This window comes from Pelophylax lessonae (genome assembly GCF_965119305.1).
Source record: "Pelophylax lessonae genome assembly, chromosome: 2".
Lineage (NCBI taxonomy): Eukaryota > Metazoa > Chordata > Amphibia > Anura > Ranidae > Pelophylax > Pelophylax lessonae.
Window position 1 is genome coordinate 504668265 of NC_138769.1, and position 72089 is coordinate 504740353.

General features: G+C 40.8%; 1 protein-coding gene across 1 annotated transcript; it reads left to right on the plus strand.

Annotated features, from left to right (window-relative positions):
* Nucleotides 1-9073: 9073 nt before the first annotated feature.
* Nucleotides 9074-30939, plus strand: LOC309548168 (putative nuclease HARBI1; the record flags this gene model as incomplete). The annotated part of the gene is made up of 3 exons (XM_082248128.1): nucleotides 9074-9122; nucleotides 29698-30053; nucleotides 30133-30939. The coding sequence occupies 3 exons, from the start codon at nucleotides 9074-9076 to the stop codon at nucleotides 30937-30939; spliced, it is 1212 nt and encodes a 403-aa protein (XP_082104254.1).
* Nucleotides 30940-72089: the final 41150 nt, after the last annotated feature.

Below are 72089 nucleotides of genomic sequence, written 5' to 3' on the forward strand. Positions count from 1 at the left end.
CCAGGTGTTAGTCCCCTTGAAACAACTTTTCCATCACTATTGTGGCCAGAAAGAGTCCCTGTGGGTTTTAAAATTCGCCTGCCTATTGAAGTCTATGGCAGTTCTCCCGTTCGCGAACTGAAAATTTTATGTTCGCGACATCTCTATTACTGACTACTCTTGCTTTACCGTTTTATTTTACTTATCTGAAACAAGTATGTAAATAAGGACTTCTTCTCTTGCTTTAACATTTTTTTTTACTTATCTGGAACAAGTATGTAAATAAGGACTTCTGACCTTTATCTGGCTTTGCTGCTATGCAAACTTGTTTTGTGTCAGTGACTGGCAATGATAACCCCCATAACTCCCTCTAAAAGGTTTACTATAAAATATGTTCATTATTACCTATTATTCTCTAATGAATCAGACAAACTAGGCTAGCAACACCCTTCATAGCCTATTGGAGACTACTCAAAATGGACTGTAGTTAACAACAGTTACATTTTTGTGCTGTAGGAGGCAGCATAGTAATCTTCAGACTTCTAAAATAGTCTATCCTGTCTACAAACCATGTGGGTCCTACAGAAATGCAAATCTAGCCAGCCTGCAGCTGAGACCATAAGACATGAAAGGACATTGGATGCTGCTTCAAGAGTTTTTTTTTTTGCAGGAGACGAAAACTTCACTGTTGCTTGGTAGGAATGACCTAGAGTATGCAACGTTTGTGAATGAAAAAGAAAAAAAATCATGGGTGTCTGATTAACCACTTAAGGATCGCCCGCCACAGTTTTACATAGGTATTTTGACGTTAAATAATGGGGTTATGCCAGCAAATAGCTGCCATAAACCCAGTATTTTTTTAAACTATGGGCGGTCCGCTTTAAAAATAAGGGTGGTCCCAGCGGCAGATTCGCAGCGGGATTATCCTTTTGGGCAGCGGGAGAGGTGCCCCCCCTCTGCTTCCCGGTCATTTTCCCAGTTTACCGGACCTGCCGGTCTGCTGTCCCCTCAGGCAGGAAGTCAAGATGGCCCTCACTTGACTCTATGGCCTTGGTGGACCGGAGCAAAATCATACGTCGCTTCCTAGCAACCGATTTTAAGAGACATTTTTTTTTTTTTTAAGTGTAGATGTGAGATCTAAGGTCTTTTTGACCCCAGATCTCACAATAAAGAGGACCTGTCAGGCTTATTTCTATTACAAGGGGTGTTTACATTCCTTGTAATAGGAATAAAAGTTATCACAATTAAAAAAAAAAAAAGAAAACAGTGTAAAAATAAAAAATAAAAGCTATAATAAATAGGAAAAAAAAATGTAAAGCACCCCGTCCCCGTTAGCTTGATCGCAGAAGCGAACGCATATGCAAGTTGCGCCCACATATGTAAACGGAGCTCAAATCATACATGTGAGGTATTGTAACGATCGTTAGAGTGGGAGCAATAATTTGAGCCCTAGCCCTCCTCTGTAACTGTAAACTGGTAACCTGTAGAAATTTTTAAAATGTCGCCTATGGGGATTTTTAAGTACCAATGTTTGTCGCCATTCCACGAGTGTGCGCAATTTTGAAGCATGACATGTTAGGTATATATTTACTCGGCGTAACACTATATTTCACATGGGATAGAAGGATGCATCTTTCCATATAATAAGTAAAATACATATAAACTGTACATAAAAGAAAGACTCCCTAGGGGTGGGACTTTAACGGCAATCACACTTCCAAAAAGAGTAAAATGAAATCATTTATTGAATAGCAACGAGATAAAATAGTTCAGAAAGATCAGACAATATACAATTATACAACATATACAAGAATGTGGTGTATGGATGTAGAACCATGTGTGGAGCGTAAGTAATACATATACTGTAGGGTATATGATGAAAAGGATGAGGAAATCCTCCAACTGACGCGTTTCAGGCGAGTGTGCTTTTCTTCAGGGGTCTAGAGATGGAGAACATTGATTTCCTAAACAATGAAGTAAATAGTGTCATATTAGTTACTGGATTATACAATATTAGATAACATTGATCATGAAGATATAATATGAAAACCAAAAGAAGATGGTGTCGGTGGACCAAAATGAGCTGCCATGGGGTGTCCTCCCCTCGAGGAGTTTCAATGAGGATGCAAAAAATGTAGGTCACTGTGGCGTCCCTAGTGGCATGTATAAAGGGGGTAGAGAGGGTAAGTAAGTGTGTGTAGTGATGTTGACATGAAGCCTACATTCCCACAGTCCCCTGGTACCTTTCTGGCATACTCTAGTAGGTACATTGCTTCATACTCCACGGTCTATTCTAAGTATGAATTTGTCTGTAAATAATGGGGAGGACACCCCTTGGCAGCCCATTTTGGTCCTTCTACAGCAGATTTCCCTTTAGTCTTCTTGATTTTATCTTCTGCGACTCTTGTCGCACCTTGGTATTCATTTGGTATGCACTTTTTATGTTTTTCTTTTTGATTTTCATATTATATCTTCATGATCAATGTTATCTATTATTGTATAATCCAGTAACTAATATGACACTATTTACTGCATTGTTTAGGAAATCAATGTTCTCCATCTCTACACTCCTGAAGAAAGGCACTCTCGCCTGAAACGCGTCGGGTTGGAGGATTTCCTCATCCTTTTCATCATATACCCTACAGTATATGTATTACTTACGCTCCACATATGGTTCTACGTCCATACACCACATTCTTGTATATGTTGTATAATTGTATATTGTCTGATCTTTCTGATCTATTTTATCTCGTTGCTATTCAATAAATTATTTAACCACTTGCCGACCGCCGCACGACTATATACAATGGCAGTCAGCCCCTCACGGGCAAAGTGACGTACCGGTACATCACTAGCCTGTGAGCCAATAGGGGGCGAGCGCACACCGCCGGAGGCGCTCTCCCGCCCCCACTCATTCCCTAAGCAGTCCGCGCGTGTGACCGGTGGACCCGATGTCCGCCGGTCACTCGCGATCGTCGGATACATCGGGAGAAAGGCAGGCGGCTAATGTAAACAAAGCCGCCTGTCATTCTTCCCTGTGTAAGAGCAGAGATCATACGGTCCTGCTATGCAGGATGGTATTTCTCTGCTGTTACACAAACAGCCACATCCCTGCACAGTTAGAAGCATGCCCCTAGGGACACACTTAACCCCTCCTTCTCCAAAAAAGTTAACCCCTTCCCTGCCAGTGTCATTTTTACAGTAACAGGGCATATTTATAGCACTGATTACTGTAGTAATGTCACTGGTGCTCCCAAAAGTGTCAAAAATGTCAGTCAAGGGTCCGATCTGTCCGCCGCAATGTTGCAGTCCCGCAAAAAAAAACGCAGATCGCCGCCATTACTCGTTAAAAAAAAATGACATAAATCTTTCCCTTAGTTAGTAAACGCAATAACTTTTGTGCAAACCAATCAAAATACGCTTATTGCAATTTTTTTTACCAAACATATGTAGCAGAAAACAAATTGGCCTAAAATGTTAAAAAATTTAGATTTTTACATTTTTTGGGGGGGAATTTCATATAAAAAAATGTGAAAAATATTGTTATTTTTGCAAAATTGTCGCTCTTTTTTTGTTTATAGCGCATGATCAAAACATTACACAGGTGATCAAATACCACCAAAAGAAAGCCCTGTTTGTGGGAAAAAAAGGACGTCAATTTCATTTGGGTACAGCGCCGCACGACCGCGCAATTGTCCGTTAAAATCACGCAGTGCTGAATCGCAAAATAGGCCCTGGTCAGGAAGGGGGTAAAATCTTCTGGGGCTTAAGTGGTTAATTTTACTCTTTTTGGAAATGTGTGATTGCCGTTAAAGTCCCACCCCTAGGGGGAACCCTTTCCTGTTTTGTGATGTTGGCAACCCACTTCCAGAGTTTCCTATAACTGGGGACACACTATTATAAAATAAAGACTCAAACAAAATATTATTGGCATAGAAATGGCCACGGCACTTTATTGGTTTAAATGAGTGAATGAATAAAATGTATTAAATCCAGTAAAACATCAAATAGATAAATAAATAAATCAATTAATACCAAACACAGCTTAGTCAAAGGACTCAAGCAAAATATAATTAAAGCAATTATCAACAAAAGTCCCCCCTTGCATCAAGGGTGACAAACCACATAGGAGTGCCTGCAACAGGGTGGGGGGGGGAGCTCACCGATGGTCCAGTCAGGTGTGAGAAACCTCTGACTGAACACCCCCTTTTATAGGGGAGTCTGGAAGCTTCTAGAAAGGTGCGCGCACATCTAGTATTCCCGTCATAATTAAGCGCTATTCTCTTAAAGGGGCCACAACCTTTTAACAGCAAATAATGAAATGAATACATTTTCTCTACAAATTCAACATGTATCTTCTGGCATCCACTATCCCATGTGTGTGGGCCCTAAAAATGTGCCGCCTTTCATGGGATAGAAGGATGCATCTTTCCATATATTAAGTAAAATACATATAAACTCTACATAAAATAAAGACTCAAACTAAATATTATTGGCATAGAAATGGCCGCGGCACTTTATTGGTTTAAATGAGTGAATGAATAAAATTCATTAAATCCAGTAAAACATCAAAATAGATAAATAAATAAATAAATTAATACCAAACACAGCTTAGTCAAAAGACTCAAGCAAAATATGATTAAAGCAATTATCAACAAAAGTCCCCCACCATCTGGGATTAGTTTCCAACAAGGACCGGCCCACCCAAAACCGCGGCCATTTCTATGCAGGATTGTCAACCCAAATTAAATGTATCTAGACCTATGTCCAAAAGATGCACTCCATCCTGCCTGTAAAGGCCAGGAAAACCACCTTCCAGGTCTACATGTCTGAATGAAAAGGCATTAATTAAAGGCATACATTTTTCTAAACCGTGGTTAATACGCCACTGAATCTTTTCGAGGGGTTTAAGTTCCTTGGATGACATCCAGAATGGACATGGAACAATTTCTGAGAAGACAATAACTGTATCAGGAAATAACATCTTAAAATGATGTAAATCCCTCTTTATCATAAAAAGCAAATCTAAGGTTTTTAACTTGCCTATGTCATTTCCACCCACATGAAAAATCAAAATGGATGGAGATGGCCATATGTGTGACAACCTAGACAAATAAAAATGAATATTACACCAACTCAAACTTCTAACACCCTTCCAGTAAATGCGAAATTGGCTAGAATTAAAAGTTAAGTTCTCCGAATAACAGCGCTGGGATGCCCTTTTCCGGGCCCAGTGAATAAAAGAATGTCCGAATATCCAAATTGTAAACGTTTCACCTAAGGGAATCAGAAAGAGAGATTAGGGTGAACAGAAATATTAAACCTATGCAATTTCCACCTCCCTAATCTTCTAATTACTGAATCATCAAGGCCCAATCTGGCTGCCTCCATAGCCGCTCCTATTCGAAAGAAGTGAGAGGTAATTTTAAGATTTTGTAAACCCAAGTGACCTAAGCAACGCTTGAGAATTGATGCAAATTGAAATCTTGTCACAGGAGCCTGGTCCTGATGTACAAAAAATTCACCAGCCCCTTTGGGCCTGGCCAATAAATATTTTGATATAATTCAGAAAGGACATATTACAGGATCACCAAAGGCAACCAGGTTAAGCCATTGACCCCTCGAGAATTGATCTGTCCTAGATCTTCGTACCAGAACTTTAACACTTGAAGCATCCATTATCACATCGCCAAAAACAAGGCCCAATCGACCACCCCCCGATAGTAGCCACTAATTCGGAAATACGAAGCGTCCCAAAAAAACATAACACAAAAGCTGCCAAAAACAGCAATGCCTCATAATCCGAAAAACATACTGCAGAAGTGGCCAAACAAAGCCTCCTCAGTAGCTCAGTGGATATTGGCCTATGGGTATCTGGAGAAAATGTAGCCTTTCTATAGCCTTTCAAAGCCTGCCTGACTGTAAAAAAGCTATTACAGCTAGGCAGACTATTCAATTTCATAAAAAATGAGATTCCTGCTAATGTTTTGTTGATATGATTATATGATAATCAGGCTTGCATCATTGAGCTAAGGAATGCCAGCACGACCTGTTCTGATATCAACCAAACTGAACATTTAGACTCTACACAAAATTAAACCCATCTCTTCCATGCAGCCGAATAATCGGCCCACGTATGGGGTGCTATAGATTTTCTGATAGTATCAACAATAGGGTTTAGATCAGATCCCATATGTGACCTGGGCACTGTAGTCCAACCAGATCCGCATTTGGAAGAAGCTGTCTGAAACTGGAAATTTGTAAAGGAGACAATGAGTCAGCTATGTCATTCAATTTTCCGGGTACATGCTCGGCTTTACCCCAATTGTTTATCTTTAAACATAAGAAAACAAAATGGTGGAGCAATTTTAGGACTGGTAACCATTTTGAGGATAAACAATTAATGGCATAGATAACACCTTTATTATCAGAGTATATCTTAATCCGTTTATCCTTAAAATGTTCACCCTAAAGTTCAAAAGCCACTACAACTGGGAAAAGTTCAAGGAGAACTATGTTCTTTGTAAGCTTCTGCTCCACCCAAGCAAGGGGCCATGAACCATAGCACCAATGCGTTTGCCATATTGCAGCAAAACCTTTTGATCCCGCCGCATCTGTGAAAAGTTCTAGGTCCGCAGCAAATACAAAGTTGCTCTGGAAAAATGAACGGCCATTGTATTCCTGTAGAAAACTCGACCACACCATAAGATCCTCTTTCAAAAACGCAGTCATCCGAATATGTGAAAAAGGTGACTTAAGACCTGACATTGTTAGATATAATCTTCTAGAAAGTATTCTAACCACTGGCATTATACAAGATGTAAATGTCAATAGACCCAGCAAGGACTGAAGCTCTTTCAACAAAACTTTACGTCTCCTCAAGAAAAAGGTTATGAGAGACTGAATCTTTGAGATTTATGCACCTGGGAGATAAAATTTGCATAACGCCATATTTAATAAAATGCCCAAAAATTCAATGGAATTACAAGGGAAAATAGTTTTCCCTGCCGCTAAGGGGATCCCGAAAAATTTGCAGATTTTGAAAAATAATTTCAATAATAATAAACATATAGGAAGACCTATAAATAAAAAATCATCTAGGTAATGCAATATGCCTTGAAAACCAGATTCATATTCCATAACCCACTGCAAACATTTTGCAAATGCTTTGAAATAAGCACATGACAACGAGCATCCCATCGGTAAACAACGGTCATAGAAGTAAAAACCTTGGAAGTAAAAACCCAATGAGTTAAAGGACTTCGGCAAAATAGGAAGAAGTCTAAACGCTGACTGAATGTCTGTTTTTGCCAAAAGAGGCCCCCTTCCACATTTTTTTATTAACATAATAGCATCATCAAAGGTTGAATATGACACCGAAGATAATGCTGGATCAATTTCATGATTTAACTAATCCTCGTGGGGAAAGGACAAATAAAGAATCATACGGAAAGAGTTAGGTTCCTTTTTTGTCACTAGACCTAATGGGAATTTCCAAAAATTAGCAAAGATTAGCAAAGGGGGGGGGGGGGAGGAAAGGACCTGCTACCCGGCCGGCTTCAATTTCCTTGTAAATTTTTTCCCTCACAATTTAAGAAAACTGATCTACAGATTTTAGATTATTAATTAATCTTCAACCTGGACCAGTAAAAATGGGAAGTTCAAAACCTGACAAAAACCCTTTAATTATGAGTTGTGCTTTCTCCCTGTCTGGGTATCGTAAAAGCCAAGGGTGCATTTTTTCCAGCCTCACTGTAGTGCAGGCTTTTTGGAAAAAATCTTTAGAAGCTTGGTTAGACTGACCTGCTTTCTTGAAGCACTTTGCTATGGGGTGAGTACCAAAACAAAATGAACATTCGTGTCTGTATTTGCATGCTGAAGCCCACTTACATTGTGCTTCATTAAAAGCATAACATACACCTTTACGATATACTGAAGAAGTACTGGAACTAATAAGCTGCTGTTTTGGATGCCCATATTTCTGAAGTATCAAGTTTAGCCAAAGGCCTACATCTTTAATTCCCCACTTGAGGTTAGAGTAAACCGACAACTTCTGATGAAATGATTCATCATAATAGAACCATCCCAGTCCTCCAAAGTTCTTATAGGCCTCCAAAACATGCTCTACATGCTGAAAAAAACCACTACATTTTTCTAGGAATTTTTCCCCCATTACAGCAGCAAAAATGCAAAATGTCTGTAACCAGTTTTGAAAAGATCTTGCTGCTGTTCTCCTTTTACCATCGTCCAAAGAATCATCTGCCTTTAAAAGCAAAATCCTTTGAAGATGGCAAAAGAGAAAGGATATCAACAAATTCTCCGCTCCATATTTTTTCTTTTTTTGTATTATTTAGGTGGTAACCTAATGGAGAGACGTCACAAGGTAAAACCTCCATAAGACAATTCTCAGGTACTGTATTTACATAGGACTAATAAACCTGTGTGAATCCGTGTCAGAAAGTGCAGACACCACTGGTGACCTGTTACTTACCACAGTCTCCATCTGCGAACTAGCTGTGGACCACACATTAATAGGAGAAGAAATACTAGCTGTAACATTATTTGAAACAGAAGTGTTAGTGACATTGAAAGAATTAGTAATTTTTGATAATGAGTCAATTAAATTATTGAGTACATGTAACTGAGGTAACTCACCAACAGGGGATGGCAGCATAGCATTAGATACTGCCACTAAAGAGTTAATTTGAGTCTGAGTTGCTGTTCTCTCCTCAGGAAAGGTCTGCTGTAAATTAAAAGGCTGCTGAACTGCTGCTTCACCCACATCTAGCATATGCTGCCTAGATGCTGGCTCCTCTAGCTGTCTGTTAACTACTGTGGTAGCTGGTGCTGGTCTGCTATTTGCATGAGCCCGCCTAGCTCTGCCTTCCCCTAAGCCTCTGTGCTGTGGAGAAGGGAAAAAGTCTGCTGCCTCTTAGAAACTCTCCTCCTCTGCCTACCCTGCCCCTCCTCCTATTGAGGCTGACCATCCTCCTGGCCCGCTGCCGCCGAGATACTGCAGTGGTCTGAAGGGAGACTCCACTGAGGCTGCCTTGTCTGACTGCTCCTTCTACCCCACCTTGGAGAGACCTGAGCAATGCCTGACCTGCTGACCTGCCCGGCTTCCTTGCCTGCCCCCCACGACGGTAAGTGAGCCCTATCTTCATTCTGTTCCGGAGTATCTCACCCTCCAGGCATTTGCGCAGCCAGTCCTCACCTCCTTCCCTCACAGCTCTCTCTAATACCCTGCACACCAGGGTCTTCGTGACTGACTCCACCAGCGAGCTCTGAGGAGAAAGGCAGAGCGGCAGCAGCTGTAAACTCGCCGATGATCCAGTCAGGTGTGAGAAACCTCTGACTGAACACCCCCTTTTATAGGGGAGCCCGGAAGCTTCTAGAAAGGTGCACGCGCATCTAGCCTTCCCGCCATAACTGAGCGCTATTCTCTTAAAGGGGCCACAACCTTTTAACAGCAAATAACAATATGAATAAATGTTCTCTACAAATTTAACATTTATCTTCTGGCATCCACTATCCCATGTGTGTGGGCCCTAAAATTGTGCCCCCTTTCATTATAGAAAAAAAAAATTGGGCTAACTTTACTGTTTTCTTATTTTTTAATTTAAAAAAAGTGTTTTTTTTTTCCAACAAAACTGCGTTTGTAAGACTGCTGCGCAAACATGGTGTGTGATAAAAAATATTGCACCAATCTCCATTTTATTCTCTAGGGTCTTTATTAAAAAAAAATATATATAACATTTGGGGGTTCTAAGTATTTTTATAGCAAAAAAAAACTGATTTTAACTTGTAAACAACAAGTGTCAGAAAAAGGCCCAGTCCAGAAGTGGTTAATAAAAATTAAATAGCCTCAAAAATAAAAGGATAATAATTATACTGTATGCATTTTAAAATTCAGTATAATTATTGCTGTATAAGTAGATATGCACGTGCTCAGTGTTAATAACTATCAGATAATGAATTCAGTTCCTGAAGAATTCCACTATCCTTGACACATAACTCACCTATAATTCTATTATTTTATAAAACTATAACCTTTTTTAAAAGTTTTTTTTGTGTATCAGCTTAACTTAGTGGAGGGGTAGGCACAGATACAGACACAACATTTTGAATGTGCTACATTTTGGAATATATTTTAGCCATTCCTCAGTTTGATAAGTAACCGTGTTCATTTAAATACTTTTTTGAACCTCCTCTTTTGAAAACAATGTTTTTCCTAAAGCAAAATTCTGCTTTTATAGGTCTAAACAAATTTGTAATGGTTTATTTGAAATGCCTTTATACATTAATATTTTACACTAAGAAAGCATGAAAAATCTGCAAAACCCTAAAATTACAATACCTCCTAGTTCGTACCAAGATCCATAATACTTTTTTATCTTTACAGCACTAGAAATGATAAGAGTAAACATCAGGTACATAGAAGGATGAATTCAGAAGAAAAAAGGGGCAAGAGAAGGAATTATAATGAAATGGTCAATCATGAGGAACGAGCAGAGAGGAGATGAAGCAAATGTGTAGTGTTGATGCCAGACAAGTACAAAGAGATACAAGTTGAAGTGTCACAATGGTAAATACATTACACATCACTAGAGTGAACAGTGTAGACAGGTTAAAAGCACATACTGGATTTGATAAGAAATTGTCTTGCCCGCTAACATGACCTACTCCAATGGATACAAAGCACACTATACCAGACCATGTCAAATATCTCTGCATTGAAAATAGCTGAAATTAGTTAGCATTTCCTGTTAATAAACCAACTGCATTTTCATTATTAAGGAAAATAATAACATGTGCTAACTATAAAATGTTAATGTATGTTAAATATAAACTGTATATGGAAATGGTATCTTCCATAAACTAACCCCTTTACTGCAATCAAATGCAAAATGTGTGGTGCTTAATCGGGTGTCTTTAAAGAATAATTGCCATCCCAGCTCACCCCTCCCTAACGTATGTCCTCAAATGGGTAAACATATGTACACAGGTCAGATATAGATAAATTAAAGTTTCTCACTACCTGGCACTGCTAAGTTGGTGGCCTCAGACATAAGGAACATGTGCTGGAACACTTCAGGGTGTAAATACTGCTAGCCCTGAGAAGGCCAGACACTGAAGGACTTTTATTCACGAGCATCAGTTTACTTAAATTAACTAGTTTGATAAGGGGGGCAATTTTTCTTTACAGAGCATAGTATAAGTAACTAGTGTTAAGGTATATCTAAAGCCAAAATGTTGCTGTTTTTAGAGGGGAGGGGGTTAAAAACACTGGCAACATTTTATTTTTTGCTATGTGTGTCCCATTTGGGGGATTTTCCTTTACTTCCCATCTTAAAACACAAAAGGGGCATTTTTTCAGTTTTGATTGTTAAGGACAAATCACAATTGTCTTCTTGCCTTTGGTGCAGCCTACTCTGCCCAAATTTAGCCCACCACTTCTTGGGCTGACCTGCCATCTCTGTCCTTTGGTATCAAGTTGTCAACTATATGTATGTATATATATATATATATATATATATATATATATATATATATATATATACATATACATATATATATATATATATGTAGGAAAATCATGATCATGGTAATGATTAAGCACAAGATGTATGTGTGAAACGCGTCTACGAGACTTCATGTTGGTGTCTTTGGTGTCATCACTTGCAACTTTTTGAAAATAAAGCTATTTGAAACTTATTGGAATCCCTGGATGTGCGGCTAATTCTTTTCCTACAAGTGTTCCCACGGAGGCGGGCCGGGGCCAGCACTCTACTGGATATCCTATCTCCTGGCAATCACCACACACTATACACCTGGAGCAGTGTCTTTCCTTTCTTCAGTACATATATATACATATACATATATATATATATATATATATATATACATATATATATATATATATATATATATATATATATATATATATACATAAATATATATATATATACTGTATATATGTATTCACTGTATCTATATATATTAGTGAGCAAAATATTGCTTCCTTAAAGGCCACTACTATGTCTCTTCAATTATGACAAAAACATATCCCTCACTCCATCAAGATCCCAAAGTCAGCTCCCTCAGGGAGTTAACTTTTGTCTTCTGCCAGTTGTAGAGTGGTTCTTAAAGCTGCACCAACAGTTGCTATAATAAGGAAAGTGCTGAAGTCTTTAGTGTACACAGAAATCTGTATGTAATTTTAAAATAAACACCTTTTTCCTACCAAGGGCATGTTCATCAGATAGAAGTTGTTCATGGGGTGTGCACATTCCACTTCAGAGATATCCATGCTTATGTCCTCTTGCCAATACACTAAATGTTACACTAAAGCAAACCTAACTTACGCTCTGGGCAGACTGAAAATCCAGTAAACAGCCTACTTGATATTGACTTAGTTTCTGTTACTTAAGAAGACTGGAACCTGTGAGCTTTCTAACATTCCTAATGTGTCACTGTAATCATTTTTGCTTTCATGTAAGCTACTGGTATGTTTGTTCATTTATTTTGATTGTTTCTTTTTATTGTTTTTTTAAGAATTGCCGCTATTTTTTTGTTTATAGCGCAAAAAAAAAAAAAAAACACACAGGTGATTAAATACCACCAAAAGAAAGCTCTCTTTGTGGGAAAAAAAATCACATCAATGTGTAAAATTGATAACAAATTTGATAAGAAAAAAAAACAGCAGGAAGTGAGAGGAGACCTCTCCAAAGTAAGGTAAATCCTCGCTTAGACAGTTGTCACTGTTTCCATTGTACGATTTCCCATTTACTCCTGTTTTAGCAAAAACTCAAAGCTTCAGATTTTTGTCTCACATTTAGTCCAAGTGAATAATCACCTGGACAAATAGAATGGGTGAATCTTCCCAGTGAGGACACAGACAGCTATAAAAACCGGACAGGGCTTTCTACATTATCAAAAACAGAAAATTATTTAGATACATTTTAGTTTAATTGAAACAGGGGCAGAGTTGATGGCCACCCTTATTAAAAAAAAAAAAAAAAAAAACCTCTAAAAATGTATTTGATTGAAAAAAAGATATAGAGCTCTTTACTGAAGTACATGTCAATTTGCCAGATTTGATGGTGCAACCTGGACTGGGACAGATCAGCTTAAGATTGATATTTACTAATTTTGACAATTCAATGAAATGTTTCACAACATTTTATATTATGCTAATGCTTTCTGGTCTCCCTCCCTCCATTTTGCATATACGCTCATGTCCACTCATCTTTCAGGCATAAATATTACTTAAAAGCATTTTAAGATTACATTTCTATTGTATTGAGTATACAGTATAATGTCAGAACAGTTAAACCAGTGAAAACATATTTTGCTACAATGTTATTTAACAGCTTTCCTGCAAATGTCTCCATTATCATCCTTGATCCATGATCCTTGATGAACAAAATTTAGTACTGTTCACAGCTGCAGCAGCTACTTTGTTATTTTTTACCTAAAGTAACTGTAAAGTCGTGTTTAAAAAAAAAAAAATAACAAACATGTTATACTTACCTCCTCTGTGCAGTAGGTTTTGCACAGAATGGCCAGGATCCTCCTCTTCTCGCCACTCCTAGCCCCTCCCTCCTGTCGAGTGTCCCCACAGCAAGCAGCTTGGTATGGGGGAACCCACACTCCCTGTGTCCATTTGGACATTGACTTACTTACTTTAATTGACAGCCACAGGAGCCAATGGCGCCATGGCTGTGTCTCAGCCAGTGAGGAGGTAGAGTCCTGGATGGCTGAAGGACTTGTGGACATCACTGGAGAGAGATGGGACTCAGGTATGTATTAGGGGTGCTGGGGAGGCTGCTACACACAGGAGGCTTTTTATCTTAATGCATCGAATTTATAACTCCTTTATAAGAAGAATGGTCAAACATTCCCCTAGACACACTCCTAAACCTTGTGGACAGCCTTCCCAGAAGAGTTGAAGTTGTTATAGCTGCAAAGGGTGGACCAACTCAATATTGAACCCTACGGACTAAGACTGGGATGCCATTAAAGTTCATGTGTGTTTTAAGGTAGACGTCCCAATACTTTTCACAATATAGTGTTAGTGAATATATATATATATAAATATATATTAATACTAAACTGTTATATATTGAAAATTACATACCCCCCACCTCTACACTTTATACATTACATACTCTTGATCCCTGCTCTCTATATGCTTTGTACATTACATATCCCTTACCAAAGTGTTTCAACAGCTGCAAGTTGCTAAGTAGTTCCCAACTTTTTTAACTTTTTCTTTTTGAACCCCCTCCCACCTGGTCTATTGTAATTTGATGGTCGAGCGGGAGCCCTATTATCCTGGAAGGACCTCATTTGACGTCCTTTCAGGATCTGGCCTCACGCGCAACCCATGGGCCACGCTCTGGCATGACCTGTAACTGACTGCCAGTTACAGACCATCTGTACCATGCGATTAGCTGGGGCCAATCAGAGCTAATTTACAATTGTAAACACTGAATTTCATTTAGAAAAAATGGTTGCCTAAAACTGTAATATTCAAAGTTATAAACAATCATAGTGTGTTAAAAAAAATCTGATCATCCCCCCAGAGTAGTACAATGTTACTATGGTAACACTATATTGCTCTGGTCACTGTATGTAAAAAGAAGGTAGAAAAATAAAAAAAATGTCATAATAAAGAAACCAATATTTAAAAAAATTTAATAAAAAATATTATTTTTTTGTTTTACTTTTACACACACTCGCCATGCCTCTTACTAAATACCTTGGTCTGTCTACTTTACAAAAATGGGTCATTTGGGGGCTATTTGTACTGTCCTGGCATTTTCAGGCATTAAGAAATTAGGCTGTCGGTACATCAGTACTGATCAATTTTCAGATATATGAGATGGTATCAAAAGGTTTCTAGACTTGTTTTGTAACACGCCAACAGATGGCAGCACAAGGCTGCATGCACAATCACAGGGAGCACAGACTCTTATAAGTCAGCTGTGCAACTGGTGCTATTCTGACCATGTGTGTTACCGCGTCTACTATTTCCTCATGGACAGTAAGTTAGAACATAAGATTCTGCGTGAAACTGAGAAAATCTGCCACCGAGACATTTGACATGATTCTGCAAGTTTATGGCAATGCTGCAATGAGTCGTTTGAGGTGTTTTAAGTGGCATGCGTGATTGTCCTCTGATGATCATTATTCACAAGTTGCGGAATAGTTTCGACATTTTTGGGGTTGAGCTCATTGAAGGTCTTCCTGATCTCTCATCATCTTCCAGTGATGTTCTTCAGGCTCTTGAAGCACGTGTGCCACTCAATTAAATTTCACATTTGCTCTTTGTTCTAACTTGCTGTCCATGATGAAATAGCAGATGTGGTAATGCGTGTGGTCAGAATAGCACCACTTTTACAGCTCCCGATGTACACAGGATGATGTGTTTTGGCACACCAACTTATGAAGGTCGGTGCTCCTTGTGACTGTGCGCGCAGCCTTGTGCTGCCATCTGTTGGCGTGTTACAAAACTAGACTTTGATACCACCATGTATATACAATAGTTTGTGGACTCTATAACTTTCCTACAAATTAAATAATATACACTGATTGGGGTTATTTTCATCAAAGAAATGCAGCAGTATACATTTTGGCCTAAATTTATGAAGAAAAATGGATTTTTGTAAAATCTTACCGTAAAATCCTTTTCTCTTAAGCTCATTGACAGACGTAGTCCTCCTTGATTAATATCAACTCGGGTTATACTGCCCTCTACAGGAGTAGGACTAGACAGAAAAGAAAACATTCTGGCCACACCCTAGGGGCAGTCCCAGAGGGTATATCCTCTCACTTCCTGCTACAGCAAATCAGTTATGTCACAAAGCAGTGTTTAGAGAATTTAACCCAACTCAAAAACAGAGGGGCGGGTACTACGTCTGTCAATGAGCTTAAGAGAAAAGGATTTAACGGTAAGATTTTACAAAAATCCATTTTTCTCGTTCGCTCATTGACAGACGTAGTCCTCCTTGATTAATATCAACTCGGGACGTCCCAAAGCAGTGCCACAAATGAGGGGTGGGAAAATGGAAATCAAAATCCAATCTAGAAGGCCCAACCGGTGCCAACTAGAAGTTTAAAAGGCTCATCAAACAAAAGATGAGACTCAACAGAAATTCCAACGGAAAAAAACCCTCGAGGTAGACCACCGGTCTCCTCAAATTGTGGTCTGCAAAACCTTGCGGCCAAATGAGGCATCCACCGATGCCATCACATCAACTTTATAAAATTTTGTAAAGGTATGCACCAACTACCAGGTAGCCGCCTTGCACACCTGGACCACTGACGCCTGATGGCGGTAGGTCCAGGAAGTACTGAGCGCTCGAGTGGAGTGCGCCTTAATAAGGAACGGAGGATTCCGACCCTTAATAGAATAAGCCTGTACCACCGACTGTCTAATCCATTTGGAGATAGTCGCGGCAGATGCAGGCAACCCCTTTCTGGGGCCATCCGTGATCACAAAAGTGAATCCGTCTTACGGAACGATTCCGTAGTCTTCAGGTATACCCTGATTGCCCGAACCACATCCAAGGAATGCAACGCATATTCCTGAGGATGATTGGGTTTAGGACACAAGGAAGGTAGCACAATATCTTCATTCAGATGAAAGTCTGAAAACCACCTTGGGGAAAAAAAGATGACTTCGGATGAAGAACTACCTTATCCCTATGAATCCCCAGATATGGGGAATGGCATGATAATGCAGCCAGTTCTGACACCCTGCGTGCAGAAGTAATAGCCACCAAGAAGGCCACCTTCTGGGATAATGTAAGCAAGGGAATCTCCCTGATATTTTCAAAGGGAGGTTTCTGCAGAACCGACAAAACCAAATTAAGATCCCAGGGCGGTAAAGGCGCGCGCACTGGCGGAGCCAAGTGCCGCACCCCCTGGATGAAATTCCGCACCAAGGAATGAGTAGCCAAAGGCTTCTGAAAGAAGATTGCTAATGCTGAAACCTGACCCTTGATAGTGCTCAAGGATAGTTTCTGCTCAACCCCCTTTTTCAGAAAAGCCAAGATTCGGGTCACCGAATAGGTACGTGGGGGAAATCCCAAAGATTCACACCACGCGATATGTCTTCCATGTACGATAATAGACTTTGCTGGAAGTCGCTTTCCTTGCTTTAATTAGAGTAGGAATAACTGAAGCTGACAACCCTCTGTCCTTCAGTACCTGGGTCTCAATAGCCAGGCCATTAAAACCAGCGACTGTAAAGCACGATGGAAGATCGGTTCTTGAGACCGCAGATCCTCCCTGAGAGGAAGTCTCCAAGGAGCGTCAGCGACTAGCCTGTCCAAGTCGGTGTACCCGGCTTGACGAGGCTAGCCCGGAATTACCAGGATAACTGGAGTTCCCTCCACCTCTATCCTGCGGAGAAATCTCAGCAGTAACTTGAGAGGGGGGAAGACATACAGTAGCTGATACTTCCCCTATGGGGGGGTTAAGCGCGTCTGCTGTGTCCGCTAGAGGTTCGCGGGCGCGAGCCCTGTTGAGCCAACATGCCAACAGATCCATATCCGGGGTGCCCCAATGAAGGGACAGCTGGCGAAATACCTCTGGATGAAGAGACTATTCCTCTTGATCCAGAATCTGACGGCTGAAATAATCTGCCTGTCCACCCCCGTGATAAATATCGCGGAGAGAACTGGAACAACTGTTCCCCCAATAAGAATGTTGGCCACTTCTATGGCCGCCAGGGCAATCTTGGTGCCCTTGGTGATCGACATAAGTCATGACCGTGGCATAGTCCGATTGGATCCGAACCGGGCTGCCCTGGAGCTGCTCGGTCCAGTAAATAAGACAAAATCTGATCGCTCTCAGTTCCAACACATTTATCGGTAACCTGGAATTTATCAGAAGAAATGACTTCCCCTGGCTGAGCATTGGAGACCGAAGCCACCAGACCAGAGCCTCCCTGGTCCGCTCGCTCAATCAGATCCGATTGTCCAGGGAATCGGGATTCCGATTCCATATGAGAAGAATTTCCTCTTTGGAGAATTCGGGTATGAGACTGGGCAAACGGTACTGCCTCTAAGGAGGCGACCATCAATCCCAGCCAGTTGACGGACAGCAACATCCGAATCATTGACTGAATCTTCTGGACTTTCTCCGCATGGAGAAACACTCTTGCCAAGGATGTATCCAAAATTAGGCCCAGATAGTTCAGTCTCTTGGTGGGAACCAGGGATGATCTTTGGGAAAAGCAACGAAAAACACTGATGTCCTGCGAAGATAGGGATATGAAGATAGGCATCCTAAATGTCTATGGACGCCAGGAAATCCCCCTGATGCAGGGAGGCCACCACTGTATGGATGGACTCCATCTCTTCCAAGACCAGAATTGGACGCACCTAGCCCTTTTTCCTGGGCATTGTGAACAAGTTCGACTAGGAATGGGAACTACCACTGCTTGTTGCATCAAGCTGTCCCCCGCAAAGCTTTTTAAGTGACCCGGGGATGTCGAATATTGGAAGGGAAGAATCGCACCGGTGGAAGTGATCGAAACTCGATCTTGTATCCCGACCATATGACCTTGTGAACCCCTTTATCTGGGATTCTGGAAAGCCCTGGATCCGGAAACCGGTGAAGACATCCCCCCACCCTAGAGATGGGTGGGGCCCATTCTGTCAATCCAACGGGATAACAGTGGCTTTATTTAGTCTGGAAATAGATGAGTCCACTATTGGTGGTACCGTCCATCTTTGTAATGAGGGATTCCTCAAAATGATAGCGCCTAGCAATGCGTTTGGAAATAGCAGGGGCTCGTTTACGGACGACCCCATTTGGGCAAGGGAAACCCTTCGCCATTTTGGTAGGCTTGCTAGTACCAAAAAAGGAATACGAGTCTCCGCTACCTCTGCCGGTGTAACCTCAAGATTTAAGGTTTCCCGGACAGACACAACTAGTGCTTCCATCAACGCTTCTTGTGCTATGGCGGAGGCAGAAGCGTCCTCCTTACTGTCTGAGGAGACCGTACCTGAGACAACAACCCCAGAAAAGGGACTGCAATGACCAGCTCAGAATCCGTATCTGAGGTATCAGATGACATAGGGGTAGGCGGGGGTCGCTCTTCTTGACCCCCGTCCCTGACAGGCTACCTCCGGGATACCAAAGACTCCAAAACTGCTGATAATGCATCAATTACAAGTGGGGTACTGGAGGGTCCTGCGGCCACCCCGAGGGGATCAGGTGGGGATACATGTGTGGCAGGGTTCATGTAACAAGACACTTGCCAGCAAACACAAAAAAATTAATTGCAAGAAAAAAAAACATTTTTTTTTTTTTAACTTAGTCCCCCAGCGCAATAGCGCCCCTCAGTCTACCTGCTTGGACCCCTCAGAAAGAGAGAGAGAGAGACCCCAAGCTCACCTGATGCACAGAAGTTTCTATCAACTTGCTTCCAGCACTGTCTGTTACAGACAGGAAGTCTTTGGCTTGCTTTCCCTGGGCCAAGGAGGCGGCTCCGCCCCTTTACACGCCTTCCGGCGCCTCCCCATAGCTCCTCGAAGGTGTTTGGTCACCTCAAACATGGCCGCCCCCATGCTGGAGACACGAGGCTACGCCAATATGGCGGCCTTGTACGATCTGCAAAACAATGGCGGCGGCCTGTGTAGGATAGCGGCGGCTAGCAGCGGCCTGCGGGAAGTATGTATTCGGCCTGGCGGCCTGCGGGAGTGCCTCGGCCCCACAAACTTCACCCTGAATGGTGATAAGCCTGGCCGGTGGTATAGGACCCTGGCGGGCCGCATGCGGTCCGTGGGCCGTCGGGAGGCTGTGCAGCCCGTGGAAGTGACCGGTTGCTGGAGGAATGGCGATCTGGACTGCAGTACTCTGACAGGTAGGATACCTTCTACTTCAATAGTAATGCCCTTTTGTACTGCCACTGACTTCAGTCACCCTTACAGTCTTACAATGACCTTAGATTGTCAGCTCCCAAACCAAGCCTCCTGGTTACTATTCACAAACAATCACACTCAAATTGGGGGATCTGTGACCTGTTATAGGATAGAGGGGAGACCCATCCTACAATCCCAGAGAGGGGCCCGCGTCCACCACAAACCCGACAGGGGGGAGAGGGGGAACATTCTACTCACCATACCGGAACCAGGCGCCAACTCCTGACAGAACCCCTCTCCACCGGGGTGGGGGGCCTGTCGACCAATACGGACGCCGTGACTCTGTTGGTCATTGGTGTCCAGGCGAGACGTTTAACTCGCAGGGTCAGTCCCCGTCCAGTGGGACTATGTCGCGGCCGACCCAGCGCGGAGCTATGGCCTGCACGCGCTCGTAGGCTGAACTGGGGTGACCACTGGATCTCAACATCCAGCCCGTCGCCCAGTTCCAGCTTTCTTGCTTGAAGATCTCACAGGAACACTGGAGAAAAAAGCTGTCTAAAAAAATCTTTCTAAGAAAAAAATCCTGCCAGGACCGAAGATCCTAGCAAGGCATCTAGGTCCTTACTCCTAACTAGACAGAAAAAAACTGATTTGCTGTAGCAGGAAGTGAGAGGATATACCCTCTGGGACTGCCCCTAGGGTGTGGCCAGAACGTTTTCTTTCCTGTCTAGTCCTACTCCTGTAGAGGGCAGTATAACCCGAGTTGATATTAATCAAGGAGGACTACGTCTGTCAATGAGCGACAGAGAAAGATTATTTATTTGTAAAATGTTATAACAGAAAACAAGAAAAATGTGTTTTTTATTCAACATTTTCATTTATTTGGCAAAAAAAAAAAAACAGCGGTTATTAAATACCACCAAAAGAAAGCTCCATGTGTGTGAAGAAAGTGATAAAACACATACAATATATTTCTGTACCCATGTCATAACCTTTGCCAAATGATGATAATATCAGTCTATCTCTTACTGATACAAATCAACACATCATCTACAACCAGCAACTGTGCTCTATCCACTGGTAATACTGCTGTAACATCAATGGATACGTTGAAAATAGTAGATGCAATCAAGGGTCTATAACAGTATGTGCCCAACAAAGAGAAGTTTACTCTGTTCAGCATGTTGTGGGTTCCCAGTCCATCCTTGTGAAGGTAATATGACAAATGAATGTGCAAGCATATATATTCCTAAATACCGTCCTCAAAACACCCACTAAGTGATAGCTCCACACAGTCCAATTAAAAAGGCATAGGCTGAGGTAAGGGCAGCTTAATAAAAAAAAAAAATTCACAACAAACAGGGGCTAATGAGTTACCACTAGTGTTGAGCGAACACGGACTGTATTATTCGTGTTCGTACCGAATAATTGGATTTTTTGTACCCGAACACGGACACGGACACTTTACTGTATGTTCGGGTAAAAATCCGTGTTCGGTCGTTTTATTTCCGGGTTTTGCATGCTTTGGCGCTCTTTTCATGGCGGGCTTTCAACAGCCAATCAACAATCGTTTAACTGGTGTGCCTTAAGCCATCCCAGCCATGCCTGCAAATGTCTCAGTAGCTGTGATTGGCCGTCTGAAGCATGTGACCAAGTCTTTATAAGTTCGAGGCAGCCGCAGCGGCGTCATTATGCTGCTTAGATTCAGGGACAGAGCACACATCAACGTGCTGGCTGCTGATTAGGGAAAGATAGGCAGGAAAAAACCATTTGTGTCCGGATAGAATTGAGGGACAGGTCGGAGTGTTTAGGCAGGGCGAGTTGTAGGCATTTTAGGGATAGAGTCTGCTGAATTATAGGGTCAGTGTCTTCTACAAACTACAATCGATATTGCTGTGTGGGGGGTGGGGTGAATCTGCACTCAATCCTGATCTACGATCTCTTCTCAATCCTGTTAGGGACAGAGTCTGCTGAATTTTAGGGAAACTGTGTTCTACAAACTACAATCGATATTGCTGTGTGGTGTGGGATTGGAGATAGGCAGGTGTCAGTGATCCACATCCATTTTTCTGTGTGTGAGCTGCAGTGAACACAATCTTTTTGGGCTGCAGTGAACACAATCTTTTTGGGCTGCAGTGAACACAATCTTTTTGGGCTGCAGTGAACACAATCTTTTTGGGCTGCAGTGAACACAATCTTTTTGGGGTGCAGTGAACAAAATCTTTTTGGGGTGCAGTGAACACAATCCTTTTTGGTGTGCAGTGAACACAATCTTTGTGGGGTGCAGTGAACAAAATCCTTTGTGGGGTGCAGTGAACACAATATTTTTGGGGTGCAGTGAACAAAATCCTTTTTGGGGTGCAGTGAACAACATCCTTTTTGGGGTGCAGTGAACACAATCTTTTTGGGGTGCAGTGAACAAAATCCTTTGTGGGGTGCAGTGAACACAATCTTTTTGGGGTGCAGTGAACACAATCTTTTTGGGGTGGAGTGAACAACATCCTTTTTGGGGTGCAGTGAACAAAATCCTTTTTGGGGTGCAGTGAACAAAATCATTTTGGGGTGCAGTGAACACAATCTTTTTGGGGTGCAGTGAACACAATCTTTGTGGGGTGCAGTGAACACAATCTTTTTGGGGTGGAGTGAACAACATCCTTTTTGGGGTGCAGTGAACAACATCCTTTTTGGGGTGCAGTGAACACAATCTTTTTGGGGTGCAGTGAACACAATCTTTGTGGGGTACAGTGAACAGAATCTTTGTGGGGTGCAGTGAACACAATCTTTGGGGGGTACAGTGAACACAATATTTGTGAGGTGCAGTGAACACAATCTTTGTGGGGTGCAGTGAACACAATCATTGTGGGGTGCAGTGAACTCAATCTTTGTGGGGTACAGTGAACACAATCTCATACTTCTGAAGGTTTGAGGGTGCTGCCTGTTCCATACTCCCCCTACTCCTCATCTAGCCTTTTAGGGGTACAAACAATAGTAATTGGGGCCTAGTGTGGTTGTGTACGTGTGATATACATACACTTTTTTGGGATCATATTTTCTATTCCGCTATTTAATCAAAAACCTTTGGGGATCAGTTAAATTGGGGGATAGTCTGTGTTGGTACGTGTGAGAGAGATCCACCTTTCCAAGTTGTTGGGGTTCATCTCATACTTCTGAAGGTTTGAGGGTGCTGCCTGTTCCATACTCCCCCTACTCCTAGCCTTTTAGGGGTACAAACAATAGTAATTGGGGCCTAGTGTGGTTGTGTACGTGTGATATACATACACTTTTTTGGGATCATATTTTCTATTCCGCTATTTAATCAAAAACCTTTGGGGATCAGTTAAATTGGGGGATAGTCTGTGTTGGTACGTGTGAGAGAGATCCACCTTTCCAAGTTGTTGGGGTTCATCTCATACTTCTGAAGGTTTGAGGGTGCTGCCTGTTCCATACTCCCCCTACTCCTAGCCTTTTAGGGGTACAAACAATAGTAATTGGGGCCTAGTGTGGTTGTGTACGTGTGATATACATACACTTTTTTGGGATCATATTTTCTATTCCGCTATTTAATCAAAAACCTTTGGGGATCAGTTAAATTGGGGGATAGTCTGTGTTGGTACGTGTGAGAGAGATCCACCTTTCCAAGTTGTTGGGGTTCATCTCATACTTCTGAAGGTTTGAGGGTGCTGCCTGTTCCATACTCCCCCTACTCCTAGCCTTTTAGGGGTACAAACAATAGTAATTGGGGCCTAGTGTGGTTGTGTACGTGTGATATACATACACTTTTTTGGGATCATATTTTCTATTCCGCTATTTAATCAAAAACCTTTGGGGATCAGTTAAATTGGGGGATAGTCTGTGTTGGTACGTGTGAGAGAGATCCACCTTTCCAAGTTGTTGGGGTTCATCTCATACTTCTGAAGGTTTGAGGGTGCTGCCTGTTCCATACTCCCCCTACTCCTAGCCTTTTAGGGGTACAAACAATAGTAATTGGGGCCTAGTGTGGTTGTGTACGTGTGATATACATACACTTTTTTGGGATCATATTTTCTATTCCGCTATTTAATCAAAAACCTTTGGGGATCAGTTAAATTGGGGGATAGTCTGTGTTGGTACGTGTGAGAGAGATCCACCTTTCCAAGTTGTTGGGGTTCATCTCATACTTCTGAAGGTTTGAGGGTGCTGCCTGTTCCATACTCCCCCTACTCCTAGCCTTTTAGGGGTACAAACAATAGTAATTGGGGCCTAGTGTGGTTGTGTACGTGTGATATACATACACTTTTTTGGGATCATATTTTCTATTCCGCTATTTAATCAAAAACCTTTGGGGATCAGTTAAATTGGGGGATAGTCTGTGTTGGTACGTGTGAGAGAGATCCACCTTTCCAAGTTGTTGGGGTTCATCTCATACTTCTGAAGGTTTGAGGGTGCTGCCTGTTCCATACTCCCCCTACTCCTAGCCTTTTAGGGGTACAAACAATAGTAATTGGGGCCTAGTGTGGTTGTGTACGTGTGATATACATACACTTTTTTGGGATCATATTTTCTATTCCGCTATTTAATCAAAAACCTTTGGGGATCAGTTAAATTGGGGGATAGTCTGTGTTGGTACGTGTGAGAGAGATCCACCTTTCCAAGTTGTTGGGGTTCATCTCATACTTCTGAAGGTTTGAGGGTGCTGCCTGTTCCATACTCCCCCTACTCCTCATCTAGCCTTTTAGGGGTACAAACAATAGTAATTGGGGCCCAGTGTGGTTGTGTACGTGTGATATACATACACTTTTTTTGGATCATATTTTCTATTCCGCTATTTAATCAAAAACCTTTGGGGATCAGTTAAATTGGGGGATAGTCTGTGTCGGTACGTGTGAGAGAGATCCACCTTTCCAAGTTGTTGGGGTTCATCTCATACTTCTGAAGGTTTGAGGGTGCTGCCTGTTCCATACTCCCCCTACTCCTCATCTAGCCTTTTAGGGGTACAAACAATAGTAATTGGGGCCTAGTGTGGTTGTGTACGTGCGAGATACATACACTTTTTTTGATCATATTTCCTATTCCGCTATTCAATAAAAACCTTTGAGGATCAATTGAATTGCGGGATAGTCTGTGTCGGTACGTGTGAGAGAGATCCACCTTTCCAAGTTGTTGGGGTTCATCTCATACTTCTGAAGGTTTGAGGGTGCTGCCTGTTCCATACTCCCCCTACTCCTCATCTAGCCTTTTAGGGGTACAAACAATAGTAATTGGGGCCTAGTGTGGTTGTGTACGTGTGATATACATACACTTTTTTTGGATCATATTTTCTATTCCGCTATTTAATCAAAAACCTTTGGGGATCAGTTAAATTGGGGGATAGTCTGTGTTGGTACGTGTGAGAGAGATCCACCTTTCCAAGTTGTTGGGGTTCATCTCATACTTCTGAAGGTTTGAGGGTGCTGCCTGTTCCATACTCCCCCTACTCCTCATCTAGCCTTTTAGGGGTACAAACAATAGTAATTGGGGCCCAGTGTGGTTGTGTACGTGTGATATACATACACTTTTTTTGGATCATATTTTCTATTCCGCTATTTAATCAAAAACCTTTGGGGATCAGTTAAATTGGGGGATAGTCTGTGTCGGTACGTGTGAGAGAGATCCACCTTTCCAAGTTGTTGGGGTTCATCTCATACTTCTGAAGGTTTGAGGGTGCTGCCTGTTCCATACTCCCCCTACTCCTCATCTAGCCTTTTAGGGGTACAAACAATAGTAATTGGGGCCTAGTGTGGTTGTGTACGTGCGAGATACATACACTTTTTTTGATCATATTTCCTATTCCGCTATTCAATAAAAACCTTTGAGGATCAATTGAATTGCGGGATAGTCTGTGTCGGTACGTGTGAGAGAGATCCACCTTTCCAAGTTGTTGGGGTTCATCTCATACTTCTGAAGGTTTGAGGGTGCTGCCTGTTCCATACTCCCCCTACTCCTCATCTAGCCTTTTAGGGGTACAAACAATAGTAATTGGGGCCTAGTGTGGTTGTGTACGTGTGATATACATACACTTTTTTTGGATCATATTTTCTATTCCGCTATTTAATCAAAAACCTTTGGGGATCAGTTAAATTGGGGGATAGTCTGTGTTGGTACGTGTGAGAGAGATCCACCTTTCCAAGTTGTTGGGGTTCATCTCATACTTCTGAAGGTTTGAGGGTGCTGCCTGTTCCATACTCCCCCTACTCCTCATCTAGCCTTTTAGGGGTACAAACAATAGTAATTGGGGCCCAGTGTGGTTGTGTACGTGTGATATACATACACTTTTTTGGGATCATATTTTCTATTCCGCTATTTAATCAAAAACCTTTGGGGATCAGTTAAATTGGGGGATAGTCTGTGTCGGTACGTGTGAGAGAGATCCACCTTTCCAAGTTGTTGGGGTTCATCTCATACTTCTGAAGGTTTGAGGGTGCTGCCTGTTCCATACCCCCCCTACTCCTCATCTAGCCTTTTAGGGGTACAAACAATAGTAATTGGGGCCTAGTGTGGTTGTGTACGTGTGATATACATACACTTTTTTTGGATCATATTTTCTATTCCGCTATTTAATTTAACTGGGCCTCCATGCGAGACCTGTGTGCCTTGTTGCGCTGTTTTGAGTACTCCACCAACATGGCCAGTGGCAATGACGCCGTTCTCAGCTTAACTATCCCACTTCTATGCCTCCTTGAAAAAACAATTCGGGCGATGATGGAAGAGGATGTGGCACAGGATGAGGAGGAGGAGGAGGATGAAGAGGTAACATTTCCAAGGCTTTCAGGGCAGTCATTCGCAAGGGGCTCCGAGGGTGGGTTCCTGCACACGCAAACGCCAGGGACGCAATTGTCCAGCAGGGGCACAGTTCTGGAGGATGAGGAGGATGAGGAGGAGGAGGAGCTGGAGGAGGAGATGGAACCATGTTCACAGCAGGGTGGCACCCAGGCCAGCTCATGGCCATCACTGGTGCGTGGCTGGGGGGATACAGAGGACACGGACGATACACCTCCCACAGAGGACAGCCTTTCGTTGCCTCTGGGCAGCCTGGCACACATGAGCGATTACATGCTGCAGTGTCTCCACAACGACCGCCGAGTTGCCCACATTCTAACTTGTGCTGATTACTGGGTGGCCACGCTGCTGGATCCCCGTTACAAGGACAACGTACCGTCCTTAATTCACTCACTGGAGCGCGATCGCAAGATGCGCGAGTACAAGCGCACGCTGGTAGACGCCATGCTGCTGGCATTCCCATCTGACAGCGGGGCCACAGTGGAAGCACAAGGCAGAGGAGGAGGAGGAGGAGGTCGCCAACGCAACCAGGGCACCGCCAGCACCTCAGAAGGCAGGGTTAGCATGGCCGAAATGTGGAAAAGCTTTGTCAGCACGCCACAACAAACAGCAGCACCAGCAGCTCAGATGGAACGTCTTAGCAGGAGGCAGCATTTTACCAACATGGTGGAGCAGTATGTGTGCACACGCCTACATGTAGTGAATGACGGGTCTGCCCCCTTCAACTTCTGGGTCTCCAAATTGGGCACATGGCCTGAGCTTGCCCTTTACGCCTTGGAGGTGCTGGCGTGCCCTGCAGCCAGTGTATTATCTGAACGGGTATTTAGCACGGCTGGGGGCGTTATAACAGACAAGCGCAGCCGCCTGTCCAGAGACAATGTGGACAAGCTCACGTTCATTAAAATGAACCAGGCATGGATCCCACGGGACTTTTCCGTACCTTATGCAGAATAGCAATGGATACCGACCTTACCCACCCATTGTTCCATTTTTGCTCTTTCTCACTCTTTTGGGGTGTACCCTCATTTAAAATTTTTGAAAAGAAGCAGTGTTGGCTACCTCGTCCTCCTCCTCAGGGCCAGATTAATGTAGGGGCTATTGGAGCTGCAGCTCCAGGCCCCTACCTTTTATATAGGCCCCGGGTTGGCCATATTCACTGTTACCGCTCTTCTGTCACTTGTAAACACAGAAGTCTGGCTTCTATGCTCGCTTCCCCAGGCAGCACCCTCAGAACCTCCCCACACAGCGTGAAGGCCGGACAAGGAGGGACAGTTGGCGATGCATGGATGTGTTTATGGGCTTCAGAGACAGCATCCCATGTTGAATTAGGCATGCATGGCTGCACCCTTCCTCCTCTGGGTGCATGGCAAGGCACGGCCCTTAAGGCCCTTCAAAATCCTCAGCACCAAGCCCATGATGCTGTTAATCCGGCCCTGGTCCTCCTCCACCGCCGCTTCCACCTACACCGCCCATAGGTGTGCGCAGCCTATTGCATTAAGGTGTGCACCCCAAAGTTGAAATACACATGCATGTGTTTGCCAGCAGGGAGAGTAATGTATCGGGGCCATGTACCTGTAGGCAAGGAGAAATAGAGCAGAGCAGGTCCCAGGGAGATCTTTCCCATCTCCTCACTGGCAATGCTATGTGCCCTAGGTGATTAGGGTGTGCCCAGGCACACCCAGCACACCCTGTGCGCACGCCTATGTCACCGCCACATCCACCACCACCTCAACCTCCCTCCTACTCCATATGGGCCTCGTCCTTCAGAGATGAAGAAGAACATTGTTTTATTTTTCTGTTTTTTTTTTGTTGTTTTAAGTTATTTCCCTATCCACATTTGTTTGCAGAGCACTTGCCATGCTCTTAATTACGTTTTGCTGCCATTTGCAGCACTCTAGCCCTTTCCTTTGGTGTTTTAGAGCCATTTTAGTGCCTTAAAGTTCGGGTCCCCATTGACTTCAATGGGGTTCGGTGTCCGGGAAAAGTTCGGTAAAAGTCCGGGACACGGACCCGGACTTTTTTTTAAAGTTCGGCCGAACCCGTCGAACACGGACATCTAGGTGTTCGCTCAACCCTAGTTACCACTTAAAGTATAAATGATAGATAATCATAATAAGTGTGTAGTGATAGTAAACAATGATGCAAAATTACAAAATGGGGAAAAATAATGCAAAATTAAAAACATAAATACCAAAGCATCATGTCCCCAAATGCAAAATGGCTACCTGGGGACACAGTCATCCATGTTGGCTATGCAAGAAGAAACACAAGGAAGATGATGTTAGTAAGCTGTAGCCAAACACATTGAAAATTGAGCATTAAATTGAAGGTAAACATAAAAAAGAGAAAACCATTATCAAATAAAATGTGAAAAAATAAAAAATAAAAAAATAATACACAAGGGCCACTGCAGTCCTGCAGACCATGGTTGTAATGAGACCAAATTATCCCAAGGGCTGCATCAAAGCTGTGTGCAAAGATGAAAACTAATTTAAATATGACTAGATGTATCAAAGTCTGCAGTCCCAGGGTAATAACCCAGGACTGTAAACGACTCCAATCTACCTAGAAACAATACAATCAACATTAGGAAGTGATATTATATAAACAAAACAATACCAAAACAAATAACAGTCCTGTGGGCACTAAGCATTATGCCTCGTACACACGGTCAGATAATCGTACGACATATCGTTTGAGTAAAGTAGCATGCTACAAAATGTCGAATGCAACCATGTGTACTAACCATATGATTTCTGTCATACGATTGTGTGAAAGCAACCAGAATGCGTAGCCACGTCTTGGAAAGTGATGTCACATACGTCACATGCGCGTGACCCCTGTATCTGACACGCCTCTTCCTCTTCCTCTTCCGTTCTTCCGTCCGTATTTTCGAGGTTATACGTGATTTTCTCCCCCGCGTTTAATCGTCTTTTCGCGTTTATTCGCACGTTCTCCGTAGAACTATTCGTGAAGGAATGCATGACACTGTGCTTCCAATTACCATCTTGGGAGTAGTGGCTATCTTCAATGTAATGAACAGGAAGAAGCAAAAAAGGAAGACATGGTCCAAGCAATGGTTGCGTGACCGCCAGAAGTACTCCCACATGTCTGAATGAGAACAATCCAGACGACTACCGGAATTTTTTAAGGATGAATGATGTCTGTTTCCAAAATTTGCTGCAAGCCGTCACACCATTCATCAGCAAAAAGGACACACTAATGCGGGAATCTATAAGCCCAGAGCAACGGCTAATTGCTACTCTCCGTTACTTGGCAACAGGGAGAAGTCTTCAGGACCTGAAATTTTCCACAGGCATTTCTCCACAATCACTTGGAAAGATAATCCCAGAGACCTGCAAGGCTATCATTATGGCATTACAGCAGGAATATATCAAGGTACAGTCAATCTTTTGTATGCTAATGTCCAGCTATATGTTTATTCATTGTATTGACCTCTTCTCAAATTTACTTTCAGTTACCCAGCAATCCCCATGAGTGGAATGAGGTCGCCAACAATTTCCAACATCATTGGAATTTCCCAAATTGTGGTGGGGCCATTGATGGCAAACATGTACGTATAGTGCCACCTGCAAATACTGGTTCCTTTTTCTACAATTACAAAGGTTTCTTCAGTATTGTGATGCTTGCTGTAGTTAATGCCAACTACGAGTTCATGTATTTAGATATTGGCAAGAATGGGCGGAACTCAGATGGGAGTATCATCGATCAAACAGAGTTCTACAAGCGTCTCAAGGAAGGCAAACTCAATCTGCCATCCTGCGAGGAAACCTTTGAAGGCATGAACTTCGTATTTGTAGCTGACGACGCGTTTGCGCTTAGTGAACATGTTATGAAACCATTCCCCATGAGAAATTTAACAAGACAACAGAGGATCTTCAACTATAGGTTGTCCCGGACACGCAGGGTTGTTGAAAAGGCATTTGGCATACTTGCAAATCGATTCCGCATTTTTCTGACCTCTATCAATTTAGCGTTGTATAAAATCGACTGCCTTGTTCTATGCTGTTGTGTTCTGCACAACTATCTAAGAAGAAATGCCCATGGCTACATGACACTTGTGCCTTCTGAAAGAGAGCCTGATGATCCTTCATCAATGCCAGGGAGTACCACTCGTGGAGACAGCCATGAGCATATTGATTTACTAACTCCCCTAAACAGTGGATATCCTAGACTTCCCTCACAAAATGCACGGCAGTGTCGACTGGATTACATGGAGTATTTCGTTGGTAGGGGCTCAGTTTCCTGGCAGGATGACAAATAAAAGACCACTGGACAACATAAAGATAATATTATACATATGCAATATGGCAGGCTCCTTTTTCTTTTCTGCATAAAAAATTGATTGTTGTTATTTTTAACATAACTTCTTGGTTTATGTAGTTGTTATATGTAATTAAAGTTACATGTCTATAATAGTTTGGGTTAGCAAATTTGCAGAATAAATATGTCCACTGTATCTAATAAGTTTTTTCTTTGTTTTCATTATAAACAGTGTACTTTTTTACTGTACTGCAGCATTAAGATAATGTTCACAAATAGCTTATATTATAAGGTTCTATAACATGTCTTCATCAAATTCGCAAAAGTAGCACTTTAAACAAGTGATCAATGATTATATTCAAGAAAATAAAGAAGCAAAGATTTGAAAAAATATAAAAGTTTTATTTTAAGCTAACATGCTTTCCAATATAAAAAAGAAGAATCAGCAGCTATGATTTTCCAGGAATCAACCCTATTGGGCCATGATGAACCCTCTTTTGGTACTGCACTGGAATGGTATTGCATGGGTCTTGACACCTTTGCAATACCACTGAAGCACCATGTATCAGTTCACACGGTCACACTGCGATCTAACATTGATTCCCCTAATTTTTTTCAAGATTGCAGTGTGAACAATTGTGCAATGTGCGTGCAGTACAGACAAATACAGACGAATGCAACCCTGAACTTTAGGTTTCCAAAAAATCAACATAAAAAAATAACAAAACAAAACAATTAGCCCCGGTTCACACTTGTGCGTGTGCGGGGTTCACATGTAATGTCGGAGCGCACTGCTCCGACATTACATGCGATCGGCTGTGCGGTGCGAGTTTAGCCATACAGTTTGTATGGCTAAATTCACACCGCAGCCACAGCAAACACGCACAGGGACCCTTTTTGGCAGCCGCATCAGGATCGGATCGCACAGCAGTTCACACTTGTGCGATCCGATCCTGTGCGAATTGCACGATCGCACTGCGATATGCGATCAAACTGGGGGTGTCGTTAAGATTACATTGACACCCCCAGCGTATCGCATATGGCAGTGTGAACTGCCGGGGGTGCGTGTGTGATGCGGGAACAGGCTGCGAGTTCGCAGCCTTCACGCACTCGCATAAGTGTGAACCGGACCTTATTCGACAATAAACAAGCAAGGAAAAAGCACATCAAACATGTGGCTGTAATTTGGCAAATATGTCTATGAAGTACTGTAAACGGCTCATGTAGCTGCATCCTTGATCTTCTGGATGTCAGTACATGCTGAAATTAACTCCCTGGATATCTGTCCCACTGTAGTAGCATCCAAAACAGGTTCTGTAATAAAGGAGAGGTCTTGATTACTAATAAGATGTGAATTTGTAAAGACCACAACAACTCATTTCATTTCACTTGTACGTACGTGTGCTAGTCACACTCTGCAGAGTATCCTCTGTGCTCCATGTGGGCATGTCACCTGTCCCCTCCATTAGGGTATCCCATACGTGGACCGGAGAAGAAACACTGTATTCCTGCTGCACTGCTTCGACACGTAGGTCATCTGTAAAAATAGCATAGTTTGCTTACAAACATTCTTTCCCTATGTACAAATTTCTCACACTTTATAACACGATTTACGGATGATAGTGATCTTTCAGCATCATGACAGGATGACCTTGTTGTCATTGCAAAAAATGTTTGGAATTGCACCAGCACCAGTGGTGGCTGTCAAAATGTTTGGGGTGGGGGGGGTGCAAAAACAAAAATGTAATAGGCATTGCTTTGCGTCAAAAAACAAGTGAACAAATAACGTGACTTTGAGGTTACACAAGTATGAAAGGTGCCTTCAGTAATCAAGGTACAGTGTGCCCCCATCAATGCAGAGTGACCAGTGAGCAGTGCCCCCATCAATGTAGAGTTAACACGTTTTGCCCCCTTCAATGTAAAGTGACCACGGTGTGCCCCCCACCACCGCCGGACTCGAGTCCACAGTCCCGCACAGTGACAGGAGAGAGGAGGGAGGCACTGAGTCTGAGGCAGCAGCTGCTTGAATCACTTACCTCCTCACGATGACTGGACCGACTATGCTGCTCTCTCCTGCTGATGGCGGGACTAGGATGAGGATCGGTGTGACAATAGCGAATTTTCATTTGCTATTGGCAAACAATGGGTGGAGTCGGGATGCACTGCTCTGTGCCCTGGCTCCACCCTTTGCATCGCCGTATTAGAGCCTCTGGCTCTAATCAGATAATGATAAAAAAATCCCATTGAAATCCATACGTCCGGCGCCCCTGCATGTAGATTAGGGGGCCGAACGCATGGATGGGGGGGCGGCGCCCCTGCGCCCTCAACACACCAGCCGGAAATTACCAGCACACATACATACATACATACACATATATATATATATATATTTATATATATAAATATATATATATATATATATATATATATATATATATATATATATATATATGTATATATATGTATATATAGATATATATATATATAAAAAATTATATATACACATATATATATATATATATATATATATATATATATATATATATATATATATATATATATATATATATATATATATATATATATATATATAGATAGTTATTGTCTGTAAACTTTACTACTATCTCAAGCGTACTGAAATGCATCCCAAAACATGTCCTCTATGGTCAATTGTGCATTCCTCTACCATCAAAATTAACATTTAATGTACATTATACTTAAACACATACCTAATTCAGTATGCTCAGCCAAATCTTCAATGGTGTGTACACCACTATCTTTATCATGGACACTGCTTGTTGATGGACCTGCTTTTTCTCCTCCTGAATCGTCACTGTCCAATTCTATTATGCGTCGTCTCTTCCTCTTGGAGCCTAAAAATACATATAAATTGGATTACATGCTATGTTATCATAGAACTTTAAACTTGCTTCAGAAACCCACATGACTAACCTGCTGCAGCAACAGAAACTCCAGAATCTGCTGTTTTCTCCTCATTCACATCCTCAGACTCCGATCCAAAACCCCTCCTCCTTTCATGACTCTTCTGATGGCACAGCCGTTTCTTCAATTTCCTTTTTTTCACTATAAGAAAATAACATTAAATTAATGACAGCATATATCGAGGCAGGCACATTCACAGTTATATAACTCATTTAACAATGAGCACAACCAAGAAATATCAGTTATATATCATATACACAGTAATGTACAGCATATGATTAGGAGGCTCAAATGAAAAAAACATTGGAAAGCAATAATAAATATCAACAAGCAAATATACTTACTTTTTTTAATTTTTTCCTCGATTTCCATGAGTTGTTTTTGTTCACGACTTTTCAAATCGGACCACCTCTTCCTCAGTTGTTCTTTGGACCGTTCCACACCATGTTTAACTCTGAGGACTTCCACTACTTTGTCCAGGATGCGGTCCTTCCTTGTATTAGGCCTCTCATAATGTGCAAACCTGCCATCGTAATCATGCTTCTCCAGGATCTTCACCATCTCCAACATTTCATCCTTTGACATGGATGTTGCTTTCATTCTTCTTTCCTGTCTCACAGGTTTTTTGGCCGACATCCTGTTCTCCACTTCAGACATTCGATCGTTTGACTTGTGACGTCTTCGTTATTGCAATAACGGTGCCCCACGTGCATGTGCGTGACGTCGGATAGGGGCGGGACACCAGACGCACGCACAGACCGTCAAATACCGAATGTTCATCTTGTGGCGGCACAATCATGGAAGGATTGTACTTGTGCTGTAGAGAAGACTGAACGAGCATTTTCCGATTCACGACCGAACTGTCATAGCGAACGAAGGTAAACTAAGCATTTGTTGGAAAAATTGTTCTGTTGAAGCATTGAAACATCATTTGCAAGCCCATTGCATTGTTCTGATATTATTCGTCAACTTTATTTGAGGAAGATTCCTAGCATCTCAGTTAATCTTCCTATATCAAGCTGTTCTAAATGACATGTATAGTTTTAAATGAGTGACACATAAAACAAAAGGTGTTGTTGTTATAGCGTGAAAATTGAGTATGCTTGCAAGAGGCCGTATGTACTACTGCTGCCACTTTATTTAATTAAAGATATATTTTCTTGTTATGCTTCTATGCCAGTGTACATGATGTGCAACATAGCTAAACCAGCATGTTTATCTTTGTAGGAACCATGGTGGACAAATTCACATCCCCTGAATGCCTTCAGAAATTCATAGAGATGTACAGGCAGATGCCCTGTTTGTGGAAAATAAAATCAAAAGACTACTCAGACCGGAATAAGAGGCATGAGGCCCTATCAAAACTGGTAGACCTGTGCAAAACCATTCATATGTCAGCGGACATTAATTATGTACACAATAAAATTGCTAATTTGAGAACCGTATTCAAACGAGAATTGAACAAGATTGTTGACTCCCAAAAATCTGGAGCAGGAGCGGAGGACATATACATTCCCAGATTATGGTACTTTGACAGTCTGCGGTTCCTTACTGAACAGGTGGATGCCAGATCGTCCATATGTACGCTATCTCAACCCTCTACATCTGCAGCGTTGGACACCTTTATGTCTGCAGAAAACCTGTCTGAGGACACCGAGGACATACCACAGACACAGGTATTAACGTTCTTATTCCCATAACTAATCCATGCATTCTGTGTTTTCAGGTACAATTGATGTTTGGGAGTTGGATGTTAATGTGAAATGCAATCTGTGATACAAATATAAGCTTGATTTTCACTTTTTTAGACAAACACACAAGAGGAAACATCAGAGGACATAAATGTTCTCACTGAAATAACACAGGAGAGCACTACATCAACTCCAGTGAATAGGCCTCAAAAGAGGAGGAGATTTGAAGATGCCACTACATCATTTTTAAGCAAAGCAACCGCTGCTCTTAAGAAACATGATGAAGCAGATGCTTTTGGCATCCTTGCGACAAGCAAGCTCCGTAAAATGTCTGAGGAGCAACGTCAGTTTGCGGAAACTTTGATGCTGGAGACGATGAATAAAGGTGTGCGAGGGGAATTGACCAGACATACTCGCATGACAGAACACATAGAGAGTAGATTGACATCCCAGCAATTTGTCCAATCTAACCAACATACATCACCAGGATCACAGCATCATGGTGGCCAATGGCACCACATGCAACAGGAACGACCACATACTCCATGGCTGCAGGATTTTAATTACACTCAATTATAGTTTTTTTTTTAGATTTAAGAAAAAGTTTACTTGTTTTTGGACATTCAAACACACATATGTGGCTCTTGTTTTGTTGATCTTGCAACTATTGATATGGTTGTTGCTTGTGATTGTTGATGTTATCTGTTGATTAATAAAGTTTACCATGCTTCCATCACTGGCCTTGTATGTTGTCATTATTATATTAGATATGTATGATTGTATAATTGTACACACAATTTGCTCTTTATTTAAAGACCAACAGTGTATTGCAAATTGTATCCAAAATGAAAAGAAAATCAGTTCTTTATCTTTAACATTTATGCCAGTCTTTGCTAAAATTAGGTAACAAATATAATAACCAGGCTTGATCATTATAGCTTGATTTTACTATTCTACTGACCGAATGTTCGGAAAAACATTAGGAATATGCTGCAATATTATTGTCGGGTCGTAAAACCATTGTTTACATTCTCCAGATTCCCCTTCCGGGTTATTTCGCTATTTCCGATCATGCGCGGTGTTTGTCGAACGATTTTTAGCGGACGCATAGTGTACTAATTACACGATTGTCGTTCGCGGGGCTATCGTACGACAGAAGTTTTCCTGTTTGTCCCTTCGGATTTTGTTGGATGTACTGTTGTGATCGGCTGTCGAAAGCAGTGTACTAACGATCAGATTATCGTGCAACCAGGTCGAAAGCGAGTTTTTTCGTACGATTATCTGACCGTGTGTACGAGGCATTAAACTTAAGAAAAAATATCAATAAAAAAAAAAGTAACTAAGAATAGCACACACTAAAAACCACAACATATAGAGATTAAATTACTAAAGGTGCATAGGCTGATCACTTTGCAAGGAGGGAAGTTGCACTTTCCAAAGGGCATTTGCCTTAGAGCTTAGTGAATAAGGTAAATCTTTGCTGACTATAATCGTCCAATCATGTGCAAGGAAAAATGCTTTTAATTTACTTGCGTGGGATTGGGTATTTTTTGTAAAGGAAACTTTGCCACATTTACTAAGCTCTAGGGAAATTCCCTAGCCAAGTGCAACTTCCCCTGCAGAATGAACTGCCTATATGCTTTTTGTAAATCAACCTAATAGAATCAAATAGGTATGCAATGTTGTCCCTAATAAGAGATAAATTATTGTAAATGACTAGCACAAAAAACTGGCTTGTAATATGGAAAGAGAATACAAATTGAATACACTGATGGCAAATTGGCAGTGCTATAAACAATAATTGGAAGTCAAAGAAAAGTTTGCGCAAATCTGAGCATATAAAGCCTACGATCAATGGCAAATGAAAGGACTCCGCCACATGGTGTCGCTATTTGACCCAGGTATTCCTAAAGCCGAACCCTTCTCCGAGGTGGCCGCAACCTACCATCTACCACAATCACATGCTTTATGGTACAACCAGGCCATCACCTACTTCCAATCAGTTTGCCCTGACAGGCGCATCAGATTCAAAATGGCTTTTATGGACCAACTGGTGGCCCAAAGGGACTACTCTATCTCTGCCATATACGACAACTTAATACTACTTGAATGCCAGAAACTTGAACATCAGCTCCAAACCAAATGGAGCAAGGACATTCCAGACAATGATGGTGAAAAAATATTGTCTGGCTGCCACACAATACAGAAATTGATGATAAATGAAAACTGGAGAGAAACACAATTTAAGCTCGTGCATAGGGCATACTTCCCTTTCCTCAGCTCGGACTCCTCACACCCGAAATATTTCAAATGCCCCCACTGCAACCAACATAAACCCACACTGTTCCACCGCCTGCGGCTGTGCCCCCCAATCTCTATATTCTGGGATAGCATCCTCAACTTTATTTAAACCATCACAGGACAACTATTACAAAAGTCACCCCTTATCCTCCTATTCAGCTACGACCTTCACCAGTCTGAAACCCATGTCCAATGAAGGAGACCGCTCCTGTAATGGTATCGTGCGCTGGGACACCATTTTGTCAGGCAACCATTTCGTTTAAAGCTGTAGCAAGCAACCATTTTGTCAAGTCACCAATTTGTGTGAGAGAGCTCTGCCATGACAGTTACAAAGCAATCTCACTCACACAGCCTGTCACCCAAGCCCCTCGTGTTAATTAACTCCCTGGGTCACTGAACATTAGTATGCCGAGCTTCAAAAGGAAGCCTTATCTTAACACATTCTGGCCGGGTCATAAACTAAGCAAACCTTATCTCAGAACAGATGTCCACTATGGCAACCAGGCTGTGTGGAATTCCACAGCAAATTGGTCATTAGGAAAATGACCACAGTTACACACAAATTCATAACTTTTTACCCAAACAAGATATTTCTCTAGAAAGTATATATTTGAATGCCAAATAAAATACTGAACGAAACGAGACCTTGCAATATCCCCCTATCACATATATAATAAGAAGTAGCGATAAGATATTCCTTGTGTGATAAAAATATTCATGTTTGATATTGTTTGAAAGCAAATCGCCTGCTATGTGAGGAACTAGCCGTTTTAAGAATGTAACCCTTACATATTTCAAGATATGAATTCTGTTATAAATCTGTCTAAGCGGGAGGTTCCTTGGCATTTTCTGAGCCTTAAGGGCCGCCCTTGGCCCCAGTGTTTATTGGTCAAGGACCTCTGGTGACACCCCCTGCGGGTCAGAGAAAAAGAGAGAAGCTGATGGGTTTCTCAGTCTCATGTAACATCAAGGAAAGAAACATCTATCAATTGAAGACCGATCACACATGCTCAGCTTCTGAAACTCTGAAACACTTGGGACATTGGAGGCAAGTATTCCATTTCTAATTCTTTATCTTATTTCTCTAAATTGCTGAATTGTGTCTCTATTTCTTTGTAACCCATTTTTCTGTAAATATTTTTATTTTGCACCAATTTTAACCTTTTTATTAAACCTTATTTTGAAAAGTGTTAATTGTGTCTCTAAGCTCTTAACCTCCCTGGCGGTATGATTATGTCAGGAATTACATACCAAAAGCGGTACAATTCTTTTCATGGAAATTTGGCGTTATGTATTATAGGCCTACAATTCTTAGTAATTACTGACTTAAACCTGACCAAAACAAGACTCCCAGATGTGATAAATTATAATTGAATCAATAATATTATTTTCTTATTTAATATATAATATATATAATAAAATTATATTATTGATTAGATTATAATTCATGCATTATATATTATATATTATAAATAGATATATGTGTGTGTGTGTATATATATATATACATATATATATATATATATATATATATATATATATATATATATATATATATATATATATATATATATATATATATATATATATATATATATACACACACACACATATATCTATATATAATATATAACGCATGAATTATAATTGAATCAATAATATAATTTTATATATATATATATATATATATATATATGTGTGTGTGTGTGTGTGTGTGCATATATATATGCATATATATACCGGTATATATATATATATGCGCATATATATATATTCATATATATATTCATATATATATATATATATATATATATATATATATATATAATATAAAATGTGTTTTGTGTTTTGTGCAACGTTTTTTTTTTTTTTTTTGAATTTCCCTCCCTAGTTCCGCTCCCATGCAGCATTGCTGCTGCAGGGAACGGAACTAGGAAGTGATCATACCGACAGAGGGACGGAGGAGCGGCGGGACTCTCGGCTGGCGGTCGCAGCAATGAGAGATCATCGCTGGATCGCCAGGATAAGGTAAGAGAACACCGCTGCGCTCTCTGCAATCCACCCCGAGCGTGACTCGGGGTTACCGCTCCTGATATGAAAAATCAACCCCGAGTCACGCTCGGGATTACCGCCTAGGTGGTTAACGCCAGCTAACCAAATAACCTGCCTCTTGGAAGAGCGCTACTGTGTAGAATAAATCCCCTGAACATTCCTGTCTGAGGTGACAGTGTGTGTTACAGATGATTATTCTAAAGTCATAATTGGTATTTCTAAAATTACGAGCGTCCGCTGGGCTCAAACAAAGCGGTGGTGGCAGAGAAAGGGTTAATTGTTTAATTAGCCCTTTAATTAGGTGACAATCGCTCTCAGTCTGCTGGCATCTAGATTGTGGTGTGCGGCTGAGAGTGGCATTATTACGCAAGTGACGGCAGGGTGTGAGATTGCTTGGTCCTTGGATGAGAAGGCCAGGGGTCTGATACCCGCCACCGTCACAGCTCCCACAATGGATTCATATTTGCCTGATGGCGGCTTGAAAGGCTATTATGAAATCTTGGAGAGTTCACACTCCACCAACCTTGTCCTTGGTCATAAAAGAACTCACTGCCCTCTTATACACCAAAAAACTTGATTCTACCCTACAACAACAAATGACCACTGACCGTTTTTTCACGGAGGGCATATATAGAACATGTCTTCTCCCCCTCTGAAATTTCCACCCTAATGACCTCCTTTTGATTCTCTGAATAGTACTGTAAGGCCAATCTGAGTAATACCCTAGGTAAACTCAAAATACCATAGCTGGGTACAGTCAACAACTCAATGCATGCCTTCTGTATTCCACTTCCTCTGTATTTGTGAATATGGTTACCGATTGTATCCTTTATTCTTTGATATATGGTCATCCAGACCCCAAGTTTCCTTAGACAGACTAGTTTTCTCCCCCTAGCATACTCCGCTAGAAAACTAATGTTCTATTACCATGTATGTTTAACCTTACATTATGTCTTAACAATGCAATACCTTTTTCATGTATATTCTGGTTCGTTAAATTTGTAATTGCAAAAATGTCAATAAACATATTAACCGCCTTAGCGGTAAACCCGAGCGTGACTCGGGGTAGGAATTTTCTGCTATTAGCGGTATCCCCGAGTCACGCTCGGGGTCAATGGGCAGAGCGTGCAGAGAGCGCAGCGGAGCTTCTCTTACCTTATCCTGGCGATCCAGCGATGAGCTCTCATTGCTGTGACCGCCAGCGAGATCTCCGCCGCTCGTCTGTCGGTAGGAGGACTTCCTAGTTCCGTTCCCTGCAGCAGCAATGCTGCATGGGAGCGGAACTAGAGAGGGAAATTCAAAAAAAAAAAAAAGTTGCACATAACACATTTTATATTATATATATGCATATATATATATATATATATATATATATATATATATATATATATATATATATATATATATATATATATATATATATATATATATATATGCATATATATATATATATATATATGCATATATATATATATATATATATATATATATATATATATATATATATATATATATACATATATATATGTATATATGTATATATATATATACCTATATACACACACACACACACATATATATATATATATATATATATATAAAATTATATTATTGATTCGATTATAATTCATGCGTTATATATATATACACACACACATATATATATATATATATCTATATACACACACACACATATATATATATATACACATATATATATATAATATATAGCTCATGAATTATAATCTAATCAATAATATAATTTTATTATATATATTATATATTAAATTATAAAATAATATTATTGATTCGATTATAATTCACTTGTTTGTGTTTCAAATTTATCACATCTGGGATGTCTACTAGAGACTTGTTTTGGTCAGGTTTAAGTCAGTAATTACTAAGAATTGTAGGCCTATAATACATAACGCCAAATTTCCATGAAAAGAATTGTACCGCTTTTGGAACAGAATTCCTGACAGAATCATACCGCCAGGGAGGTTAAAAAAAAAAAAAAAATACACATTTGGTATCAGGGCTACGGCTGTGCTTGTGCAAAGTAAACTTGGTGCTAGAAAACCTGGCACACCAGATGGTAATTGATGTTCCAGATCCCAGTTCCCATTTGTTAGCCACCAAAAATCTTTTTGCAGTTGTAACCTCACATGCAAAAAGATTTTTTGTGGCTAACTGGCTATGGCATTTAACTGTCAGTAGGGAATTTACAAATATTTTTTTTTCTGTTTTAATTGAATATTGCTATTTTTGGAGAAGTAAAAAAATAAAGGTAAAATTAGAAAAATAATGATAACAAAGCTATATTATGTTATATCACAGTTTTATCACCATGGGTGGTCGTATGTGCCACAGATCATACTGCCTGCCACGAAGTAACAGTAGGAAGTAAAAGTGTTGGGAGGTCTAACCTGCAGATGTAAGGGTACTCTTAGATCCTATTAATCAGCTGCTTCACACTGACATCAAAAGCATCTCAACTGACAAACAAAAATTACAGCTGGGGATGCATGTAGAGAATGCTTTACATAATTACATGTCCTTTGTGATCTTATATGACAGCATGCCCACATTATTTCCTTCTACATTCTGCATTAATTATCCTTACACAATATAATCTGCTAGGCAAAATATATTTGTGATAATGCTGGAAAATTATCTTTTCTTAGTTTTGCCTACATTGGGATTAGTGTACTTTTAATCTTCTGCCTTCTAATTTGCCCCTGATGTTATGTAACTTTGTTTGTCATGTAATTATTTTTAACAAATTGTTTGGCTTGATAGAAAAATAGTAGAAAGATAAGTTCATTAATTTTAAATCATCATGAAGTGGTGTGGGCTCACTGTTATTCACTGGATGCTCCTCCACAAAAACACATAGTCAAACATAGCTCAAAAGGGTGTACAGACAGCAGGAAATGAGCATGATGCTAACACCATGTCATATGTTAAATTATTTTTATCCAAAAATAATAAATATATCCAGCACTAGAGCACCCACATAAATGCAGAAGTGACTGCTTCAATCCCAGCACCTCACAAACAATGCTTATTGACTAGTCAAGAATCAAATAAAAATACCCTTCCCTTGGCACCTTTCGGTGAACGGAGAGACAGCTCTGATATATGCAGCGCAGGCGACAGATTTTCAAACTAAGTGTTAGTGTCTCTTTGAATAAATTGTCTGCATAGACTGGTGCACTCTAGCACCAGTATCACGTGAGTGAATTTTTACCTTTTGTAATAAAACACCCCTTTTATACGTTATTGCACTATGGCTCTGCTTTATTTTGTCCCCCACATGGATGGCTGAGTAATTGAACGATCCATCGGAATTTTATCCCTCTGGTCGATTACCATCGAGGAATGAATGGTGGAAATCCAGGAGAGCATCACATAAATCTAAGCGCAATTATTCACCCCGTGAGGTAAGCACATACCCTTAGGGCAAGTTACTAAAAGAAGGAACATCCATAATTGCTCATCTACATTCCTATAATGGCTGATCACTAACCGGAGTATTAATCTAACAAGGGTGATTAATCACCACCACAGACTCTACACAGAACTGTAAACATGCACATTGCAACAGTGTTTCTACATTCAAAAAGGCACAGTCTTTGCAACATTGTATAAATCACTATAGTGGATAAGGCTAATTCCTTTGAGGATGTTATTTTTAAGGAAACACGTTAGGAGTATCATGAGTGCCTATCTTTTCTGAATGCTTCTTACCACCTGTGAAATTGTAAGTGTATTCCTTTATCTTCCAATAAATTGCCCATACGGTATTATGCTATGGTGTCCTTTTGGTTTATCCCTCTCCACAATCCCATGAGTGGGGACTCCTAGGCATTCCCATGCGGACTGGTTTGGAAGATATTCATCACCACCTGTGATCCAGAGATGCTGCTGAGGTTCCTGCCTATTCGGTACCGAGGACATCTACATATACAGTGTGTATGACCCATTTGCTGTACAGTACTTTGGGTCCATACCATCTGGTGGGCACATCGTGATTCATTTGGTGTGGGATTTATCGTTTGTTGCAGTTATTTCACATGCTGGAGTCAACACCTTTTTCAAGTCACAGTTTACACTTTATGGACATTCTGGACTTTGATTTTTTGCATTTCTTTGCATTTTGGTTTGATTGTTCACATTTTACTTCGGGCACATTTACTCACACATTTTTAGCGCTGCACTATTTTTCTTAATATTTTGATCACCATCACTGTCAGTTGGAGTATCAGCAGCTTTATATTGTGTTTTACTTTACAGATTAGTTTTAAGTTAGCTCAGTTTATTCACATATTTTCCACTATAGTGGATACACATGTTTATTCAAGGGCTTTTGACACATATATCACATATATTTTTTTCAGCAAATGGTATTCGGTTTTATTATTGGTTTATAACTATCACTGATTTTTAATTAAGCACATTCAGGAATCTTTTTGCACTGATATGGTTCACATCACATTGATTATTCACTATTCACAAAAACTGAAGTAATTTTTTTATAATATTAGTAATGGATTATTTATAATTTTTTTTTGTTATAATTATTTTGATTTTTAGCACGTATAATTTTATGCGCAGCACTTTAACAAAACATTTGGATATATTTATACATTTTTAATGAGATACATGTAGAATTTTTGTATGAGGTGATTTTAGCATTATGCTTATTTCCTACTGCCCGTAGACCCTTTTGAACTATGTTTTGGCATTTTTGCCTTTATTTTCATTAAGCTTGGAGGGAATCTGTGTGGAAGAATATAGGAGCTGCAACTGAGGATTTTACCCAGGAAGGGGTGATGTAAAGTATAATGTAAAATGTGATGAGGGGGATTACAATTTACCAAATCTTTGGACTATGATCAGACCCTAACCACCTTTTCATTGAATTGTTCTGTCAGGAGAGCAGTTGGAATACAAGAGAGAGCAATGTCACACCCAACAACATAGACACTGAATGCTCTTGTACCTCCATCACGTGTGTGGATTCAGCCTAAATCTGAAGGACATGGTACTGTCATGCTGTCATCTTACCTTCAGTATCTGTGGGTCAACAACCTGGAACAAGTATATAGCCATTAAAATCTAGGAAGGCTAAACTTCCATCCTGCATGCTTCTCCTGTCTGACTGTATAATGAGGATCAAGATGATAGCCTATACCTTTAAAAGCAAGTCAACCGTGGCAGTGCCAGAGATTCTATTCTCAAAGCTGAAGAGAGACGCAGAGCAGACTTGGTTTTACGATTAGGCACAGTAGGCTTGTGCCTATAGGCAGTAATGGCAAAAAGCGGCTTTTCCATGAATAACTATCCTCACAATTTTCCCCAATAGCAGCAGGAATACATTTTTTTTTTGCATAACCATATTTATATTTGTCATAAAAACTAAACCAAGCTTTGTACCAATAAAACTACAAAAATGTTATTTGAAAAGAGATGATCCTAGGGGTGATGTATTTCTTTGAGTACCAAAGGTTGCAGACTTTAATGAGGGAAATACCATGCATGGTCCAAAGTGTGGACTGAAAAAATAATTATCTTCCACTTGAAACAAGGTACATCACAGTGTTGAAAAAGGTTACTGTTAATAATTGTTTGGTGAATGGGAATCTTGCAGCAAGCCAATGGGATTATTATACTCATGCAAACTAGCCTGGCAATTCATAAGATAGTTTTTCCTATTAATAAAACAATAAAATATTATGTAACATGTTCATTTTAACTATTTATAAAATAATATACAGTAGTTAGCATAAGACCAATGAACTTTTGTCCAAAAAAATACCAAAAAAAACAAAAGGCACAATCAATTTTGCAAAATATGTCAGCTATTTCTGCACAGTCAAATAAAAACGTAAGCAAACAAGACAGGACTGACAAAGCTAACGCTTATATCACCAGTATTTTGGCATGTCTGTGACTTTTGTTTTTAAATTCACTTGTATGGGCAAAGAATCTTGCAATGTCTGTCATGAAGATGAAGGAAAGTGTGTTGTTGTGATAAATGGTAACAAAGTGTGTGACAGTAGTTTCATATGGAAGAGAAAGAGCTCCTGAGACTAAAGTCTACCAGGTCATTCAGGGAGAAGAAAGTACATTTCTACAAAAGATAACATTTCTCAAGCTGGGAAAAATCAGCTTATTATGCAGAAAAAAAACTTTGCTAAAGCCTAGTATTCAGCAATCAGAAATATGCTGGCAGCTTTAAATATTTATAAGGATTACATTAAAATGCCATATTCTATGGTAAAAATAAACAATGGTCATCTACTATTTTAATGAACATAATGGCAGCATCCATAGAAAATGCAAAAAACATCTTCTTGAAAAGCCAAAGACTACTGCTCTCAGAATGTTGTAAAAGAAAATATAGGTGTAAAAAGGAAATGAAAATGTGCACCATGGGTCCTAATATGGGGATTCTCCATGTACTTTACTTACCGTGGCAGGTCGGCTCTGCTACGCGAAATGACGTACATGTACGTTGCTTCGTGTAGCAGTTAGTGTGGGCACGCCGACTGGCAAGAGGGGGAGCCAATCAGCGGCTCTTGTGGCAGAAATGTCCACAGGGCACCCGCGATCACTCTCCAGGGAGCCAGAACAGGTAAAAAAATGACATAAATCTTTTCTCTAGTATAGACGTGATAAGTATTGCACAAACCAATCAATATGCACTTATTGGGATTTTTATTTACCAAAAATATGTAGCAGAATACATATTGGCCTAAAATAATGAAAACATTTGATTTTAATTTTTTTTTTTTTTTTCTATTGGGACTGTTTTACAGCAGAAAGTAAAAAATATTGTTTTTTTTTCAGAATTGTTGCTATTTTTTTGTTTATAGCGCAAAAAATAAAAATCGCAGAAGTGATCAAATACCACCAAAAAAAGCTCTATTTGTGAGGAAAAAAGAACATCAATTATTTTTGGGTACAACATTGCACAACCTCTCAATTATCAGTTAAACTTTTAGGATCAAAATAGAAATATACACAATTGCAGCATTTGGATTGAGATAGATGAGTCAAGAAGTAATATATATATCCTTATAGTCATATAGTCTCAGCATTAATATATGATATAGGCCTTTTTATAAAATCAGTTTCTGGTTCCATGAATGAAGTGTTTGGCTTTGCCTACAGTACTTGTCTGCTTTCTACTCTCATCTGACCCAATTTTTTGTTACTATCCATTAGGTTTGGTTTCAAATTTATCACTACATTTTGTGCACTTGTCTTGCCCTTGTCTTCTGGTCTCCATATTTTGAGTCTCATCCTTTTACCCTTGTTCTGCTTTTATATAATCTTTTTTTCTTCTTGCTCCTTATACATGTACACCATCTCTGTTTGTATCATGGTATACATTTCCCTAAGTATTGAGATCATTTTGTCATGTGTCAGTTCTTAGTGCATCTAAATACAACTAAGGATATCTTATCTAGAAGTTGGCTACTATAGGCTCCAGCATAGTTTTTGACCAAGTAACTTTTTATACTGTGGTCAAGTGTCTGATTAGCCCATATTGCTATCGCTAAACATTCCTGTGTGCTTTGTCTCTAGCACTTTGGGTACTCCTCATGTTCCTGACTAGGGCCAAGTATCCAAATATTCAATGTTTTAACAGAAGATCCATGTTAACCATTACAAGGAGTCCAGCATTTTTACGAGAGTGCTTACATTTTAAGAAATTACATACAGAGTTTGATTTTCTAAGCAGATGTATCATTTATTAACTCAAGGGGTATGCATACCTCTTAATTAACAACTTTAGTACATTCAAAAGATATATACAAAAAAATAAAAAGCCATATATCAACATGAATAGGAGTCTTGTAGATCATCAAATAGCCAAGTATAAAGATAATTCTCTAATGCCAGTAAATTACAGAGGTTGTCTTTTTCTTTTAATAGAAAGTACAGTATTCACCTTGGAAGAAAATCAAGAAATTAAAAATCCATGATTTATGCCTTCCTGTGAGTTTAAACCTTCCCTAAAGCATATATTTTGAACTGTTTAAATGAAGATGTAATTGCCAGGAATATCAGTGAGTTAACGTGGTTGCTAACCCTAATGTAAATTTGCAATCGTGATCAAAGTGCAGCTGTGACTTGCGCCTATAATATTTTATAATGATAACACAATTCTATTTACTTATAATAAATGTAGGCATTCCACCTATACTGCATTTCTATTAAATGGAAACTATTATTGTGGCTTTTTTACACACTAAAAAAATGAAACTAACTATTCAATTACATTTTCAAATAGTGAGCCATTTTTAGGTGTTCTAATATGATTTTCATTTCCCTAGTTCATCTGATGTGGCAAAAATGTGAAATTTTTCAAGACAATGATCATGAGATGACATGTATTGGAAAAAGAAAATTGTTACAGTCAGTTACTTTCTTCTTTTAAAATGGTTAAGTCGAAAAATGCTTACTGATCTGGAACTTGATTCCCCAATAGAGAGTCCTCAAGTTGTTATCATTGATTGGAGTTATCTAAAATGAAGCTATAGATTTTTAAACCTTATTTCATTTAAACAAAAAATACATAAAATATTATAAGAAAGTGGCAGAAAAAATATACATTGGACAGGGAAAAGGAACGTAATCATTAAAAATAGTAATGGAATAGTTTGACCAGTGCTGCCTTCTCTAAGCCTATTCTATAATGAACAATATCTCCACTGTATACAATAAGGTGCAATACATAAAGTGCAAAACATAAATAAACAATTCATCAATCCAAAATGTTAAATAAAGTCCAGTGCTTGGTCTTTAGTGCTTTCAACGTGCTTGTGCTTGGTGCATATAATAGGTGAATAAGGTGCCACTCGGTGATCCCCTCCTGGGTCCCTACCCGCTGACTGTATGATGAAAAACAGCTTTTAGTACTCCTATCAGCACAACAAATGGCTATGGATATCCTCCTTCACCTCTCTTTCCTAGATTCATCAATGTAATTGGAGAATGTGTAATGGTGTAGCATGCGGTGAGATAATCCTTCCTGCTGTTATCCGTTACCAGGCTCCCAACAACGTGTGTTTGTAGAAATGAGAGGAGAGTGCTCATAGCGTAAAACATTTGCATTTTATTTAAAATACAAAAGTGAATATACTTACAAGATAAAAAGATTAGCTAGGCAGTATCATTCATGGTGGACTCCGCCGCCGCGTGCGTTCCAACTACCGGATATGATGTCACTCATCTGCCCCCTGCTTAAATTTGCTGTGCTGATAGGAGCACTAAAAGCTGTTTTTCATCATACGGTCAGTGAGTAGGGACCCAGGAGGGGATTACCGAGTGGCACCATATTCACCTTATATATTGTATGTATCAAGCACAAGCACTTTGAAAGCACTAAAGACTTTTTTTCAAGCACTGCACTTTATTTAACATTTTGGATTGATGAATTGTTTTTTTATGTATTGCACTTTATGTATTGCACCTTATTGTATACAGTGGAGATATTGTTCAAACCATTCCATTACTGGTTGTGAGGTTAAAATCCTTTATAACTAGCAGCAGCCTGAAACATTGACATTTTTTTAGTTATATATACACTGTACGCATATTTATATCTAATCACAGGTATTCACACATTTTTTCAATCATCAAAACTAGTTTACAAAGGTTAATATTTGTCCACATTTTCAACATTCTGTATGTACAATAATACTGCAGAGATGTATTTTCATCCTCAAATTGGTGTTCAATAGTCCACTTAAAGGATAGAATGAACTAATGTGAGAGTGTACAAGAATGTCACACAGCATATTATATCATTGCATATGCAATAGCAAATATTCAGGACTAGAGTTGGGCGGACCCCTGGATGTCCGTGTTCGGCGGGTTCGGACTTTTTTCAAACTTTACCCGGACACGAACCCCATTGAAGTCAATGGGGACCCAAACTTTCAGGCACTAAAATGGCTCTAAAAAACAAATGGAAATGGCTAGAGTGCTGCAAATGGCAGCAAAATGTAGTTAAGAGCATGGCAAGTGCTCTTAAAAAAAATTCCCCTTTAAATTTGTAATTTTTAAATAGCATATTAGAACAGCACTCTGTAGTAAAATATAGCTGAATGCTGCACACCACAGACTGATAAAATATATTTTTTTTCTCCCTCCTCCTCAGTGGGCTCAAGTGAGGGCAAAAAGATTGTTCACTGCACCACCCCCCACACAGCAAAATCGGTGTAGATCGCTAACGGACGATTGTTCTGTCCTGTGTCTCCTCATCTCTCCCTGCCTAATCTCTCCAGCCTGTCCCTAAAATGCTCAAATATCATTCCCTGCCTACACTCCGACCTATCCCTGCATTCTTTTCAGCACAATGTTGTTTTACCCTGTCTGTCCCTAATCAGCAGCAGCCAGCACCGTTCTGTATGCTCTCTCTCTACACTACAGCAGACTGACGCACCGCGCTGTGTCTCTCGAGCTTATAAAGACCTGGGTCACATGCTTCAGCTGGCCAATCACAGCTACTAATACATTAGTAGGCATGACTGTGATGGCGCACACCAGTTAAACGCTTGTCGATTGGCCGTTGAAAGCCCGCCATTAAAAGCGCGCCATTACATACAAAGCAGGAAATAAAATTACCGAACACGGATTTTAAACCCGAACATACAGTAAAGTTTTTGGGTCCGTGTCCGGGTAACAAAAATCCAATTATCCAGTACGGACCCGAATAATACAGTCCGTGTTCGCTCAACACTATTCAGGACCAGTCTGTGCTAGTTCAGTTGGTGGTGGGGAGTGGAATCTAGAAATGCTATGGAGGTGTTGAATGGAACAGTGAATATAAGGCAAGACGTGAACACATTTGTGCTCTCTCTTGATTAAAAGGTAGATACACAAGTGTGCTTGTGTGCATGTGGGTATGACATTGATTGAGTAGTGTAATAGAACATGTAAATAATCTTGCTTTGAGTTAGGGTTTTTCACTGTTAGCACCAGATCGTTTTTCATCTAATTAGAAAAGTCTCAGCCAGTCTTTTTGTCTTAGGCTAATAAAAAGTCTTACCTGCTATGAATTTTAAATGAATGGTTTCTATCGAGTCCTTTATTCATGTAATAGCAAACAAACCCTTAGACTAATTAAATTCAGCATGTGTTTCAAAAGCATATCTTCGGGGGCAGAGAAGAGGGGAAAAGACATGGCAGAACAATGAAGCTGACTCACTTACTCCTTAGACAGCCATTGTTTATCAAGGAATAAACATAAAGTAACATGAAAATGTTATATATATATGTATACATTTACTGTATAATATATATGGATATGTGTGGTTTTTAGTAACTTTTGTACAGTGCATTTGAACTGTTAGTGTTTTTCTTCTTTTATTCTTTAATTTTTTGAATGTTAATTCCAACTCTACTTTTGTTTTAAACACTTTAGCTCAGGAAGGTTTTACCCCCTTCATGACCAGAGCCTTTTTTGCTATTCAGCACTGTGCTACTTTAACTGGCAATTGCGTGGTCATGCAACACTGTAAGCAAATACAATTTAAATATATTTTTTTATTCTCACAAATAGAGCTATCTTTTGGTAGTATTTGATCACCACTGGGCTTTTTGTTTTTTATTATATAAATGAAAGAAAACCAAATATTTTCTACTTTCTGTTATAAAACATATCCAATAAAACAATTACATTTTTAAATAAATGTAGGTGTAAATCTATTCTGCTCGATGTATTTGGTTAAAAAAAAAAAAAAATCCCAATAAGTGTATGTTAAATGGTTTGTGTGAAAGTTATAGATCAATTCTCGTTTCAATAATTTTTATTAAGTTTTAGAGTTCAAACAATAATTGCAAAACCAATGTAACGTACAGTGGTTGAAAGTAAAGGAACAGGGATAAAGAAATGAAATCATAAACAAAACATCTTTGAAGTGTGATTAGACAGTGTCACGCGGATAGTAAATAAGTAATGAACATTCGACCAATTTATGAGAGTGTAGAGCCTCAAGAAGCAGTGGGCAGTCAGTACCCCCCCTGTGGTTTTCTACAGCTAATCACATGGTAAAGGATGCTGTGATTGGCCAAGGTATCATGTGATAGTTGTAGTGCAATTAAGCACAACTGTTATAAATGACATTCATTCATAGCAGCTTTGTTGACATTGTGATCATGTGGTCACATAGCTCAAAATGGCTAGGTACAGGGAGCTGCAATATGCTGCGTTCAATAAACATAATGGTTGTGAGAGCAGCAGATAATATACATGTACATGATCCAGCGCGCCTGTGCTGCCCCTGCACAGTAAATTAACTATGGGCAGACAGCAATTGGTTAAATAAAGTAATTTTTTCTTTTAAATCATCATAAATCATGAATTACTTTAACCACCTCCTTCCCAAACTTATTTTGATACTTCGCTCCTACATATAAAAAAAAATCACCTTTTTTTGCTAGAAAATGACTTAGAACCCCCAAACATTATATATAATGCGCAGCGCAGTGCAGCGCAGTCAGTGCAAAACTGTTAGAAAAAAATTGATAGACACAAGCTTGACAGTGGATTGGACAGACTCAGTGGACTGGTGGACAGACACTACACTATAGACTAGCTACACTTTAAAATCAATAAAAAGGGGGGTGAGGGAATGGTATAAGGTGCTAGATGGATGAAGTTCTAATATGATAAGATAGAATATGATGTACTGTAGGTCCAATATAAAGAAAAAATGCAGTGGATACAAATATGCAATATGGAGCAAAAAATCAATGTGACATGTGGTGTCACAAAAGTGTGGTGTGCATATGTTACCACAAATGTAAACTAATGGTGTTATCTACAAATGTATATAAATAAGTGCTGAGAAGTTAAAGTGACATGTGCATATATACCCTTAGGTGATATAAATTCTAGAGGATATAAATAGGTAAAAAATAAAATATCATACAGACTATAAATAAATGCAGATTATGCAGATATATATATATATATATATAAATATAGGAATAGGTGCCAGTAAATCAAAGTGACATGTGCGATAGTGACCACAGAAAAGTGATATTCAAAAGATATAGATCATACAATAAAAAAATGAAAAAATGAAATTCAAAGATTTAAATCATACAATATAGGACTATCAATGAATTGAAGTGACATGTGCATAAAAAGTGACATGTGCAAGTGAACTAGTGGCACATGAATAAATATAAATATAAACGTGACTGAATGTCCAAAGTCTGGGACCAATGGTGTATGATATAGGGGGTGGAGTGACGGTGGATAAATATAAGTAAATAAATATAAAGTGATTGGAAAAGTCCAATAATGATAGCAAGTGACGGTCTTCGTGTGAAAAATACACAATAGGTGACCCCGTGGTGGGCAGTGAGGTGCTAGGTGATCCCTCTAGTGAATAGTGCACTCACCAGAGATACCCACCCCACACAGGGGTATAGAGCGGGTATATGTGGTAATCCAATAGGTGGGTCCTGATTTCCTCTGAGGGTCCTTGGATTGGACGTCTTGGTAGGTCCCTGGAGAGTCCTGGGCTAGAGGAGGATTCCTAGAGGAAGGTGGCTGGGGTCTGCTGGGATCCTGACAATAGGAAGTAGGGGTTCCAAGTGTCCACGGTGTGTCACTCGTAGCGGTGGGGCAGGGGTTAAGAAATGATGGAAAGGCACATAGTGTAATATTGTCTAACAGGGTTTATTTTATATGAGCAGATAAGAAAGGTACTCACATTCATGAAGATATATGCAAGCAGGTAATAGTACGAGTGGAGCGCAATGCGGTCCACGCCAAGATGCTGAGACCAGAAGTGATGCGACACGCTGTACGCGTTTCGTAGTAGTACGTCTTCAGCAGCGTCGGGTCACTTCCGATACAATCCCTTATATACATGCCGTTGCTAAGCGACAGACTAGATAAACAGGTCTAGTGCGGGATTCGAAGGCGGAACAAAAGCCCACGGGCTACAACATAATGGTGGATACCCTAAGTATAAATCTAGCCAAAACAGACATGTGTGCATAAATGGGTAATACCGGATCTGAACACGGACAATGTAGCCCATATTAATTGCACATATGACAGCCGAGATGTATAGTAATCATAGATCAAAAGACAATGTATTTAAATTGATTCTGTGCCTGTTAGAAGTCACATGTATAATGTCTGGGGGGGATATAATAAATACATACATGTGGATATATTGTCTAGCTCAACCAATGTTAACATAGAAAATGAATTTAATACATACATAAAGTTTATTATTAAAAAATATATTATTGAGTATATAACATAAAAGTAAAAGTTGTGCATGGAGAGAGTGAAGAGGACACCTAGTTGTGTGTATTAAGAAGTGCATGGGAAGTGTTAGTTATATTAGAATAGGAGGGAGATGAATCTGTAATTGACAAGGTATGGATAAAATATAAATATTTAATGTGCATACGGTTTAAAAATAAAAATAGACCCAGCCACCTTCCTCTAGGAATCCTCCTCTAGCCCAGGACCCTCCAGGGACCTACCAAGACGTCCAATCCAAGAACCCTCAGAGGAAATCAGGACCCACCTATTGGATTACCACATATACCCGCTCTATACCCCTGTGTAGGGTGGGTATCTCTGGTGAGTGCGCTATTCAATAGAGGGGTCACCTAGCACCTCACTGCCCACCACGGGGTCACCTATTGTGTATTTTTCTCATGAAGACCGTCACTTGCTATCATTATTGGACTTTTCCAATCACTTTATATTTATTTACTTATATTTATCCGCCGTCACTCCACCCCTATATCATACACCATTGGTCCCAGACTTTGGACATTCAGTCACGTTTATATTTATATTTATTCATGTGCCACTAGTTCACTTGAACATGTCACTTTTTATGCTCATGTCACTTCAATTCATTGATAGTCCTATATTGTATGATTTAAATCTTTGAATTTCATTTTTTCATTTTTTTATTGTATGATCTATATCTTTTGAATATCACTTTTCTGTGGTCACTATTGCACATGTCACTTTGATTTACTGGCACCTATTCCTATATTTATATATATATATATATGCACAATCTGCATTTATTTATAGTCTGTATGATATTTTATTTTTTACTTATTTATATCCTCTAGAATTTATATCACCTAAGGGTATATATGCACATGTCACTTTAACTTCTCAGCACTTATTTATATACATTTGTAGATAACAACATTGGTTTACATTTGTGGTAACATATGCACACCACACTTTTGTGACACCACATGTCACATTGATTTTTTGCTCCATATTACATATTTGTATCCACTGCATTTTTTCTTTATATTGGACCTACAGTACATCATATTCTATCTTATCATATTAGAACTTCATCCATCTAGCACCTTATACCATTCTCTTGCCACTAGGCAGCACCATTCCCTCACCCCCCTTTTTACTAACCTTATAGTCTTCTGACTATAGTCTAGGGAGGCTGCAGCCTAATACCTCCACATTTGTATCCAAATATTCCATAAGCGCGGAGTCTCAACACACACTTTCAAATCAATACTCCCAGTTGAGTAGAACAATATTATAGTGCAGAAAGCATAACATTTCAGCATGTTCACCAGTTAAACGGCTTCTTTTCTTTTCATAAATTGCTGCCACTTTACTAAAAACACACTCACCTGGTACTGAGGAAGGAGGAGATGAAAGGTATCTTCTAGCATGAAAAGCAAGTCTTTTGTAGCGTGCCTCATTTTCTTTCCACCACTGAAGAGGATCACTTCTTCTGTCAACTACTGGTTCCTTCAAATAGAGATGAAGTTCATCATCCAGGCTCATTATTGCCGATTCTGATGAATCCTCTGCATGAGGCCCCAATAAAACGCCGAACATTGCATCTATTTGACCACAATTAATTTTCTCTTCTGTCCATTGTCTTTTGGGACATTTTTCTCCTGAATCCTGCTCTTCCACATCAGAAACCTTCTCTTCTTGTCCTTGACTTTTCTTTTCCTCAGGAGGAACCTCCTGCACCTTCTGTTGAATATCTTCTGTCAGCCATTGCTTTGCCTTGGCCAATACATCATCAGAGGAGAAAGGATGGTTCTTGTATCGAGGATCCAAAAGACACGCAAGCACAACAGTTTTATTCTCCTCATGTTTCTCAAACCTTTTGGTGAGGCTGTCCCTCATGGCCTGCCTACATGCTTTGATGCCACGTGTCTTGGGTCCTTCATTCTGTTGAAGAAGCATCTTCAGGACTCTCACACATGGGATCACAGAGGAAACAGATGAGTCGTAATAACTCACCTACAGTGTCACTTCCTCAATGGGTACAAGCGTCTCTATAATGTTGCCTACTATGTCCCACTGATCTGCAGTAGGGCAAGAATGTCCTCCAAGTCCATATTCACCAGAATATATAGTGAGAGTTCGCTTCTGTTCCAGCATCCTCTGTAACATGTGTAGCGTTGAGTTCCATCGTGTTGGAACAGCCTGCTTCAGGTTGTTTTTGGGTATGCCAAGGTCTTCCTTAATGCATCCCAGTCGCTGCTTGGCAAGAACAGAATGGTGGAAATGGCCTGCGCACTTCTTCAGCATGGTAATAATGTCCAGCAAATAGAAAGGGTAAACCTATGCGCTACCAGTAGTTATAAGACGTAAAGAACGAAGAAAATAAATATAAATATAGTGGAACACCAAGGACTAAGCAGCTAATTCAGTAGTGTCACCACATACCACAATAATATATTAAATAGAGAGAATCAGCGCTGTGATCCTTCAAAGTGATGGACCACCCGATGATAGAAAGAGTTAATGAATAAAGTGCTGAAAAATCCATAGAAAAAATTGAGTGATTATAAAAAGATGATTGCGGTGAGTGAATACAGCGCTCAAATGTCCATTTAAAGATCAAGTGGCTAAAAAGATGAAGCAAAAATTCCGGTGAGGTGACGTGGTAGGTGAGCTAACAATCCAGCATTAGGTGTAATGGCCACTCACCTCCATTCATACTCAAATGAGCGTTTAGGTGCAATCGTTCACCATATAGGACCTCTTGATCTTCTCCAATGAGTATAATACTTATATATGCCGACAATCTCCAAACCATATGCAGTGCTTCAAGATATATGTATATGGGTCTCAGCAATGGTAAACTGTATACTCCTTTCCTTTTTGAGCGATATCCTCCTTTAACCACGGTATGTCATTCACTCATTGCGATTGAAATATAAGAGGGAAACTCTCATGGCGCAGTAAATCAGGGTAAAATTTAATCAAAAAATGCAGGTCACTTACAGTTAAATACAGGACGATGCGTAGAACAAACACAGAGCCGCCGATGCGGTATACTCCGATACTTCCAGTCTATACCGCAAGTGATGTCACCACTGCTTCTCCCGACGCTTTGCGTCACAAACCACCTAATGCTGGATTGTTAGCTCACCTACCACTGCACCTGGCTGTCACCGGAATTTTTGCTTCATCTTTTTAGCCACTTGATCTTTAAATGGACATTTGAGCCCTGTATTCACTTTATGGATTTTTCAGCTCTTTATTCATTCACGTTTTATATCAGCACTTGTATATATTAGCTTATGAATATATCTATATATATATTTTATTGAGATTCTCCGGATTTATATTGCCAATTTTTTCATCATTATCTCCACTATATTTCACATCTGGATTTTTAATCATTTTATGAAGCTGAATCACTGTCACATTTTCCAGCTACTGGTGTTTAGTATTATATCACCACTCCTGCACGTATTCAGCACTTATCACTGTATCATTTTTTAGTATTTTTCATGTATCTTTTCTATATATTTATGATCGTTTTATTGATCATTGCATCTTCTTTAATTACACTGCGGAGATTTACTGTGACTTGATTACACTATTGCATCAATATTTTTTTACCACATCTGTTACCACGTGTTTTATAATTGTATCTCTTACACTACACTGCGGATATTTATTGTGATTTGATTACACCACTGCATCATCAATTTCTTATAACATTTGTTACTTTGAGTTTTACACATTAATGTCCAGCAAAGCTTTCTGGTGTGACAGACCATCATTTACCATCAGTTGGAGGGTGTGTGCCATGCAACTGAGGTCTGACACTTCAGCAAGTCTCATACCTTTAATTATGTTCGCTCCACTGTCTCGCAGCATAAGCATCACTCTGTCTTTGCTGATTCCCCATTCTTCTAGCATACCTAGAAACATTTCTTTAATGTACTCCCCGGTGTGGGATCCTTGCATCACTTTTGTATTCAACATCAAATGCCTTCTTGTCCATCCCCTGTCAATATAGTGGCATGTAAGACTCATTAGTGATTCTGTTTGTCCTGACCAGCAGTCCATCGTGAATGAGAGTGAGTTGCCAGCATTCCCTGGTTGCAGCATAGTCTTAACTTTGTCAACGACCTTTTGGTGAATCTTTTGCAGCATTTCAGTTTGATAAAACTTGTCACTCTTCAGTGTGTATCTTGGCTCAACTATGGACATCAACTGCTTAAATCCAGAGTCAGACACTATTGTAAATGGCTGGTTATCAGCGACCATCATCTCAGTGATTACTCTGTCCAGCAGTTATGATCTTCCATCAGATTTTTGTCACCTGTTTTTTTTTCTGAAACATATCTGTTATTGTTGCCTGGGATAGGGATGATTCACCTTGTGATTCATTTTGTTTTTTTCTGTCCTGCATGATACAATTCAAGATGATGAACTCTTAGATGGGCCCAAAGATTAGACGTCTTTTTGGTTTTTGTAGTTATTGATCGCATGCTCACATTGTTTTTGCATGTTTTGCACAGTGCTACTGATTTTCCTGGCGATGGAGAAGAGAAATACTCCAAGACCACACTTTAAATTTTCTATCTCCATCCATCTCCATTGAAACAAGAAAGAGTCAGTCAGAGTCAGACACTAATTTAGGCTTACACAAAATGGCTGGCTGGCACCCTATGGTGGCTGGCACCCTGTTGTGGGTGGCTGTCTGGCTGGCTGGCACCGTGTGGTGCATGGCTGGCTGGCACCCTGTCGTGGCTGGCACCCTGCTGTGGGTGGCTGTCTGGCTGGAAGGCACCATGGGGTCGGTGGATGGCTGGCTGGCACCCTGTGGTGGCTGTCACCCTGTTGTGAGTGGCTGTCTGGCTGTCAGGCACCATGTGGTGGATGGGTGGCTGGCTGGCACCCTGTGGTGGCTGGCAACCTGTTGTGGGGTGCTGGCTGGCACCCTGTGCAGTGGGTGGGTGGCTGGTTTGCACCCTGTGGTGGGTGTCTGTCTGGCTGGCACCCTGTAGTGGCTGTCTGGATGGCACCCTGTGTGGTGGCTGGCCTGGCACGTACAGGCCCAGAGCCTGTGGCTGGAGAGCTGGTACAGTCAGGACGGAGGAGGAATCAGGAAGGGCCTGTGGCTGGCTGGCTGGTTGGACTGTGTGGGACTGGATTGCTGGCTGGCACCGGGCAGCTGTGGGTGGTGGGCGGGTTGGTGGCCACGGCGGCTGTGTTACAGAACAGAACAGAGAGATACAGAACATGTGTCAGAGTGTTTGTTGGCCAATCATTTATCACAGAACAGATAGAATACAGAACGTGTGTCACACTGTTGGTCACTGCACTCACTAGATGTAGCAGAATTCTTCTTGTCCCGACTCTCAAGACCGACCGCCTGTGCCGCATGCAGACTCCAGTGTGGCACCGCCGGGCAAGACACTGTAGGAGGCAGAGGGAGGTGGCCTAACAGCTGTCCGTGGCACAACATACGCGATGACATCACAAAAATATCAGCAATATCGGTAAATCAAAAGGCCGATTCCGATATATCGGGGAAAGTACATATCGGCCCCCGATATATCGGTGTTGTGGTCGATCTCTAGTTTAACGCAGTATATTTCTGTGCATTAGTGCACATTTAACGCAGTATATTTCAGTGCGTTACGTGCCGTTTAACGCAAAATATATTTCTGTGTGTTAGTGCATGTTTAACGCAGTATATTTTTGTGCGTTATTGCACGTTGAATGCAGAATATTTCAGTGCGTTACGTGGCATTTAACGCAGTAAATTTCAGTGCGTTAGTGCATGTTTAACGCAGTATATTTCAGTGCGCTATGGTCCGTTTAACGCAGTATATTTCTGTGCGTTACTGCACATTTAACACAGTATATTTCAGTGCATTACCTGCTGTTCAGTGCAGTATATTTCAGTGCATTAGTGCACATTTAACCCAGTATATTTCAGTTTTCTATGTGCTGTTTAAAGCAATATATTTCTGTGTGTTACTGCACACTTACCACAGCATGTTTCAGTGCGTTACATGCTGTTTACCGCAGTATATTTCAGTGCGTTAGTGCACCTTTAACGCAGTATATTTCTGTGCAATAGTGCACATTTAATGCAGTATGTTTCTGTGCGTTAGTGCAGTTCTACTGCAGTATATTGTAGTGCGTTGGTGGAATGTGTCTGTGTAGTGAGTACTCAGGTTAAAGTGCACAAAACACCACTTTCCATTGATTAAAGTGCATCCAAGTACATATTTGCACACCTTTATTACATTTTGGTAATAAGCGCCCCCCCCCATCATATCTGGGAGGCCAACAAGGAGAGGCAGACGTTCCCATGGCACTGTGAAGGGGCCAGCAGCGTATGTGTCCACAGGCAAAGGTGAATGTTGTCAGTCCTCAGGCAGGGCATCATTTCCTCTGTTTAGTGATGTTGCCTGTGCTTTCCAGCCACAGCATGCAGAGGAGGTGGTGGACTGGCTTACTAAACCATCCTCATCCTCCTCATCTTCCTTCACCCAAGAAGACAGTAGTGCTTAGTCCACTGCAGCTGCCAGAGTGGCTAAATCCACCTCCTTGTCAGCAGCTATTCCTGTCATAGCCCCAGCATCAGGCATGGAGGAGTCAGCTGAGTTATTTGAACACAGTGTCAGCCACTTGCTCCTTGACGATTCACAGCCATTACTTGATTCAGATGTTGGTTCTGAGGTTGAGGACGGTAGGAACATGAGCCTACAGAGAGGGGAGAACACTGGTACACAAATTGTCAGTCATGTTCCCCCAACCGCAGCATATTGCCAGGCTGTCTCCAGTGATAATGCGAATGGAGGAGATGATGAGGAGGCCACTGACTCAACTTGGGTGCCAGATAGAGCAGATGAGGAAAGTGAGGGTGAGCCACAATCCCAATGAGGCACCCATCTTGGAAGAGTAGAGAGCAGCCATCCTATTCTATCACATTGTGGAGCTCTTATCTCCCAGCTCACTTCCCACAGCTCAGCTGTCTGGACCTTTTTTAGCACATGTGCAGTCGATCGCACTGTTGCAATTTGCACACTTTGTCTCAAGCAAATCAAGTGTGGCAAAAACACCAGCCATTTGGGTAGCACATGCTTGAGAAGGCATTTAACCTCCCACCACTCAGCCCGTTGGCAAGAGCATTATACAACAAAAAATGAAAAGCATACTCAAAGCTGAAAAAATATAATCAAATCAAAATGAAAAAAGAAGGAAAAAGGGACCCTCTCACTTAATTGTAGATGAGTGGTACTCATATGGCAACAAACAGCATAAGGAAAAATAGGGACAACAAAGAAAGAAATTGCCCCAAAGCGCCAAATAATTAGAGTAACCAGGGTCAACTAAATCAGCAAATTTACCAAAAAGTACAAAAATACACCAAAACAGTTTCTGATAAAAAACAATAATTTATTGAATAATAATGTAACAAACGGTATATAAAAAGAACCTTCCACCTTGCCAACAAAAATAGACTACGTAGTCATATATTAAAAACACACACACAAACTTCATGCGACAGCTGCACACACACCACTGGAGAGCAGTATAGAAAAATCAATAAGTGAACATGATTAAATAGCATATAATGGAGCATCACAAGTCCGGGGCCAGGTGTGTATAGAGAATGGAAAATTAGAATACCATCCCAGGAAGCCCGGCAAATCAGAATGAGCCCAGTGCTGGGCTGAAAATGACCAGCGATGTAGAAAGAAATGAGCACCATACACAAGCCGACTAGAGCAGTGTGCACTAAAGTAGACCAATCAGAATATTGCTCAGGCTTGCGTGGTAAATCAATTCAACAACACCGCTAATCATGTCAACTAAACCACCATAGGCTGCAAGGGATGGCTTAACAAATCAATCAATGAAAACCATATTGATACAAAGGAATGATGCAGAAAGTCTAAAGCTGGAGTTCATAAAACTGGCTCAAGGTATAGTCCCACACAGTGTGTCCCCAGACTTGAGTACCTGTTCACATTTGTGCAATGCGGGAACGCTGCAAATATACAGCGTGTTCCCGCATCGCATCCACACCCCTGGCAGTTCACACTGCCATATGCGATACGCTGGGGGTGTCAATTAAAAGTTAACGACACCCCCAGATCAGATCGCATATCGCAGTGCGATCTGAAAGTTTGCACAGAATTGGATCGCACTAGTGTGAACCACCATGCGATCCGATTCTGTTGCGGACCAAAAAAAGGGTCCTGTGCTTGATTCAGTGCGATTGCGGTGCGAATTCAGCCATACAAACTGTATGGCTGAATTTGCACCGCACAGAGATCGCATGTAATTTTAGGAGCAGTGCGCTCCGAATCACAAATGTGAACCGACACTTAAAGTGTAATGAATTCCAGTAAACAAAATGTGGCCAACTTGGGATAATTGCAGAACACCCAGGTAGCAGAGCAGTAGTTTAATAAATTGAGGCTGAATTAGGGAATAAAACCTGAATATGCATAGCATCAGGATCATAATGAGCAGGTATTCAAAGAAGCTTCCGGATAATTAATTGATTAGAACCAGCCATGGAGGCTAAAACAGATAGCAGGCAGCCAAAATACAATCAGAGCTCCCAATACTGATGCCTATGAATTGAGGTATTCCAACATGTCTCTCACAGTAGCATGATAGAAAACTTTTCAACACACTAGCATTACATGGAGCTATCAGTCTCTCAAGATCATAAAATGACCGTTAATCGTCCATATATATTGGAGTAGATACGATAGAGACATATTTCCACAAAGCTCATGTAATGGATAGACTCAGGGTAAAACAATTCATGACCATGATATGTGTTCACCAGGACTTATAAAGCATCCATCCAAGATTGTCTTATCCCACAAGCAAAGTCCAGGGCGGCTAGACATATAAATCAAATAGAAGTGCCGATAACAGGAGTGAGTACTCACAATGGCGTTACATGGAACCATCAGCTGCTCAGGATATCATTGTTGCCATTAATAGTCCATATCATATAACTCATGTGATGGACAGACTGAATGAAACAGTTCATAGATGTAGTATGTTTTCACTGGGACACTGATGTCATCCATCCAGGGATCTCTCATTCCAAAGCCCAAGTCCAGGACGGCTCGGTATGCAAATAAAGCAAGTGTGTCGATGACCTGGAATAGCGGCAGACCACCATCAAGCAGGTAATAATACCGCAGTTGCAGCCATAGTAGTGGTCAGGAAGTCTCAGCTCTCTGCTCTCAAGCTCCTGCTCAGGTGTGTAGCAGCAGACAGGTGGCGTGACGTCAACGCGATTCGCTGACCAATCAGCTTTGTCAGGACGTAGCGCCACCTAGCTGCTGGTTGCCTTAAATACACCTGTCAATACACTGATCTACAAATTATGAAGGCGGCAACCAATTTAGGTTAGTACTACAGACTGTGTGCAAGACTAATTTATATGAAAAAATTATTGTAATCAACTATGGGATAAAAAACTGAAGCACACAAAAAAAAAAAAGAAAAAAGGGGCCATGTTACTCAATTTAAAAAAACCTGCATGTTCATCTCTTTATTAACACCGTTGGGAAAGAGTGAATTTAATTTATAGATCCAGAATGATAGATATAGATCATGGAATTGTAGGAAATGTTTCGCTAGGGGACTCTCAGGTTCCTTTTTCTTTATATCCCTTAGATGCTCTCCTATGCATACGCGCAATTGTCTTTTGGTTTTATCACTATATATTTTGTCACACGAGCAATTTATACAGTAAATGACTCGAGCTGTAGCACAATTAATTAGAGTTTTAATTGAATAAGAGTTATTTCCATCTGAATCAAAAAACCTATTGGTCCTATCCACATGGGGGCAAATTTGACAGTGTCCACAAGGATACATCCCTATTGTCCTAGGGAAGGATGACAGCCAAGTGGTGTCCAGTGAGCGAATGTACTCAGATTGGGTACGTTTATCCGCAAGATTCTGGGGCTCGTCGAGCCACCATCTGAGGGTAATTACCCACAATTTTGCTCAAAACAGGGCATTGCTGTAAGATATGCCAAAGTGAAGAGAGAACCTCCCTCACTTTACCCCACTGGGCTCCATATTTGGTAATGAATCCAGTGGGTCCACAGGCCACATCCTTCACCTCAGCTAGTTCTTTATTTGTCAAAAGGGAACTACGATCCCTTATAATTGATTTCTTTTTGGCTCTCTTGAGAGTTTTGTTTGGATATCCTCTCTCCTTGAACCTGTGGACCATGTCATGTGCCTCCTGGAAGAAATCATTCTCCTTAGAGCAGTTCCTCCGAATACGGAGGAACTGTCCAACCGGAATTCCATGGATCAAAGAGGGAGGATGAAAACTGTCTTCTCGAAACAGTGTGTTAGCAGCTGTGGGCTTACGGAAAGTGGATGCTACTAGATGTTTTTCATCCTTGGTGATCCGGAAGTCAAGAAAATAGATACTTCTTAGATCAAAAGAGTAAGTTAACTTGATGTTACAGTCATTATATTGCAATATATCAAGGAATTCAAGAAGACCCTGTTCATGACCCCTCCAGACCACCAGAATATCATCAATGTAGTGTACCTGAAGCGCAACAGAGTCCACAAAATCTGAAAGTCCATAGACTAATTTCTCCTCCCACATCCATAAATGGAGGTACGCATAGGCCGGCGCCCATGGTGCCCCCATAGATGTCCCGGAGATCTGTTGGTAAAAATTACCATCAAATTGAGGGAAATTATTCACTCCAGTATCTCAAGAATAAATTCATTCTGATGTGCCATAGCTGGATAATGTTTGAGTAAAAAATACTCAACGGCCCAAAGGCCCCAAACAACGTATAAAGGGATATGTATGAATGAATCTAACAGGGGAACCATCGGTTTAATCAGTTCATTCCCATATTGGCCTATTCTCTCCAAGGATCCATTAATAGCCGACACAATAGGACGGCCAGGCGGATTCAAAAAATCTTTGTGTAATTTAGGAATTATGTAAAGGACCGGAATGTTAAACTCCGGCACTTTAAGGAAATTCAGCTCCTTTTTAGAAATGAGATCTGCCTCATGGGCCAAAGACAAGAAAGAGTTCAACCTCTTTTTTACATCAGGAAAAGGGGAAGAGCTCAACTTTAGATAAACCTCATCATTATCAAGCTGACCCCTCACTTCCCTCACAAAGTTTTCCTCCTGAAGAACCACCACATTTCTCCCTTTATCACTCTTCTTAATGATAATGCCCTTAGCCTCATTAAGTTGCCGTAGGGCCAATCTCTCAGACTTTGAGATATTGTCTGACCCCATGGATCACCAATCAATTGATTTAAGATCAAGGGCAACTCTATCCATGAATTGACCGATCCATTTATTTTTAGACAAAGGATTAATTTTTTTGGACTTCATGTTAAGATTAGCCTGTCTGAGGACAAGGACATCATCAGAATCATCTGATGAAAAATTATCACCTAGAAGCTCTATGAGGTCATCAAGGGCCATTTCTTCACCTTCATCCAAAACAATATTGTGCCTTAAATCACCTTGTTCTCCGACACGTAGGTAGCGAACACTTTACGCATAAATAAATGAAGGTCCTTGAAGACCTCAAATTCCTCCATATTAGTTTTTTGGTGAGAAAGAGAGTCCTTTATTTAACAGAGAGATATGTCTCTCTTTTAAAGGGAAATTAGAGAGATTGACAACTTTATTGTCTCTACTCGGAGGCAATCCCCTCTCATTTATTGTTGTTTCTTTTGACTCCTGGTCCTGTGCCTTTGTTCTGTTCCTGATTTTTCTGTGCCTTTTTTGTGTCTTTCAATTCCCTTCTAGGATTCCCTGTCTTTCTTGTGTATCCTTTCGTGGTGGGGAGGGGAGAGAATTCTCCCCACTTGGATCTAAAAAACCCACTGATCTTGCATACCCATCACTGTTGGTATCACTGACAAGTGAAGTCTGTCCCTGATTGTGAGTTACTTATAAATCTTCTATGTCTAGAGCGATTACATCCCCTTTGGGAACAGAGGTCAAAAATGTCACCCCTTTCCCAATCAGAAAGATCCCTCTTGAATTTTGCCTGTTTTGTTTTTTTAAGATTATGCTGTGCCTTTTCCACCTCCTTTTTCAAAAATTCATTTTGTTTAATGAATTCCTCACATTCCTTAAAAGGATCCAAACCAGCTAGACTTTGGTTATTTTCAATCTTCAAATCTTCCACTTGGATTTTTTCCTCATCAACAATCAGTTGCATTAATTGTATTCCATGGGCTATACACAGCTCTTTCCACTTAGTTAAGAATCTTTCATTATGTAGATGTTCAGCAGGAACAACTCTCTCTCTTAAGCCTCTAGGAATTATCTTTTGGTGTATATAGGTCTCTAGAGAGGACACATCCAATTTCCTATTAAGATGTCTAATTAGTAAATTTTTATGATTTTTGAATTTCCTTTTAATTTGATCCTCCCAGTCTTCTGTGTTAATGGAGTCACTTTGAAGGGCTGCCTTAATCTCTAAATCTACATCTTCACCTAACACATATGCCATGACACTAAAAAAAAAAAAAAGGGGGGGAGGGGTTTTTTTTAGTATTAAAAACCCCTGCTTCAGAATTTGGTCCAAACAATTCAACCCACTCACAACTATGGCAAAAGTGGGAAGGTTCAAATATGGTAAAAGTTTTCTGAGCTTTCCCAGAAAGAGTCACTAGTACTCTATAACCATATGCATAATAAACAACAAAAAATGAAAAGCATACTCAAAGCTGAAAAAATATAATCAAATCAAAATGAAAAAAGAAGGAAAAAAGGACCCTCTCACTCATAAGGTAACCTTAATTGTAGATGAGTGATACTCATATGGCAACAAACAGCATAAGGAAAAATAGGGACAACAAATAAAGAAATTGCCCCAAAGCGCCAAATAATTAGAGTAACCAGGTTCAAATAAATCAGCTAATTTACCAAAAAGTACAAAAATAAACAATACAATTTTTTTTTGTGTGCTTCAGTTTTTTATCTTATAGTTGATTACAATTATTTTTTCATATAAATTAGTCTTGTACACAGTCTGTAGTACTAACCTAAATTGGTTGCCGCCTTCATAATTTGTAGAACAGTGAATTGACAGGTGTATTTAAGGCAACCAGCAGCTAGGTGGCGCTACGTCCTGACAAAGCTGATTGGTCAGCGAAACGCGTTGACGTCACGCCACCTGTCTGCTGCTACACACCTGAGCAGGAGCTTGAGAGCAGAGAGCTGAGCCTTCCTGACCACTACTATGGCTGCAACTGCGGTATTATTACCTGCTTGATGGCGGTCTGCTGCTATTCCAGGGAGTTGAGAGCCGAACAGCAGGGATCATCACTACAGCTGTAATCATGGAACCATGGATAGCAACATCCCAGTGAGTACAATCCTTTGATATATATCCTGTCATCGACACACTTGCTTTATTTGCAGACCGAGCCGTCCTGGACCTGGGCTTTGGAATGAGAGATCCCTGGATGGATGGCGTCAGTGTCTCAGTGAAAGCATACTACATCTATGAACTGTTTCATTCAGTCTGTCCATCACGTGAGTTATATGATATGGATTATTTATGGCAACAATGATATCCTGAGCAGCTGATGGTTCCATGTAAGTACTCACTCCTGTTATCGGCACTTCTATTTGATTTATATGTCTAGCCACCCTGGACTTTGCTTGTGGGATAAGACAATCTTGGATGAATGCTTTATAAGTCCTGGTGAAAACATATCGTGGTCATGAATTGTTTTACCCTGAGTCTATCCATTACAGGAGCTTTGTGGAAATATATCTCTATCATATCTACTCCAATATATATGGACGATTTACGGTCATTTTATAATCTTGAGAGACTGATAGCTCCATGTAACGCGACTGTGTTAAAGGGTTTCCTATCATGCTACTGTGAGAGACATGTGGGATGATGTAGTCATCAGTATTGAGATTGTATTTTGGCTGCTTGCTATCTGTTATAGCCTCCCTGGCTGGTTCTAATCAATTAATTATCTGGAAGCTTAATTTAATACCTGTTTATTATGATCCTGATGCTATGCATATGAATATTCAGGTTTTATTCCCTAATTCAGCCTCAATTTATTAAACTACTGCTCTGCTACCTGGGTGTTCTGCAATTATCCCAAGTTGGCTACATTTTGTTTACTGGAATTCGTTACACTATCAAGTCTGCGGACACACTGTGTGTTGCTATACCTTGAGCCAGTTTTATGAACTCCAGCTTTAGACGTTCTGCATCATTCTTTTGTATCAATATAGTTTTCATTGATTGATTTGTTAAGCCATCCCTTGCAGCCTATGGTGGTTTAGTTGGCATGATTAGCAGTGTTGTTGAATCGATTTACCACGCAAGCCTGAGCAATATTCTGATTGGTCTACTATAGTGCACACTGCTCTAGTCAGCTTGTGTATGGTGCTCGTTTCTTTCTACATCGCTGGTCATTTTCAGTCCTGCACTGGGCTCAGTCTGATTTGCCAGGCTTCCTGGGACCGTTATATGCTATTTAATCATGTTCGCTTATTGATTTTTCTATATTGCTCTCCAGTGGTGTGTGCAGCAGTCACATGACGTTTGTGTGTGGGTTTTTTATATATGACTACATAGACAAGGTGTAAGGTTCTTTATGTATATACCGTTCCATTATTATTCAATAAATGTTTTTTTTTATTAGGAACTGTTTTGGTGCTTTTTGTACTTTTTGGTAAATTAGCTGATTTATTTGACCCCGGTTACTCTAATTATTTGGCGCTTTGGGGCAATTTCTTTCTTTGCTGTCCCTATTTTTCCTCCCGTTGGCAAGAGCACCTAAAAGCCACACAAAAGGGATACAATTCTGTTCCTCCTCCTTATTTACCTCAGTGTACCCCCGCTATACCTCATGACCTGTCATCAGCCTCCCCTGACAGGAATGATGGTATAATAGCACAGGGTCTCCCAGGTCCTTGCAACATATCTGCCAGCTAGCACACCACTAGCTGTAGATTATAGCTGGCAAAATTGCCCCATCTGCTGCAGTGAAAAAAACAAAACAATGCAGTAACTGCCACCCACATGCCCAGCGTCTAAATGCAAGCTTGTCAAAGCTCCTGGCTTTACAACTTCTGCCTTTCCGTCTGGTAGATTCTGCCCCTTTCCTTGAATTTTTCAGAATGTGCTGTACCACAATGGCAGGTTCCCAGTTGCTATTTCTTTTCACGTAAGGCCATTCCAGCTCTGTACCATCAAGTGGAACGCAATGTTGTGGCATTGTTAGACAAGGCAGTCAACAGCAAAGTCCATGTTGCTGCTGAGATGTGGTCCAGCAAGCATGGTCAGGGACACTATATTTAGTTCACAGCACACTGGGTAACTCTGCTTGCAATTCAGAAGTATGCAGGACAGGGCTCAGTGCTTCAACTTTTTGTACTGCCACATCTCCATACAGCTAGTGGTGATGATGCAAGATTTGTCAGTTTTACCCCCTCTTCCTCCTCCTTCTCCTCCATGCCCCCCTCTGCGGAACTGTCCTATGAACCACAAGTACCCCCTAAGTGTTCAAGGGGCTATTCAATGAGTCAGGCTAAAAGGTGCCATGCATTGCTTCAGTTGGTGTGTCTAGGGGCCAGGAACCACACTAGAGCAGAGATTCTTGCAGCTCTGCAGGGGCAGGCCCAGAGGTGGTTCATGCCATGCCAGCTGGAGCCAGGAATGGTGCTGTGCGATAATAGCACAAACCTCTTGTCTGCCCTTAGACAGGGAAAGTTGAAACATGTGCCATGCCTAGCACATGTCCTCAGTTTGGTGGTGCAGCATTTCCTAAATAGGTACCCAGGATTGGAAGATCTGCTAAAGCAGACAAGAAGTTTGTAGCCATTTCAGGCGGTCATACACAGCCAGTGCTTGGTTAGCTGAAAATCAGCAGGAATTGCACCTGCCTGTATACCGCCTGATTTGTGACATGCCCACCAGGTGTAACTTGACTTTGGCATGGTTGCAGTGAGTTCAAGGAGATGGGTGTTGGGCGCTAATTACCAGGAGGAATGTCCACCAAAAAAAACACAGACGATGACCAATGGGTGCTTTTTTGGACTGTCCAAGTAGCCAACATTCAGGGCAGCACTGGCGGTTAAACTCGAGAAATCCCGCTGGCAAAAATAGAAAAGAACAGGTGCCACTGTAGTAAGCCAAGACTTTATTGCATAACAAAACAATGTAGTAACTTACATTAAGGATAGCTTCAATCCATATTCCGTGTAACGATGTTTCCTAGCGTCTAGTCTACACTGTTCCAGCCGTCCTGCAGCCAGGAAATGATGTTCTAGGAAGCTGGTCTACGGAGCTGGTTGAACTGGAAGCTTCCTGGCTGCAGGACGGCCGGAACAGTGTAGACTAGACGCTAGGAAACATCGTTACACAGAATATGGATTGAAGCTATCCTTAATGTAAGTTACTACATCGTTTTGTTATGCAATAAAGTCTTGGCTTACTACAGTGGCGCCTGTTCTTTTCTATTGCATGGTTGCAGTGGCTACACGTGCAGCATAGGGCCATTAATGAGTACCTGTGTGAATATGGCACAACGACAACCTCAGGCTGGCTCAGCTTTTTTCCCCCATGCAAATGGCTACTGATAAAGGATGCACGCACTGTACAATCCCCATTCAAGGAGGCCACAAGGATGGGGAGCCGTGACAATGCATGCTTCAGTGACACAATCCCTGTTGTGTTCCTGCTGGGGCAGACTCTGCGTGGTATTATGGACTGGGCACTCGAGGCAGAGCAGCAGGAGGAAGAGGAGGACTTCCTTTCCTCTCAAGGCCCGCTTTATGCAGACACCTTTCTTCCTACGCCACAGATTGCACAATAGGAGAGGGAGGAGGAGGAAGCGGAAGATTCTGGCAGTTGTGGAGGCATTGAAGCAGAGGAGGGTATATGTCAGCCCTCAAAAGATAGTTTTTCATCCCCAGAACCCTTGGGAGTTGTACGTGGTTATTAGGAGGTAGTTCCAGATACTGCAATCCTCTGTGACCCCGAGGAGTCTGCTTCTCATGCCTCCGCAAACTTACGGTGCTCCCTCTTGCTTCAAAGCCTGCGAAAGAACCCAAGAATACATGGCATCAAGGAGAAGGATCACTTTTGGTTGGCAATCCTCCTTGACCACCGTTATAAGGGGAAAATCTCAGTGCTCATTCCGTCCCCACAGAGGGTGCAGAAGAATAAATCTCTTGAGGACACTTTAAAGAGGAGTTTATCTAATGCTTTTCCTGACTCTGGTAGATTACAGTGTCATGGAAAATTTAGTTTTGAGGCTTTTGTTGGTCAAGAGAGGAGCAGTGGAGAAGGGGCCGCCTAAGTGATGCATTTCACAATTTTTTCACTCCTCGCCGCCCAGGGCTCCCAGCTTCCACATCCCTTAGGCAGCATCTGCATCACATGGTGGATGACTATCTAGGGTCGAAAACAGAGATGGAGAGCTTTCCAGTTGATAATCCACTGGGTTACTGGGTCATGAGAATTGGCCACTGGTAAGAACTTGCCCAGCATGCAATTAAGCTGCTGAGCTGCCCTGCATCCAGCGTGCTTTCTGAATGGGCATTCAGTGCTGCTTGAGGTTTTGTTACTGATGATAGAGCGTATCTGTCTACAGACTCCGTGGACCGCCTTACATTTATCAAAGTGAATTAGTCCTGGACTACCAGCAGCTATGAAGCCCCTGATGCAAATGTCATTGATTAAGTGTTTTTGGGATGTGGAATCTCGGAAAGACTTCTGGGCTGCCTAGTGTTGTGGGTAGAGTTGAGCGGACACCTGGATGTCCGTGTTCGGCGGGTTCGGACGAACTTGAAAAAAAAGTCCGG